This window comes from Lytechinus variegatus, chromosome 5, assembly GCF_018143015.1.
Source record: "Lytechinus variegatus isolate NC3 chromosome 5, Lvar_3.0, whole genome shotgun sequence".
Lineage (NCBI taxonomy): Eukaryota > Metazoa > Echinodermata > Echinoidea > Temnopleuroida > Toxopneustidae > Lytechinus > Lytechinus variegatus.
The window spans coordinates 19119260-19191348 of record NC_054744.1 but is presented as its reverse complement, the minus strand read 5'-3'; the positions used below and the strand labels follow the sequence as shown (position 1 = coordinate 19191348).

General features: G+C 36.5%; 2 protein-coding genes and 1 pseudogene across 2 annotated transcripts; 2 read left to right on the top strand and 1 right to left on the bottom strand.

Annotated features, from left to right (window-relative positions):
- Positions 1-12053: 12053 nt before the first annotated feature.
- On the top strand, positions 12054-43112 carry LOC121415652 (microtubule-associated protein 1B-like). The gene is made up of 4 exons (XM_041608941.1): positions 12054-12378; positions 25281-25525; positions 29972-30082; positions 30862-43112. The coding sequence occupies exons 1-4, from the start codon at positions 12234-12236 to the stop codon at positions 36847-36849; spliced, it is 6489 nt and encodes a 2162-aa protein (XP_041464875.1). The 5' UTR covers positions 12054-12233; the 3' UTR covers positions 36850-43112.
- A 6959-nt stretch (positions 43113-50071) lies between these two features.
- LOC121414929 lies at positions 50072-51563 on the top strand (annotated as a pseudogene).
- Positions 51564-56364: 4801 nt separating this feature from the next.
- Positions 56365-59427, bottom strand: LOC121414798 (D(2) dopamine receptor-like). Its single transcript, XM_041607853.1, has one exon. The coding sequence runs from the start codon at positions 59388-59390 to the stop codon at positions 58137-58139; it is 1254 nt and encodes a 417-aa protein (XP_041463787.1). The 5' UTR covers positions 59391-59427; the 3' UTR covers positions 56365-58136.
- Between the last annotated feature and the right edge of the window lie 12662 nt (positions 59428-72089).

Here is a 72089-nt window from a genome sequence, read left to right as displayed (position 1 = left end):
TCCAAATAAAAATAAGCCAAGTAATATAATAATACATACCAGAAGTTATGTAATGGACATCACAATGTTGAAATGTGAGAATGATAAATAATAAAAATAATAATAATAATGAAAAATCAAGATTTGATATGCTGAGCACTGCATTTTACCAGCCAGTATTAAAGGACATTCACTGGTTCTTCATGTGGAAGATAATTGAATCTTCACCCCATATTTTTTTCCCCCAATCACATGGTAATAATTGGATTCCAAATATACATTGCTATGTGAGACACATGCTGTCGCCAGGTGTGTCATGTCACATGATCATTTCCCATCATTCCATCTCACCTACCAAGGAGGAAAAGCCCCACTGCTGGGTGAAAGGCGTAGAGGCGCTCGGGCGTGACCACATCGCGGCATCATTAGTGGATTCTAAGGAAAATAAGCATGGTGTCCAAGTACGTCACTATCTCTTGGAGATACAGTAGGAGATTGCTCCCAGCATCTGAAGATAGACCATGTTTTGTTTGACCTGGGTTTCAGTTGATTTGGTTTATCTGCAAAGACACTAATGACTCCATCATGCTAAGGAAAGGTTTAAGGTGGGGAAACATACAGTACTGTACATGTATGTACCTGCAGCCTACCGGTATATATTTTGTTTTGGCAAATGGGTATTAACATACCTTATCAATTTTACTGACGATAAACAGTTAACTACCTTTTTTACTGAAATGAAGCACATCCTTGAAGCTCAATTATCTGTTTGGTTAGTCTATTGATTGTGAAAAATGGATGATTTATGAATATTGACTTTCAGAACTAAAATGTAGTTAATCCGATAAGTCAAAATAATGCTGGTACTTAATTTTAGGTGAGTGAGGCTCACATGCCATATTCCCGCACGTAACGTTCACATTAAAATGATTAACGTTTCAACATTTTTCATTGTTGTTTTGTATGGTACCTGTAAAATTATATTCTTAAACTCTCTTGTTTCGGATAATTTCCTCCTTCCCGCCACTCCCTTTCCATTTCTCTTTTCCTCCTATCCCATCTTCCCTCCCCCTTCCCTCAATCACTCCCTCCCCTTTCTTATCCCCTCCCCTTTCTTCCTCTTCCCTTTCTTCCTTTCTTCCCTTCCCCTCCTCCTTTCCTCCTCTCCCCTGCTGCCATCCCCTCCTTCCCTACATGTATTTCCCCTTTCCCTCCTACCCTCCTCGCCTAATGTACTTCCCCCTTCCTCCCTGTGTCAACCCTCCCTTCCCTCCTCATTGTCTTCCCCTTCCCCCTCCTTCCACCTCCCCCTCACCCCACCCTCTCATTGCATGACCTTCCCCTATCCCCCTGTCTCCCCATTCTCCCTCACTACGTACCCTTCACTGCTTCCGCCACACCCTGTGATGTTGAAGCTCTCAACACATTGCAGCAATGCCCGAATGTAATCTTAATGAGATGTAGACCTAGTCTGGCTGCTGGAGTACAATGGAGTGTTCTGTCTGGATGATGTGCTTGGCTTGTATAATATTAAAGGTACATGTAACATTCATGTTCTAGTCACCACATGTATGTACTGTATGTGACTCATAGAGAACCTGAATGCAAAAGAAAAAGACACTAGGAATTTTTTAATAAGCTTACAACGAAAGGTGGATAGCCATAGGGGTGAACTGTTTTTACTGAAACTATATTGTTACCTCTGTATTCTGAGGCAGTTTGATAACCACAAATGTAAAGCATTTGTAGCAGTGTTCTGTATTCTCTCTATCTCTTTCTCCTTTTCACTTTGTCCCTCCCCCTTTCTGCCCCATCTTTCCATCTCCTCTCTCTTTCTCTTTATTGATCAATGGAGAAGTACAAAAGTGCATGCCCTCTATGAAAACAGATACATGCATATTTAGTATTAAGTAAATGTAATACTTATAGAGGTAGTTAAAAATGAATGATTAACTCCATAGCAAAATTTTGAATTCACTCTTTTCATATTGTGTACAGTACATCTAATCTGTCTTTCTTCACATTGAATAGCATGAATGCATGGACCAGTATACACCGCTATCTTTTGTGAACATGCACCCCGTATAGATTGACTGATTACATAACCGGAAGCCATACATCCAAACCTGTATCACTATCAAATTAATTAGCTGCAATCAGAGTCCTAATCACAGAGACAATCATAACACAATGAATAGTAATGAGCTATCTAGTCTGCTGTATCTAGACAAGCATTTTACCAAAAGTGCATCTAGGGTGGTTTTCACTCGATTTGATTGATTTTTTTGGTTGTTGTTTATCTGGGGTTTTGTCTTTTTACATTGCTGTTTGACGAATTGTTAATCTGCACACTGTATCACATCTACAGTATGGTCTATTGAATTCTGCTGCCATTTAACTGGTCAATATATGTCATTTACTCCCTATAGATGTCACACACTTGCATTAGTAAACCAATTAAAACAGTAAATCATTTTGCATTATATAATCTATTTATTTGTTGGTTATGAAAGGAAACTGAGTTGTCCTTATGCAAAGATTATGGGTACAATAGATAGGTAATAGTGGATTTTTACAACTGATTTTAATAGTGCTCATTCATTGTGCATCATGCTTTGCATTCCTGGCAAGTTGACACTCTTTACAGTACATTAACATACATTGTTTGATATAAGAATAATAATTATATCATAATGATAATAGTGTCTATTTTATGTTGAATGGTAAATGGTGATGATTTTTTACCTGATTGCTAAGAAAGCACGAATGCTTATAAGCAATTAACAAGAGGACCGACGGCTTAAGGTCCTCTCCGAGGGACTTGGTATGGAATCGAGGATAAATGCCTTTAAAAGGGCACTGGTGCACCAAATAAGATTCTTCGGGAAACCCCAACATTACCGACTGAGCTATCACGCCTCCTTAATGAGCTATATCGCACCTTCCAGTTCTCATGGCGCTTCAGAATATGTAAGCATCAAATTTGAGGTCAAATAATATACAAATAGCGAATAGGCATGAGTGCGATGGTGCGAGATTTCGCATGAGGTGAAAGAAAGATGCTCTATTCAACGAGGCGTTAGTCGAGTTGAATAGAGCGTTTCTTTTTTTTACCGAATGCGAAATCTCGCACCATTGCACGAATAAGAATATTCGCTATTTGTGTTGTACAACGCCTCGGAATCTAGCGAAAATATGAAAAAGTTTTTCCCTGCAGTATCTATGAAAAGGGAGCAGAAATATTGAAAGCGAAAAGCAAAATCCCACAAGCCCGGGCCCACAAGCACACATGATCTTGGACAGCATTGCGCATTTAGCCAACGGGCTGTATGCGCATTGTCACCTTATTCAATGAAATCGTATTGTGACGTCACCTCCTACAGCCGTGCAATGGTACATTTTGGACGGTACATTTTGGATGGTACGTCTTGTGTGCAACGGTACGAATGTGTGACATTGAGCCTCCCATTTGCTCGCGTACAACAAGCTAAGTAGGCGTTGTACAATTTTAAATTAATGATAGTAGACCAATAAAGTATTCCATGTGCAAATAACATGCCAAACAGTATTCTGTTTTAAATAGGCCTCTGTACTATGCAGTGCAGGCAATCCCTACTTCTACTTTGAAAAATCTACAGGCCTACATGTACATGCAGATCTATCAAGTGTGTTTTCGCAGCCGGCATGGCAAAGAGATGTAAAGAACCTGTTTAAAATTCAGCCAAGTGAAAGCAGATTAAAGACCCTCTATTACACCTGTGCACCTGCTCATATTGAGTGTGAAAATACATTAATTTGGTTTGAAGTGGCATGTGTGCCTAATGCCTTTCTCCATGTACATCTCAAATTTGTACGATATATAGGCCTATATTTTAGGTTTCGAGCTATAAGGACTTAAAAATCGATGTAAAATTATATTGGGTGCCTACATGCATTTGAATGATGGATTTTGGTATTTGTTTTTGTCGAGTGAGGGGAAGTATAAATTTTCATAGTTGTGTTGTGGTTGATCCGATCAATAAAAATATTGCAACTCTTTGTAAGGCGGGGCTTGCCTTTGTTTCTGACTCCTTGCTCCGAGCATTATCTTCTCATGATGTGCTCTGTCTTTTCATCATGGTAGGAACAGGGAGTTGGGAAGAAAAGAAGATGAGATTCGTTTTGATCTGTGAACCAAGTGTGTAATTTGAATTGACCTTTGACATTGGAGGATTGAAAGTGAGAAGCTTGGCGAAAGATAAACCTCAAAGGGAGGAATGATTCGATTTGCAGAGTTTGTACATTGTAGATTGAACTTCAAGTTCATTCATACTCATGTATAGCTTTTAGGCCTGCCGCCTGTCAGTGTATAATAGTACTTTACAGCATGAGCAGTAGTTGTGTTTTCAGGGTGTGTCGGTAGAGTGCCACATACAAGATTTAACGTTGGCTTTTCCGATTCCTTCGTTGGTTTCTAGGCGAAGAATAAAAACACCAAAGTTGCTATGGGATTCTGCTTTATAACAAAAATGACTACTTATCATGGCTCAGAGTATTTGGGAAGGTTCCCTATTCAACATGTACAATAGTTGAGATCTTGAAGACAGTGTTGATACAGTGATTCAAAATGTTACATTTTGTTACTTTTTTGTTTGGCTTTTGAATGGAAATTTTTTCTGGTGTTGAATTTTTTTTGGATAATTGACCAATTTTGAAATGGTATCCATTAATGTTATGTACTCACACCACTCTTTTTGAAAATAGCAAAAAATAAAATAAAAAAGAGAAAATAGAAAAACAGAAAGTGAATTTCTTTTGAATCTGTAACATTGTTTTCTGTTGTGCCTTTCTTGTTTATTTCTTTGATAATATGCTAATTGAGAGTCTGTATTGCTGCTTTCTGCTGTATTAATTCTGTTCTGTTTAAATCTCTTCATGGACTTTGCTTTGTAAAGACCCTGGATATTGTTTCATATACATGCATTTTTTTTATTCCTGTGATGATACTGAGAGTCTGTAATATTGCTTTCTGTTATCTCTGTGTAACATGATTCTGTTTCCTGTTCTATTTCCAGCTGCAGCTTGGCTCGTCTTAACCTCTTCCTTTCAGTCATCAGGATCTTCTTTTCCTTTAAAGAATTGTAACCCCAAATGATATATTGGTCTTATATTATTATCAAAGATTGTGATTAAGAATCCAGTTTCTGATTTTTTTTTTTATTTCAGTGTCAAAACTAATTTGATTCTGGACAGGAGTGTTCTTGTGGATTTGTCATTTTGGTATGATTCCATTCAATACTTGGAAACTGGTCAAAACTGGGTCACAGCAAGGGATAACAATTATCTGGTCACAACAAAGTTGTGTCTTCATCAGAATGAAGTCAGACCAGTGAGGTTTGAGTTTCAACCTGAAACTTTGCCCATGTACGTGCGCATGGGCATGATGCCTTTGCTGCGTGTCTGCGAGTGACATGCTTCATATTAAAGGCATTATGGGTTCTGGTTTAATTTTTGCCGGGATGCTCAGAGAGATATCAGGCGAATTTTAGATTTTTTTTTTATACCTCAAGCTGACTTTTTGAGGAAAATAGCCTGATAAACAGTGATAATCTCTGACTCTAATCAGGCTACATGTAATTCAGTTCAGTATTGCTGTTTGTTCTGGTGAAGATGCACCTCACGATATAAGTATACATGTAGGCACTGAGCTGGAAAATTATACTTCAAGTAAAAGCAGGTGTAATGCAATCATTCATGCTGTCAATATTCTCTATTCATTTGAAATAAAGAAAAAAATTCTTTAAAACTTACTTTGAATTTCAAACAACCACAGAAGAATAATGAAACAAATTTAGCAAAACACTTAATGCTTTTTATTGATTTTGTGAAATTGAATTTTGGTCATTTTAAGGGAAATGGGTGACACTCTGTTTTAACTTTTCTATTTTGCTTTTTATCTCGGCAGATGAAGACTCTGCTATTGTTAGAGGCATAATGAATAATTGATGTATATTGGGTAGATGGGTTTGGTACTGCTCCAATTTCATAAGCCAGCAGCCATGCATGATATTTGTAAAGGTGATGTTTCACATACAGTATTGTAATATTCAGATAGGGAACCTTCCAAACCAAAGGTGAAGACTATTAGATTTTGATGAAAAATACATATTGTAACTTGAGTAATCAACAAACATTAAAATCATTTGTAAAAAAAAGATCATATGTCATCGATGCCTGGTGTTCATGCCCGTGTCACTTGAGTGCCAGCCATCCCCCCCCCCCCCATTTGATCATGTACCCCAAATAATCAGGTCATCATTTCAATTTCTTACTTTAAACAAGGTACCAATGCAATTCATTCAAACACAGTCTTCCACAACCATAGAAAAATAACCAAGTTCTCAATCACAGACAGAATGCATTCATTTGGTAACAAGCCAAGTTATACTGTAGTTTTGTTGTGTGAAAAGACACTAGCAATAAGGAAGAACAAAATTAGTCTTCTTTTCCTTCATTGACTCTTAAACGCTGATTACCTCTGTTTTTCTCCCAGGGTTCTCCATGCTTTCAGGAAATTCTAACTTTAGATAACTCTTGTCTTTTACAGCTTTCATTTCCGAAGGTTTCTATCATGGTGAGCTGTGAGTTATAATTATATTTGAAATGGACTGTATAGGCGGATCCAGGGGGGGGCCCGAGGGGCCCGGGCCCCCCCTATTGGCGGAGCAAAAAAAGAAAAAAAGGGAAAAAGAAAAGGAAGGGAAAAGAGAGGAGAAAAGAAGAAAGGCAAACATAAGAGGAGGAACATGATTGAATAAAATAACATGAGGGGAAGACTTTGAAAATAATTTTTTGAAAAATCTATTTGTTAGGATATAAAATTTTCGCTCGCGCTTCGCGCTCTTATTGTCTTTTAGGGGATTTGCATATCTTGCTCAATATGGAGCTTGAAATATCAAACTTTGAAGTCAATATACAAAACATATTTCAGCTGGGAAATTGAACTTTCATTATTTTGTTTGATTTACAAATTGATTTTAAAAAAGTGCTCTGTAAAAATGTCTGTGTTATGGTCTGAATATTATCATTTTCTGCTTGCGCTGCGCGCTCGCAAAATTTGATTTGCCAGGTACCTATCCAAGTTTTTCTGTATTCCATAAAGTTCTCAAAAAGTTCCCTATTCAGGTCAGATTGTCAAAAACGGATCAGCTAGCGCTGCACGCTAGCATTTTGATTAGTGAGTTATGTATATCCCAATATTAATTCTAAATCAAACTACTTTGATGACAGTTTATCAAAAATTTCGGCTCGCGATTTCCGCTCGCATTGATAGATATCATGCATTTTATGCATAATTACAAAAGTGCTTTAAATGTCCAGTTTTCAGGCCATAATATTAACAGATTTCGCGCTCTCATGCTTAGGAAGAGAAATAGGAAGATAGTCATCATTTTCTTATGATGACATAATGCCCTTATAGAATGTCCCGGTCCTATGTAAAAACTCAAAGTAATAATAATAAAATACATCAGCTCTTTTTTAACTGTCATCCATCATGATTCACAATTTTCCCACAAATTGTTTGCAATACAGAGCTTAAATTGACCCTTTGTTAGATCGGAATATCATATGTTTTTAGCTCGCGCTTTGCGCTCGCTTTATTGATTTTCATGATAAGAAAGGTACTTAGAATACCCAAATTCTTGGTCGAAATCTAAAGCACACGTTAATTCAGATACGCAGATTGTTCTCTATTTAAATCATTATCCAGTTTCAGATCACAATATCAAAAAGTGTCTGCTCGCGGATAAATAACTTATCCTTTTCATGATTTTCAAAACATGAATAGAGTGTCCAGAATTTTTCCGCTCGCGCTTCGTGCTCGCATCAATAAAGTTTAGTTTATATACTTAGAGTCCTTCCAAGATTACAAAAAGTGCTTAGCATTTCCATTATTCAGGTAAAAAAGGTCAAAATTTTTCAGCTCGCGCTTCGCGCTCGCAATATTTGAATGTTGAAATATGTAACGTCTTCATGGCTACATGCAAACAGTCCATAACAGGTACAATTTCGAGCAGTTCAAAACGTATACAAAAATTTTCTGCTCGCGCTCTGCGCTCGCATTATTAATGTAAGGAAGATCCCCACTTACTCATCCTTTTCATGATTTACAAAACTAATTGAATAGAGTGTCTTGTTCAGTAGGTCTAAATCTCGAAATTTTTTGCTCACGCTTCGTGCTTGCATGTTTAATTATATACCTATTCTGTTAAACAAAAATTGCTAAGAATTTTCATTCCTTAGGTAAAAATGTCATAAAATTTCAGCTCGCGCTCGCATTATTTGATTTTTAAAAATGTGTAACGTCTTCATGGCTAATTGCAAGCAAGTATTTAACAGTACATTTTCCATCACTTCATTTCTGCTCACTCTTTACGTTCGTAGTAATTATTAACTTGCATACACTGTCTTTTTTCTTCAGGAAGACAAACATTTCCCAGAATGTTCAAAATTTTAGGAAAAAGTACATAAGATTTCCAAAAAATTTAGCTCGCGCTTCGCGCTCGCATTATATAAATAAGGGTTATGGTATTCTACATTTATGTGTCATAAGAATAAAGCTAAAAAGTGACCATTAGGACTACCCCTTCAAAGAAACAAAAAATCCCGGCAAAAATCATATTCGAGCGGCTGATCGGGGAAATATGGCTGAAAAAAATTCCGGGCCCCCCCTATTGGTGAAGGCTGGATCCGCCCCTGGACTGAATCATGCTTCTAATTCACTTGTATAATTTGCACTAACAAGTTGTACAAAGTCCCTGTACTTATGTGCATCGTATATTTTGTTATTCACTACTTCAATTAAAAAAGTTGAAATTACTTTCAACAACACCCTTTTCAGTTGCATGGACATTATAATAATCCTGACCAGGATTTGGGAAAATATAATTTGTAATTAATGAATTTCATGTGAATTTGGATTAAAAAATTTGGATATTCATAGATTTTGAGTGTCTGCTGGATTATTCCCAAATGCATATTGAATTGAAATACACATTTTCACTTAAAACGACTCATCTTAAAATATACTCCTTTTAGTGAACTTTCTCAGTAACTTCTACCTTTTCTTGAAGATTTGCTGTGGCAGTGTTTAATATGAAGACAATCATACTGGACTCTTTCTATTTTAAAATTTGTCATAAAATCATGGAGACAGAGCTCCTTTCATCACATTGAATTGGGAACAACAACAATTTATTCAATATTTTATTGAATGAAACCATAGTAGGTTTTGACAGGACAATTTTATGACATATCCTCTTGTGAATTTACCTATTATCACCAGTGTGAAAATTTATCACAAAAGTTATCCCCTTGAGAGGAAGAATTGCCGAAACCGAAAATGTTCGCGGCCCAGCTCTGATTACATCTTAAGATCTTGAAGAAAGCAAGGATAATCTCTGTGAATACCAATTGATCTGGTATGGTTGGCTGGGATATCCTGCTATGTTTGTGACACACCTTGTCCCTTGTAAAAATCATTCTTCGTCCTTAGGCCACTACGGAAATGAGTTCAAGGAAAAGAGGATTGCCTTTGCTTTTTGCAAACAATTGAAAACATTTGTATTGCCATGTTGAATCTAATAATTGATTGTTGTAGATTGTACATGGAGGTTCATTGTGAGCTCAGAAAGGAAAAAGCATTCTGCGTAGACAATTGATTTGTCATGCTCTCCCCCGAAATATATTTTATGTTAAAATGCATTTTTTTTATTGAAAACATTGGCCTACATGTATCCTGTGTGAAAATGGACTTATTTAATAGAACCTTATTTTGCATGTATACATGCTTTTCATTTTCTGGAATCTTTCAGCATTATTGCTATTAAAGCTCTGCTAAACTTACCAGATTACAACATATTGAAGAAAAAAAATAATGATATTAGATTTGAAATTTGATTTTGTGTGTTCGTGTGTGTGGTTTTTTTTAGGGGGGGGAGGCTAATGGTTTTATTTTACGACAATGCTTTTTAAGCCATATGATTTCATGTAATACACAGTAGCTGTTAAACACTCAGACAATGTTGTTCTGATGAATAAACAAAAGTGGAAGTTTCATTTTCCAGGTACTTTTTTCAAGACAGTGTGATCTGAAAAAGATTTCGTAAATCATTTGTCAATTATCACCCTTGGCAACTATTTTTCCCCTTCCTTTATGGATATCAAGCAATGTCTTTGGTTGTTATGGTTTCTCGACGATAAACTATCATAATGCTTAGTGCTGACTTCTGTGCCTTGGGGGCTTGTACATGTATAAAGACTTCACTGCACTTTGGGATCCTAATTTCAATTTTGGGGGGTTCTACTACACTATGTAAGTACATGGTTTGCTATCTTGAGCACATAAGGTGCTGTTTTCAGTTCTCCAGATATGCTGAAAATTAGCACCCTAAATTGCATTCATTATAGTAGCTCATGAAGTGTTGAATTTAGAACTTGATTTTTTTTCTTTTGGTTAACAACAGAGTTCCTCCATGGATTGGTCCTTTCTTGGAGTTTTTCAGACATAGTATCAATCAGATATGATTATTTACATGTACATGTACATGTATGTCTGGGACCGACCTTTAACGTCACCATCCGAAAGACATGAGGGCTTGAATCTCAAACCTCTGCCTCAATTTGTAACTTGCCCATGTACCTTGTATTACAGCCACACACCAGAATGCCCAGTTTAATCTTGATTTAAAGGGAAATCCTGCCTTGGTCATAAAATGCTGTGTCGGAAAGGAGGGGAAAAAAAAGAAACAATTTTCTCCTATACACCCATTTCCTTGGGCAGTAATCTTAATAAAAGTGTAACCCAGGTATTATATTGCTTTATGTCCTCACGGAAAGAAAAGCATAATTTGAAATAAAATTTTTGAAAAAATGAAATTTTAGCCATTTTAATTATGTATTGGAGTACATGTATAGAGTAATCCTTGCCTTACATCATGATGAAATCACACATACAGTCAATTTGAAGTCTCTGTGGGTAAAGTGATAACCAATATTTACAACTTTTGAAAATTCGTTACTTTCTTTAATGTTTGTCTGATTCAAACTTTCACGATCAACTTATCTGATTTTTCTTTTTCTCTTAAAAGAAAGTTTTTATTTGGGTAGGATTCCCCTTAACTTTGGGGAGAGACCGTGCATTACTGCACTTTTAAAACATTATTCATCATGAAAAGGATATTGGTCTGTTGTGTAAAAAGAATGAGCACATGGTTGAACAATCCGCATGTGACAGGAGTAGCCCTCAAACTTAAAGAAGTGATAGGAGAGGGTGAAGATTGGCACCCCCTGATTCCAAGGCGTGTTTAAATGAGTAAACATGTGAAAGCTAGGGCATCTGGGATATCACTTCCTGTGCACCGAGCTGATGAGTTCAAGGCCATTTGAAGCGTTCTGCTGACAGGGTTAAAAGATGCAAATAAATGGGAATGTTCTTGAAGATGAATCAATTGTACAGACTACAGAGATAAGATCTTTGTTAACATTATTAAAGGGAAATCACAGAGTGTAGGAGGGGCTGAGAGAAAGAGAACAAAATTGTATTTGAAATGGAATGACATGGGCCTTTGTTTTTCAAATTCTCCAGGCTGTGAAAGTTAAACCAAGACACCGTTCTCACTACCATCCTAAAACTAGTTTAGTGAGAATGGTCAAAGCAGTCTTGGAAGCGATCTTCCGAACCGGTTCAGAAAACCACCTCGCGATGTAGTTTTGATGATCGCTTTGCCTCGTAAAACTGGTTTTAGCGTAAGTGAGGACACAACTGTTCTTCTGGAAGCAATCAGTTTTCGAGCGTGCTTCTCCACACACTGTATGTATGTGGAATGCCTGTTTCGCATGAAACATGTCGCCCCACTGAGAGTGTTCCCATAGCAACAAAACCACTTTACGTGAAGTGGTTTTTAAAATCACTTTTGTCTGATCAAATGGGAATGCTAGCAAAACAATCTTCCAAACTGGTTTCCTGAACCGATTTCCAGTAAACTAGTTTTAGAGAGTGGAATAAGAATGGCGTCTAAGATTTAATTCCACATTCACTACGGGGATATAATTTTAATATTTCTTTCAATATTCCCCAATGATATAATACTTTATTAAGCCAGTCGATTTCCATGATACTTCAAATTGAATGGTGGTATATTCTCATGAAGGCCAAAGTTCAAGACAACATGTATCTATTCTTTAGTTAGTAGGTGAAGTGAGCTATTATATGTATGAATTGCGATATTTACTCATTAACTTTTATATATTTTATTTACCATACAGGTCTGAAGAACTGGAATATAGATGGTGATGCAGTAGATTACAATGATGTTCTCAAGTCTGTAGCAGAGGCCAGTCCAATCAAGACTGGACTAGGTTTGTAGCCAAATATTTTCATCCATTGCAGTTTAATACTGGAAGAACAATGCAGTGGATTTTACATTACTTATGTATTCTATGTGTGGTATTACCAAATGGGACTTGGTCAGAAGGACAATTTTGGGGGATAAAAATCAACTTCTTTCCAGAGATTCTATAATTTTTCATCTGGACCGTTGAATGGATCCACTCACAAAGACACAGACTTTATTGGCTTTCAGACCATCCTAATTCAACCAAAGTGCATTTTTAGCTTTTTATTGGCCTTCGTGTATGGTTCTATTGGGATGTAGAATGATGAAAGTTCAGTAAAGAAAAACAACAAAAAAATGCAAACAGATTTTTTTTATTATAATTTTTCTCAAGAGGATATAATAAATGTCTAATCCTGAAATTTTTTTAACTGATCATTTAGAAACCTTCCAAAAACGGTACTAGTATTTACATTTTAACATCAGATTAATCTCCAATATCTGTTAATTATTGTAATATCTTCCTATCTACTTTAGATAGCAGAATGAGGCTTTAATCCCCCGAGATCCCTTCCCACACACCCTTCCTCTCCTGTTACCTACCCCCTTCTCACCTCCCATTTTGATCCTTTCCTTTGACCCTCCCTTTTCCTCTCAGATTCCCTTTCCCAATTACCAAATTGCAAAATCGGAGTGGAAGTTTATCTCAGTCTGCAAAACGTTGAATGTGTTTCCTCCCAGGACACTCATGTGGTCATTTAGAGTGTGTTTTTTTCTCCCATGAAGTGATAAACAGATAGAAAGGAAAACTGTTATAAGAAAAGAAAAGGGAAAATGAGAAGAGTCAGTGAGGATGGTGAGACTTCTTTCACAAAATAAACCTGTTTGGGTGCATCTGATGAATCTAATAAGCTTCTTCTGACCACACATGAATGGCAGTCAGTTATAATAAGGTTATAGGTCAAGGAATCAATGAAGATGCCATGTTGTCTGTATGTGTTTCATAGTGACTAGTACTGATGGATAACCAATGAAGATGTGACCACACAAAGGTCACATTCTAACCCTGAGATACTCCTTTCATCCTCAGTTGAGAAGCAGAAGGGCCTATCTTGTCATTTTACCGATAAAAGTTGGTAGTCTGTGCAGTATTTTCTTGTCTATCTATCCCATACACATGGATGGCTTGAGCCTGAATTGTGTGTCGATGTTCCACATCTCCTTATCATACATGCCAACCATATAGTCTAGTCTGGTTTGGGAGCTGTTTTTATGGTAACGAAATAACAAATGGGGCTTAATTTATTCCTCACAGAATGAACATAGAAACACACGTACATGTATGTACGATATATGACACTTTGATTAATCCCTTGTGTATATTCTCCTGGACATGTAATACATGTATGTTTCTTGTTCGAAACCCTTTGGTATGGCTGCCCACTAGTTTCAGTGTCATGAAGTTTGATATAGCTGTTCATGTATGTTGGTTTGGATAACAATCTGTTCCTAGGATAAGATAAGATATTAAATAAACTGAAGATGAGTCCTCTGTTTTACACATTATAACATTTACATACATGTAGATGAACAATATTTTGATCCACCTGCATCTTCAATAGGCGAACATACAATGTGCAAATGTCGGCCCAAAGTATAATACATTTTGTGCAGGGAAGAGGACTGAATGACTTCTCAGTTATAATTTGCATTTTGTCACTTATACACTCAGCTATTAAAGTGATTGGTTAACATTGGTTTGACTTTTAAAAAATCTGAGCTAGAAGGTCACACTTGTCACTTGTGTCTGTGATATGTTCCAAAAATGAAGCCCAGAAAAAATTGCGTTCGAAAATGATTATTAAGTGCTTCAAAAATTGAAATATAAAGTGACCGGAAACACCATCTTAATTTCATCCCTTACACTTATGTGTACTATTTAGGTGTCTATAAGACGCCTATTTACAAAATCGGGGTTTGCCCCTTAGTTTTAGCTTTTCATTCTCAATAATGGTTGTTTTCAGGGTTTATTAGTTCTAATACATGCACTTGTACACATGTTTCATCTTGGTTTGAGAATTTTTTAAATCGGCTGCTCACAAAGTTAAATAATACCTTTAATATACAGAACCTTTTTTATTATTAATATACTGGGCAGAGTTGACCCATTTCCATGGGGGGGGGGTGGGCTGCTCTATAGATAGTGAATGAACTTGACATCAGCTGTGAAAGCCATATTACAGAAGTAATATTTCAATTGGTACTTGGTCACCACGGTAATGTGAATAGAACTCCCACGTTGAAATAGGGCCTACTGGTAGCCTAGGTGTTGATGTTGATTGGCAGTTATTCCGTTGGTATCCTGGGGGGACGGATGAGGGCTGGGGGCTCGAGAGGTCCATGTATTTTACTTCAATACCAGTTTGTTGAATTGTCAATTTTTCATTTTTCACAATTACATTAAATATCAAAACTGTAATGACATTCAGTATTGTTAAAATGGTGCTTGGTCAATATTGAATTAATATTCAATTTTGCATTGAATACATATATACGCACTCAGGAACAGAAAAATATTCATTTTGTGTACATGTACCTCACTCAGTCTACACTGTACCTTTAATTGCGCATGCATGAAAGTTATATTTATTTATCTTTGAAATGTGCCAGTGAATCCTGGCATTCCAAGCATACGTGTGCGATATTTTCATGAATCTATTACCATTTTTCCCTCCTGTATAAAATGCTTCGCCAGTGTTGTGTGAAATGAATCCCAAATTGATTTTCACCCTATATACATTTTATTCAAACAAGATCAGGGCTGTAAATGCAACACATGCAGTTTCTGGTTGAGTTTTTTTTTTTTTTGCATTGGGGATGTTGTTTGATTAAAACAATGATGGGATATCCAAGGAAAGGAACAGGGCGTAAACATCCCGTTATGGTAACATAGGCCTGCACGTAGGCCCAGATTAAATAGGCAGGTCTATAGCCAAATTAGAATATACTGTCAAAGTACAGTAGATACCCAGTTTTTCATAGCAGAGAGAGAACAGAGGCGCCGCTTTTCGGAAGACGATGGCGGTGGTGTCAACATTGAAATCTAAACCAAGGTTAAGTTTTTGAAATGTCATTATAACTTAAAAAGTATATGGACCTACATGTAGTTCATGGAAACTTGGACACAAGAGTAATCTAGTATTTCTGAACATCCTGCCTCAGTTTCAGGTCACATGACCAAGGTCAGAGGTCATTTAGGGTCAATGAATTTTGGTCATGTTTGGGTTATTTGAGGAATTGTCATCATAACTTTGACATTGGATCTAGTCCATGAAACTTGGCCATAAGTATCCTTGAACATCCTTTGCAAGTTTCAGGTCACACGACCATCGCCTCTGCGCGAGTGGACCCGGCGGCCGCCGCCGGGCTAGCTGCATCATGCACGCATGCCCGTTCCATAGGGATGCATACGCACTCACACACTGGAACATCCGTTCTAAGGACCCCCGTTTTCACAAACATTTGTAGTTCCGAAGCCTGTTCTTAGGACCCTCCTTTTTACAATAAGCCCGCTCCAAGGCCCCCGTTTTTTGTCTCGCCTGCAGCACACCCCTACCGCTTTTTGCGTCGAGTACCCCCCCCCCCCCGGCTTGCGTTCAGCTTAACAGCAAAGACAATGACTGCAGCCTCAGCCTAGATGAAAGGCTACCAACATATATGTATATGCTTAGCATATGGCTTCTCTCTCTGTCTGAAGCTGTACGTATGACATCACTGCTGAATATAGACCAAGAACAGTGCATGCTTGCTTTAAAGGGAAACGCTGTGTGGACAAAAAAATAGATGAAAACAATGTTTGTCGTGAGCTCTGAAGTAGAACTTCTCCATTTTATTTTCTATAATCATATAGAATATTTTATAGGTCAAATGCATCTATAGGTTTGTTTAATTGCCCTCCAATTTCAGTATGATAAAAAGCTGATACAGTTGTAGTATTAAGTCTGAACATCATATATCCATCTGTGCTTTTGACTCTCTGCAAACTACACATTGTCAATTCCTTATCATTTCGATGATTCCTAAATCAGAGTTCTTTGGTATATCAAGAAAAAAATAATCTGAGTCACCTTTGAGTACTTATTCCAGGACATGAGTCTCCACTATTCAACCCCATTACCAGAACCAAGGTTCATCTTTAAAGCATTGCATCGGGCGAGAAGGGCAGACAACGACTCAATTAGATTCATGGCTTCTGTCTGGTTTAACGTTCCCATCACTGCAATTTGCGTGGAAACAAAAGTGCTTTCAGTTCTAATAGGATCCATGGTTACTGTGTGCAGCATATTGGAGAGTGAAATGAGCGTGGTTACATGAATGGCAATTATGTGGCCTCACTTCGATCATCCATCTTGATAAGATTAATTGAAATAATTAAACCCCTTTACGATCTATGACTATGGACAGTATGAATCTCGATGCTATTCACTTGCTCCTACATGGCAAGATATGTACACGTGTATATATATATATTGATTGATTTTATTCATATATATATACATCATTTTCACATTACATGATATTCATATTAGTATAATCATTTATATTATGTATACATGATTGGAGCATCTTAAGCTCTATGAGCTTGACAATGATGTTCCATGATTTTATGCTATTGTGTGACAGAGTAGAAGTACATGTGGGCCCCCTAGGTCCTACATGTATGTATTATCAATCACATTCTGTGCAGTATTTTGATAGAAAACAATCAATATTATCATGAGCCTAACCCCTTCCAATTCGTGACATCACAAATAAAAGAGAATGAACTTGGGTAATATGGAACATGGATATTTTGTCAGTCATGCATGCTTGCATGAGCGCTCTTTGCTCCGCAATTTTAGGTTTGGCAAAAATAGCTAGAGATTTTTTTAAACAAATAAAACTTAATTTAATTTGATCAGTGCAGTGAAGTCATATTCTTGTTGAAATAAACTCATGTTTAAGCCCTTTGTTGAAATGAACTCATGTTTAAAGTTAGGCATATATTTTTAATAAAGAGAAGAGAACATTTGAATTATGAAGCTATTTATTGTTGAGGAAATAGATAGGAGCCTAATAATTTCATGACATTAGGGCCTATGCCATTAGAAAAAGATTTCATACTTGTCATAATTCATTGTTGATAGCAAACTCAAGAGGAACATTATGTAAGAATCAAAGCAAACGATTGTATTGTATGGGAGTACAATACCTGCCCCCACCCCCCAAAAAAAATGTGATATCTATTATTTTTTAACATTTTCAAATAATTTTTAATTACTGGTAAATATTGTGATTGTATGTGATTGAATGTATGTACTAATAAAACTTCAATAAAAAATGAATAAATAAAAGAGAAACATGGATGATAAACCTTTAAACAAAGGAAACCCATGTGTATGCTTCCACTAAAATGAAACAATATATTAAACCATATTGATTTTTACACTCATTCCATAATACATCTCTGCTTGGAGAAAATGAAATGTGTAGCTTTCAACATATTTTTGTTCTGTTTTGTTCTGAGGCAGCTGCCAGATGTGAAGCACCTGGGGGTTTTCTGATTGCATCCAAATCTATGAATCATAACTGTGGTATTTCATTGATCTGTATGCATTTCTTGCTTGACTGAGCATCCGTGACAGGCATAAAAGAAGATGTCACTTGCAATCCAATTGACTGATGTGATAAAGGGAGGAATGCGCAACCCTGTCACTCAAGCATGTCTGACCTTGTGCTAATAAATACAATTCTCTTTCATTTGGTTATCTGGGTCTTCTACTTGTTTTGAGAAAATACCTTTTGTTTTAATATGCTCAAGTATTTTTGCTGCAGAAGTGACATTGTTTTTTTCCAGTTATTCTTTTTTAATTCTGTGGTTTCTGTACTATGCAATAAAAAAACAACAACAAAACATTGAGAGTGAGTGTTCTAGGCAAGCTAAATTTATAGAGAAATTTGACTTTTCTAAAATCATGATCTTTTTGTTTAATGTATATAAGTATATTAATAACGATAATATGAGAATTTCATTGCAATTTCTGGTATTTTCCACCTTCCTACTACTGGAGGGGGGGGGGTGCATCCTCTATATACTCACCCTTCTATGCCCTTGTATTCGTCATCTTCATCACCACCACGTCCATTTTATCATCATCACCATTTTTGTCTCAACCATGGTCATCACCATCATTATCAAAGTTCTGCAGTCTGCATCATTATGTGTATTACCCTTTCTACTCATCAGAATAATGAAAACAAAGGCTTATGATTGGCTCATAGTCATATTCATTTGACTCTCCTTTGTGGTGTCAAAGATGGGCCATGCCCTCGTTCGGTTTTACCCTTTTCTATTATCAATATGATCAGTGAATAGAAAATAATGCTGATGTGTATAACATGCCCATTTATATGGTATCATCTTCTCACAAACTATAACATGATTATATCAAGTTCACCATCAGTTCATTCTATGCCTTTCCCTTGCCAGTGGAGGGGAGGGTCATGAGAAAAAAAAGTGCAGTGTCTTTGCCACTGCCTACGCTTCTCAACACATTTTCAGATGTGAATTGCAATTGAACTTTGATTTTAAATTTAATATAATGGTCCTCATCGTCTGTATGAAAAAAAGCTGGTATATGTCTGGACTCGCACTAAAGCCTTGCATTATGTTCCCCCTGCACATACATTCATGTGCATTGCCTTACACTTCATGAATGCTGTGTATAAAGTTCCATTAGACGGTGTTGTGCTGTAATGGCATTGAACATTTGGATGTGAGAATGTGTGATGTGGCTTAATGAGATGGCTGTGGCTTGTTTGACGATTATCATGATAGTCGGAGAGTGAGATAGAAAGGCTGTTCACATCTTTAGCAGCATACACACCACAACACGAGGATGGTTGGACATGCTTTTATTTGCTGTGTATCTTTCAAATTCCTAGTATGAATGTATATGAATAATACAACACAAATTAAAGGAGAAATATATTGATTATAAATGTGGTCTTATTATATATCAATGGAAAGGTAATGATGTGGGGATTATCAGTGGGTCATTCAAAAATATCGAAAATAATACAAAAAGGTGAAAATCGCCGATTAAAAAACGCTAAAATGCCCCTCCGAAATATGCCTCGCATCGGTCTCTGAATTGACTGGAATTTGATGACGTCACTGTCTGTACGAGAGGCGTGATTGGCTCTCCCACGTGAAGCTCCACTTGCATGCAAAACCTGTTGCGTGGGTACGATTTCTCCACACTGTCACTGAATACTTCTATCACGAAATGAAAGAAAACCCAGAATTTTATCTAGATTTGGATTTTCAAATTGATGATTTTAAAGATGAAGAGAATGATGATGAAGTGAACAACACAGTGACGTAGTTGGAGGTAAATTGGGGGAACTATGCCGATGATGATGATGATGAAAATTCAACTTGCCTGACGATCACGTCATGTACATGCCGATTCGCTACCAACTCATGCAGCTTCTGCTATAAGTGCTAGCTACACCGCGCGGGCCAAATTAAATCCATGAAAATGAATAACCACATCGATCCAGACAGAGTCTATCATAAGAAGGAAAATAGTGATATAACTGTACTTACAAACAAGTGAATAATCCGAACCTGAAGGCAAATCAACACAACGAATAGCATCAGACGATATGCACGAACGATAAACTTCATGTGACTGGGATAGATTGTCACTCGTTCTGTTAGATGTAATTTGTAACTCATTAATTTGACAAAATTACGAAACTCGGGAATTATTTATATATAAAAAATATAGTAACATCTCTCATTATTTTTTTGTATTCCGATAAAACCTGTTTTGAAGGGAATCGTTGAGGTAAACTAAAATTACATGTAAAAGATCATCCCCAACATGCGTAGCTTGTATGTACGGTCATTGCAAACAAACCATCTCAAACATGCACGTATTCCTTCCTTGCTCGCCTTGCTGATTGAGAGCTGTGCAACACGTGCATAGATCTATTCTCTCAGTCTCAGCATGGAGCTATTAACAATACGGCATGTGTTGTTGTGATGGTTTGTTTACGATCACATAATGTTACGCACGATGGGATGATCTTTTACATCTAATTTTAATTTACCTCGATGTTTTCCTTCAAAACAGGTTTTATCGTAATTCAAAAAATGATAAGAGATGTTACTATATTTTTATATAGATAAATAATTCCCCGAGTTTCGTAATTTTGTCAAATTAATGAGAAAAGTTACATCTAACAGAACGAGTGACAATCTATCCCAGCCACATGAAGTTTATCGTCAGTGCATATGCCATATCGTCTGCTACTATTCGTTGAGTTGATTTGCCTTCAGGTTCGGATTATTCACTTGTTTGTAAGTACAGTTATATCATTATTTTCCTTCTTATGATAGACTCTGTCTGGATGTGGTTATTCATGTTCAGCATGAATTCAATTTGGCCCGCGCGGTGTAGCTAGTACTTCCAGCAGCATGAATTGGTATAGCGAATCGGCATGTACATGACTTCACTTGTGATCGTGTTGCAAGTTGAATTTTCATCATCATCATCGGCGTAATTTCCCCAATTTACCTCCAACTACGTCACTGTGTTGTTCACTTCATCATCATTCTCTTCATCTCAAAATCATCAATTTGAAAATCCAAATCTAGATAAAATTCTGGGTTTTCTTTCATTTCGGGATCGAAGTATTCAGTGACAATGTGGAGAAAATGTACCCTTGCAACAGGTTTTGCATGCAAGTGGAGCTTCACGTGGGAGAGCCAATCACGCCTCTCGTACAGACAGTGACGTCAGAAAAAATCCCCAATTTCGCGGACGTAATTCTGCGTGTTCGAAGCATTCAGAGAGAGAACTTTAAACTATAAATTAACTGAGTTTCATCGGTCCCCATTATAAATGATGTACACCATCGTGTTCTCCTTATTTTCTCCTTTATTGTGATATACGATTCTCCATTTTTACGATTTTCAATATATTTCTACTTTAAAGAAACTTAAACAATGTTGGACAAAAAAGGGGAGAAAAATCTGAGTATTTGGCGAGTCCGTTTTGCTTCCACTCATTTTCTGAAATCAGGAAATCAGTAAAAAAAAGTTTTCTAAATGCATTACTTCATTGTCACTGCCGCAATTACTTATTTTGAGAATGCAATATATCTCTAGAATTGAACAGAAAACAGGCGGCAAAATTGGAGAAAGGGGGGCTTTATTCATCACAATGAAGGCCTAGATCTGAAAATGAAACATGATTCGAGTTCATTGGTGAATTTGATATCATATGTCCGTGATAAGGGGGTTGTGTAAATATGTATAGCAAATCTATTTTATGGATGATGATCTAGTTTTACCCACAGAAAGTAGATAAATATATTTTTTCATACCAGTTTTACATGAATGTGCTTGCTTAGTATACTATAATTTGGAAATGATATATATTCCAGATAGAGACAACTTTGAAGCATGGTTTGGTATGCTTGATTTTGATTTTGTGAATGTTTACATGACACAATCAACGGGTAGTAATAAGTAAATAATTAAGGTATTTGTCATCCAAAAGTTTTCCCAATATGTGGATGTGGTATTGATGAGGGTGGGGTGGAGGTGATGTCAGTTCTGCATTTGAGCAGATTGTATTCAATACTTTAAAAGGTTTATTGCCTACAGAGTGCATCAACTTGTTCTTTAGCCCACAAGACCAAATGAGCTACATGTTTCACGCATGCGCAGGTTATAGTACTTCTGAAGAAAGGATGATGGCTATGACCTATGTTGATAATGATGGAGATATTGATAATGTTGATGAAGATGAGGTAGATACTATTACCACCACCACCACCATTATCATCATCATCATCACCACCACCATCATCATCATCATCACCACCACCATCATCATCACCACCATAATTGTCACCATCATCGTCATCATCATCATTAATTGTCACTATTATCATCATAATCAGCATCATCATCATCATCATCATCATCATCATCATCATCATCACCACCACCACCACCACCACCACCACCACCACCAACATCATCATCATCATCATTTTGGTCTATTATCAATTTGTAGATATGGCATCATTAGTCCAACGGTACATTCACCAAGAGGTGGAAGTGGAATTTATAATTACTGTCTTCTATATAGTCTGATCTGTTAACCTCTCATGATTACACCCATCATCCTTCATTTCCGATCTAATGAGGATGGGTATATAGGTTAATGAGGACCTGGCCACCTGGGCAGACTTGATGTCAGGTGAGGGAAGTATCTAGATGTACATGTAGATGTTTGATGATACCACTGTATAGCTGTTCGTGGACTGTGAACAAATTCACTTTTTTCTGTATTCTGCTCCAATCACCAATTTATTACTTTGGTTAAATGACACCATGCAAAAAATCACAATCAGATGGTCATTTTTACATTTTTGCACACGGTTTTGGAAAAAAAGTTGGGGCTGAAACCCACCCACCCCCATTTCCGTCGCCTGTGCACATATACCTGTATTTCTCCATCGTTAAAGATCTGGATTAATCTCCCCCAATTGATGATCATTATAAATAATTCTGAAATCTGGTCACTGGACACTGTTGTACTTTATTGCTTTCTTTAGTTTCAGTTTTGTTCATTATATTTGAAATGAAACATGTGGGAATGCACACTGTATCACGATGTTAAATGCATCATATATTTAAGGCATGGAGATATCAATATAAATGTTAATGGTGATCACATACGTGTAAATACAGAGGAGCAACAAGTCGCTTTTCCGTTAAAAGTGTAGAATTAAGTTAATGACAGTCCTCCCAAACCAATTATTTCATATTGCTTTCAGCTTTCTGTAAAGGTAATTTATATTGAACTGTTTAACATTTCAGTGTAATGGACATGGCCTTGTGAAGATGGAATGAATGTAAAATGTTATATAGTGAACTTCAATCCATAGACCTTATCTACTATTCTGTCAGGTTTTTTTTTTCTGATTTGCCGCATGTTGGATTTCATTCCGACTTTCCAGGTCTATTTGGTCAATGATGTTAAATGAGTTTTACCTTGATGTAAACAAATATTCATGATGATGGCAAGTTGTGGCAGGGTTAGTGGCCCATCAAAATTTACGCACGCTCTTTATAGCATATGCACATTAATATGCAGTGCCCTAGATCCCTTTTTCCCCCTCTGCATTAATGGATCATAGTTCCCAAGACCCTGTATTTTACATCTTGTAGTCAGTTCCTTTGACCCTCATTTCAAATATTTTTAAGGCACACCCCCCCCCCCCCCCGTCAAAATATATTTGAGCCCCCCCCCCCCCTCCATCACAGGATTGTATTAGTGTGAGATTTTCTAAATTTTCCTTGATTACTTCTTGTGTAGGGGTAAATATCCCAATGACATGTAATTTCAGCTCTTGCATTTGTGATTCCAATTGGCCCTATTCGAATTTGCAGCACAGTTCTGTATTAGGTTCTTAATCTTATGCTGGAATATGTATGGCCTTTGGCATTAATCATTTAATTATAGACAAATACAAAAAAAAATCATATCAAATGAGCACATCCTTCAAAACATTTCATTGAATTGGAGCCAAATGGAGAGAAAACTTGTGATCTCTGTTGAGGCAGCTCTTCTGCAATCATAATTACCTTGTTGCTTGATGATAATGAACTGTAACAGGAAAGCCAAACATTCCTGTTTTCTTTGAAATGTTTCACAGGAAGGGGTCTTAATGAGGTTGTACTGGGTATCCACTTAGTAGCCACTGTCTAGCTGGGATAGACAGACGTGTACATCACAGGGGAACGCAATCCGCTACATGATGGCTTTGCAAAATTATTTATAGGATGAGAGTATTCTTCACGGTCGACCATTAAAAGCATGGCATGAATGTGCTAATGGGGTTAACTTCAACCACATTGGTCGTGAAGACTCAAGTCTGTCTGGGTCATCTTGTTCTTTCCTTGTGTTTCAAATATCCATTACCACACTGAATAATCATGGGCAATGTATGATGACAATTAGTGAGGTGAAAAGGCTCATTCGTGTAGCTGTCAGACAAATGACCATGGGTTTCATTCCACTCTGGTAGATGACCATTGTGTCTTTTCATAGATAAAGGATTGTATGTTATCCATGAATGGAATTAACATTGAAATTATTAATGAATTTGTTTACACTATGTCCTTTTAACAGTCTGTTCCCCTGGTGTATTATTAATGAAAGCCAAGATCCTAATTCATATAAATAGCAAGTTGCCTTTGATAAATGAGTGGTTCATCTTTAAAAAGGCCTATTGGAATATTAGATTTCTCCATTGAATGGTCCAATGAAACTTGTGGGAAAATTTGATAGTCATTGGACATCAAGATTTCCTTGGTAGTTTATGATAGTCATAAAGAAAAAAGAAATGATTGTAGTAGTCACCTGGCCGTAAATTTTTGTCAGGTATTTCTTTTAACGGACAGATTGATACAATTTTCTGTGTATTGCTTTAGGTATATGACTCCTGGGTTCTGTTAATAAATGTTGCTATTGATGGTAATTTTGCCATCTAGTGGAATACTTCATGGTTGGCTGATGAACATTGTTACCATGGTAGCTGCCATTAGATGGCCAATACTAGCCAATACCATAATAGTAACTTTTATGCAACAGAACCCTGGGCAGAAGTTTTTAACTTTGCAAAGTTAGCAGAGGATTAGTAAGGTATGAGGATCAAATATTTGTTCCTACAGCTAATTTAACAGTCCATCAGTTTCAACCCTTTCTAAGGTAGAATGGCATTCAATAAAGAGTGATCAAGTCATTAAGATACTAATTCATTGACTTTAATATTCTATTCTCTAACTTCCCCTTTCAGTCCATGTCACCTTTGGTTATGCTGGTGCCCATCTTGGTATAGTGGTTCTCATCAATCCTACATCAGAGCATCTGTCTCAGGAGCTACGAGGTCTCTTAGCCCATCCTGCAGCCAACAAGCATGTCTCCTACGGAGGACATTCTCTGGAAGGTACCGGTGATTGGGTTCTTCATGATGATACCTACACTCTCCATGATATCGCTGAGGTCTTCAGTGAACCTGACGTAGATGCAGCATTACTCAAGGTATTGACTAGTCGGATGGAAAAGTTATTATGGCTTTAAGTACTACTTTTGCTGACTTTGCCCCTCAAATGTGTCCTGTAAAAGCCTCTTTCAGATTTGATGCAACAAATCTGAGCAACATTGTCCATGGATTTCAGACATGGTGAAACAAATTGCAATTGGTAGATGCCTCACTTAATATTTAAAGGAGTCTTAATCATATAGAAATTTAAGAGAAGAATTTTTTCAAGTGGGGTCAGGATTTCGTCCTAAAATATAGGTTCCTCAACGAAAGTTAGTCCTATGGTTGTGTTGCTTCCCTGAACGTCCACTGCTTTATGTATACAGAAATTGAAAGATTGAAGTAAAAAGATACTGAGGTCGATTGTGCTAAAAGACACAAATTTAACATGGCTTTGACTTTTTTTAATACCTTGAAAGGAATTTCATTTTCATGCAAGTGCTGCACTTAATAAGCATAATTTAGGTTAGGAAAGAAATTTAACAATGGTTGATTTCATAGTTCATAATTAGACTGGTAATGATTGTATTTCAATAATTACATGTTGCAGATTGTTCTTTAGAGGAAGTTTCATTACTATAAACCTCTGAAAAGCAATACATGCAAATCTTATTTTACTATCGAAATACAAATATGATAATGATATCCAGGACTTCTCAAAGATATATATGCATTAGTCCGATATCATTGAAGTTTTATTCAAGTGAATCATAACCGCACAATTGCATTGCAATTGTTAAAGGCCATATTGGTCATGTTTGCTCAGGCTCGTGGCTGTTTGTTCTAGAAATAAAAGTATACTCTAACCGGATGAATTGGGCAGACTTTGTTTTGTCTGATCAATAAGAAACATCAATATTTGAATTTCACATTGGTATCTAATGGCTGATGTGATCATTAATCTTTGTTCAGTACCTCCATTCTGTGGCTAGGGTTCCTTAGAATTAGTATTGGCATAGTCACCTTTGCAATGCTGAGGTGATGAAGAAGTTTACACGTCTTTGGAAAGATTTGCCGTGCTGATAGGGTCCTGAGGGAATGTTCTGACGAATATGGATCATGTTCCAATCTTAAATATTTACTTTTTGTTCATACACAGTGAGAAAAAATAACAGAGGAGAAAAAATAACATAGGATGATCCTGATAAGGTCTCTTTTGTGACAGGATTCACGCACATGCAGCACATATAGCAATGATTCTTAAAAATTGCAAGAACAATATTAAAACTAGATTGTGATCGCCATGGTTCCACAAATTTGTAGTGCACATGTGCAAAATATTTTTTTCATAACAAATTTTATACCCTTTTCAGTGTATTTGAGGCAAATATAGTATAAAAAGAGAGTATTTAGTATTCAGTATAAATGCAGGCACGCAAAGTTACTTGTCTAGTACAGTCAGGGTTTTGGCCCTATATGGTGCAAATACAACTTAAAGAATTTTCCTCTTTTTTCAAGTCTGCGTTGGTGTACAGGCAATGTGTAGGAAAAGTGTGAACGTACCCGCAATCCTTAATTACAGTTACAACTAACTCATAAGAAGGTTTGTACATGTGTGTAGGTGAGGTACATACATGTAGGAATGTGTATGAACATGGTCCTATTCGACAAATTTGCACAATGCCCTAGCAAGATGTCAATTTTTTGCGGCAAATATTTTTTGTTTTTCTTGTTCTAATTAGCTTGCATACACCTGTCATCTTGGGAGTCTGTAATCCTCCTGTTTGAGGCACATGTAGGGGTTGGTGTTTACATGAATACATGAATGACATATAAATTGTGTCGCATTTTCACATCCAAAATCAGCACATGTTAGTTTTTGTCTCTCCTGCACAGCAGAACGAGACTATAGGCACCGCTTTTCCGATGGCGGCAGCATCGTCAACATCAATAATGAAAGGTTAAATTTTTAAAATGTCATTATAACATAGAAAGTTTGTGGGCCTAGTTCATGAAAATTGGATATAATGGTTATCAAGTACATTACTGAACAGAGTTTGAGGTCACATGACCAAAGTCAAAGGCCATTTAGGGTATGAACTTCGACCATGTTGGGGGAATCAATATCAAAATCTTAATCTAAGTTTAAGGTTTTGAAATGTCATCATAACTTTGAAACTATATGGGCCTAGTTCATGAAAATTGGATATAATGGTTATCAAGTACATTACTGAACAGAGTTTGAGGTCACATGACCAAAGTCAAAGGCCATTTAGGGTATGAACTTCGACCATGTTGGGGGAATCAATATCAAAATCTTAATCTAAGGTTAAGGTTTTGAAATGTCATCATAACTTTGAAACTATATGGACATAGTTCATCAAACTTGGACATAAGGGTAATCAATTATCACGTACTGAACATCCTTTCTGAGTTTCAGGTCAATGACCCTAATTCAAAGGTCATTTCGGGTTAATGAACTTTGTCAATGTTGGGGGTACATGTATTTGTTGATTTCCATCATAACTTTGAAAGTTTATGGATCTGGTTCATGGAATTGAGACATAAGAGTAATCAAGTAGCACTGAACATCCTGTGTGAGTTTCAGGTCACATGATCAACGTCAAAGGTCATTTTGGGTCAATTAGCTTTTGTTGATTGTTATACTCTGCAGCGCCTTGAGCATCTACATGTTTCAATATGAAAATGTGCGCTTTACGAATCTCATGTATTATTATTATTATGTTAGGAGAATCAAAACAAAATCTTAACCAAGGTTAAATTTTTTAAATGTCATAACTCTTAACCCTATCTAGGCCGGGGTATTTTGGGAGTTCCTATGGCCGGGGGGGGGGGGGCCTCCCAGGCCCCCCCTAAGATCTCGGCCGTCGACCGCGCGATCGCGCCAAAAATTGGCACACGGGTTGCCTGGGACATAATCTACAAGATTGTATAGTAATTTATTTCATGCGAATCGCTATTAAGTGATTATGCTAATTTATGCGTAATTAGTATGCGAAATCATACTTTTCCCTCTTACTCCCTAAATAAAGCTCCAAATGTACTAATTTTTGGTATAGAAACTCTTTGTGGTGTCCTTAGCAAGTGTACATGAAAAAAATTGTGATATCAAATCATTTTCTTATGTATTATATTGTTTTTTGCAATTTCTTATGTATTTCTTTGTTTTTTTACCTTTTGTTTTTCATTGTTTTTTCAATGAAATTTGTTGGGGACTCTTCTGTGATCATAAAAAGCATAAAATGAATACATTTAGACCAGAAAAAATAATCATACATTTATGAATTTTGGTTGAAAACACAATTTGCATTGACTTTGCACATGAAATCACGTTTTTGAGCAATTTTGGTCTGACATGCACTTACATAATGTTGTGTAATTTCGTAACCATGTATCCGGGTGACACAAAATTGGGCTCAAAAGTTGCGCAAGACTTGAAAGTAAAAAGTCAGCGAGCGGCACGGTCAAAAAATTTCGCACGGCGAAAATATCGCGCAATTCGTTGAGGGGGGGGGCCTCTGAGGCCCCCCCCCGGCCTAGATACGGTCCCTTAAATTTTATGGAAAATAGTTCATGAAACTTGGACATAAGAGTAATGAAGCACCAATGATTATTCTGCTTAAGTTTCAGGTCACATGACCAAGGTCAATGAACTTTAGCGGTGTTGGGGATATTTGTTGAATTGCCATCATAACTTTGAAAGTTTATGGACCTAATGTATTTCATGAAAATATGGACATAAGGGTAATCAGATATCACTGATTGTCTTGCACATGTCTTCGGCCACACGATCAAGGTCAGAATATCATTTAGGATTAATGAACATAGTAATTTATCATCATATGAATAGTGTTCTTTGTGAAGGATTATTCTAAAGTCGTTGTCAAAGTCAGCACTGCTGCTGTATTGAATCGCGTAAGTAATGTAGGCAAGACTGCCAGATGCGCTCCACTTGTTTGTAAGAGTAGCGTGCATTGCCTAAAGAAAATATCTGTGATGCCATTAATATATTATAAAGCACTAAAATAAATGTATGGGATAAATACTAAAGAAACTACTCCAAGATTATCTTGACTGGAACTGAGTAATATTCTTGTATTTGACTTCTGTCCGTCGGCGGGTTTGTCTCTTTCTTTGTCATTTCTTAATCTTGACTTGTATTTCCATTTTCTTGTCTACATCTTCTTGTAGTGCATGATTTCTGTGTTTTACATTTATTCAATTAACTTTTCCCTTTTTATTCTTTTTCATATATTTTTCCTCACCCTCCCCTGTCTTTCTCCCCATCCCCTCCCCCACCTCCCTCTCTGGTCCCCTTCCAACTCCATTCTTTTTTATCACTCTCTTCATCCTCCTCCTCCCCACCCCATACCCTTCTCCACCTCCCTCTTTGCTCCCACCCTTCCCCCTACCTTCTCCTCCTGCCTTTATACCCATCCACCCTACCCTACCTCTCCTCCCCACTCTCCTATTCTGTCTCCCAGGTCTCCCAGGATGAGAAGCAAACACTATGTCTCTCTGGATGTCATTGGTCTGCCGCAGCTGTTACTAAGCAACCATTTAGCAAGAGTCTCAATCTCGCAATCAACCCTCAGGTATTAAAAGAAGCACTCTTGTAACTGTAAAGGGCAAGTCCAGAGTTGATTTGAATAAAAAAAAAATTAAGAAGCGTAACACAGACATTATATCGAAATCGGATATGAAAAAAGATATTTGGCACATATTAACTTTGAGGAATCATTTTGCCGAAAAGCTAGAGCTATTCAAAAGATTATGCCAATTTGATTTTAGGGGAACTTTCTAATTATTTATAACTGAAGTGTTACAATAGGATTATTTTCAGCAATACTCCAACTTTTTGTCATCGTTCCTACGTCAATCTGTAGGTAAATCTTACAATGGGTATCTAATCTATGATTGATTGTGTGATGAAGAAATTATCCTTCTTGAAGCTAAGGTCAGTTTTGTCATATTTTTTCACTCACAAAATAAGAATTGAGTGCAGATATATATTATTTATACCCTTTGGGGTTTCAGCTTTCTGTTGAAGAATCCAATATTTTCTTTTGAGAAGATGATACTGTACAGTTTTCTTGCTATTACAGTGCACATTTTCTCAATTAGATATACTTGTGTAAAAGAAAGAAGTGTAGGGGTACATGTATAACTATCTGGCTTCACAGAAATATCAGTAAAATTCAAAATGTCTCAGCACACAGATATGATAGCTACACTTTGATTGGATGGCGTTGGTTACCCAAATTAGTTTGCCTAAATTCTTGGTGGATAACAAGGCAATTTGTATCATGGTTTAGTGCCTCAGTTATCGAGAAGAGATCTTAATCGGAAACGTTTTTATTTTATGTCATTGCAGGATGCAAAGCATGAGGTTGATGGTGTATCTGTACTATTGGAGACCATTAGGTCACGGATTGAGGTACCATCGCCCTTTGACCTGATGGAACCACCAACTATGGGCGTTGGCATAAAATGCAAGATCACCAAGCCGACTGTCCTCATCTTCCCTGCAGCTAAGGGTGACTGTGCCTTCTTTGCAGTCAGTGACTTCAGTCTGTTTGTTGGAGGAGGCTACAGCATCAAGAGCTGCTTCTGGAAGTTTGCCAAGCACCTACACAGGGTAGATGCCGTGATCCTTCCACATACCCGACCGGACACCGTCATCGGTATCAATAGCCTTCTCAAGAGGAAGATCGCAGAAAAGAACCTGGAGGCCCCTGAGATAGGTGCAGAGGGCTATGAGGATTGGCAGATCAAGTGTAACTCCCCAGAGATTGGTGTTGTCTATGTGAATGTTCCTGACAACAAACAATCACCAAATAGTCTTGTTTTAAAGACTGTTAGTCAAGGGAACGAGACCACAAAATTACTTCAGCAGCTGTCCATTAAGCCATTCCCTTGCACAGCAAATGGTGGCAAGGAAATCAAGCCCATCACGCTCTACCTCAAGGTTGGCATAGGGAAGCTGGACATGTACATCTTATCTCCTACCCAAGATAGCAAGGAGTTGAAGGATTTCCTTCAGCAATGGAGTGCAGGAAAGGCCTTCAGTAAGGTAAAGACAGGGGTTAAGGTGAATGGTAAGGAATCTGAAGTCCCCCTTCCCAATGCCTGCTCCATATGTGCCCTGATGGTATGGCAGCCTGCTAGTCCTCAAGAGAACATTGTCCGTGTACTGTTCCCAGGAAATGCCCCACAGAGCAAGATCATAGAAGGTCTAGATAGAGTCAAACATCTAGAATTCTTGAAGTACCCAGATGCTGTCCAAGCTAGTTCAGGAAAGATAACAGCAATGAAGAAGAAAGATGTAACTGCTATGAAGAAGGCAGCAGCTAACGCACTTGGAGCAGCTAATGGTGCTGTGAATGGAAAACCCTCTCAGACGAAAGAAGTCAATGCATGTACAGATGGTGTTCACTGTAACACACCCCCACCTTCTCCTACAGGGGTTTGCATCGATGGGAAGAACTGCAATACACCACCTCCTGCTAACATATGTGCTGATGGTGAACATTGTAATACTCCACCTCCCGAAAACATTTGTAATGATGGTAAGAATTGTAACACACCACCTCCAGATAATGTTTGCTTGGATGGTGAACACTGTAATACTCCTCCTCCAGAAAACATTTGTAATGATGGTAAGAATTGTAACACTCCACCACCAGATAATGTCTGCCTGGATGGTGAACACTGTAATACTCCGCCTCCAGAAAACATTTGTTACGATGGTAAGAATTGTAACACTCCACCTCCAGATAATGTCTGCCTGGATGGTGAACATTGCAATACTCCGCCTCCAGAAAACCTTTGTTATGATGGTAAAAATTGTAACACACCACCACCAGATAATGTCTGCCTGGATGGTGAACATTGCAATACTCCGCCTCCAGAAAACATTTGTTATGATGGTAAAAATTGTAACACACCACCACCAGAGAAAGACGTCAACGAAGATGATGCTCCTACTTTTAATCAGAATCAACAGCCAGTTAAATTCAGTTTTGATGGAGTGAAGGGTAATGATATTCCAGATAACACTTGTTATGATGGTGTTAATTGTAATACTCCTCCCCCAGAAGAGGACTATGAGCAAAATGGGGTCAATGGTAATGTAGATGGCATGGCAGCTGGAGATGACGAATCCTTTGTCGCTTCTGGCAATAGTCAGCTACCTGAGAGTCAACAGGAAATTGAGAGTGATGTTAACCTGAACCCGACTAGTCCAGCGCTGGCCAAGATCGACACTACTAGACTTCATGGTAGAGATTCTCCAGAAAGACTTGCTTCTGGCGAAATTACTCCTGCAGACCTTGTAGAGTATGGCATGGATGAAGAGTCAGATGGATTTTCATCAGGTCATGGAACTGTAGGGAATACCCCAGATCAGCCAGAGCCGCCTAGTGATCCAACGCAAGATGACTTTGTTGCAACTGCTTACAGGCCATCAGATAGGGATTCGCCTGAGATTCAGTCAGAGCAGCCTTCATCAGGTGTGGAAATGGAAGATGTGTCAACACCAAGTGACCAGCCACATCCCTGGGAGCCTACCATTGAGCTTTCAACAGATAGTACAGTTGACAGTGCACCTGCTCAAGATACCCTTTTGGGCTCTCCTGAGATACAGGTCACAGAGCCTGCAGAAATGGTTTCAGAAGCCCGGGATTCAGAGAATAATGTTGGCCAACATGGTGCACTTGATGCAAACTGTGAGCTTGATGAATCATCTGAGGAAATCTCCCAAGCATCTGAGATTGAGGTGAAACCGAGTATACCAGAGGATGAAGCCGAGGACATGTCAGATCCACAACCAGAATTAATGCAATATGATAGTAGACTAGAAGAAGAGACCAACAAGCCAGAATCTTTCTTGCCAGAAGCAGAAGGTAACTCTCAGGCTGAAATGGAATCAAAAGAGCCCCTGCAAGCAGAGACTGATGATGCATACTTAATGAGTAATGCACCTGAGGCAGAGCAAGAACCTGATGTCAGTGAAGATACCACAGACTCCAGGGTACCTACCACTGAGCCTGAAGCCGATCAACAAGATCTTTCCGAAGGAAGTCATCTAATAGATAGTCAATTTGTAGTACCTCAGTTTGCGGCACCACAAGATTTTGGAGATGAAGAAGACTTTACTGATGTACAGAAACGTTTTGAAGAAGAGATCCCTAAGGAGACTGATCTTGATGAAGCTATCAAAGAAAGAGACCTTGATGATGTTCAAGAAGGGGAAGAGGTTGTCCAGGAAACAAATTTGGATGAAGTTGAACCAGAAATGACACAAGAAACTGACCTTGATGATTTTGCAGTGGATGTTCAGCAAGAAATGGAAGCAGATGTTTCACCCAAACAAGAATCATCTGAACAGGTCAATATGGATGTCAGTGGTGCAGTAGAAGTAGATCAGATTCAGGGCCAAGAAGATACCATCAGTGACATTATGGAGCAATCGGAACAACCCAACACCAGTGACGTAGAAGAAGTCGCACAGAGTCTTGTTGAAGATACCAATCTTGTACCAGAGGAGTTTGACCAGACTGAGCAATTGAAAGTTGAGGAAAATAGACAAGAGGTTACTCAAGACAACAATGATAAAACTGAACCCATGCTTGGCCAATCAGAACTACCTGAAGATGAAGAAGAAGAAATTGGACAGAGCTTAGGTGAAGACTTAATTGCTCCATCTGGGTTTTCTGAGCAAACAGAATCTGAAGTAAAGGAAGTTGGTGACGTTATGAAGCAATTTGAACAACCCAACACCAGTGACGTAGAAGAAGTCACACAGAGCCTTGTTGAAGATACCAATCTTGTACCAGAGGAATTTAACCAGGCTGAGCAATTGAAAGTTGAGGAAAACCGACAAGAGCCTTTTCAAGACAACAATGATACAACTGAACCCATGCTTGGCCAATCAGAACTACCTGAAGATGAAGTAAAAGAAATCGGGCAGAGCTTAGGTGAAGACTTCATTGCTCAATCTGGGTTTTGTGAGCAAACAGAATCTGAAGTAAAGGAAGTTGGGGATGTTATGGAGCAATCTGAACAACTCAACACCAGTGACATAGAAGAAGTCGCACAGAGCCTTGTTGAAGATACCAATCTTGTACCAGAGGAATGTGACCAGGCTGAGCAATTGAAAGTTGAGGAAAATAGACAAGAGATTACTCAAGACAACAATGATACAACTGAACCCATGCTTGGCCAATCAGACCTACCTGAAGATGAAGTAGAAGAAATCGGACAGAGCTTAGGTGAAGACCTAATTGCTCCATCTGGGTTTTGTGAGCAAACAGAATCTGAAATAAAGGAAGTTGGACATGAACTTGACCAATCCAAGAGTGATTCTCCTCTCATCATGGGACAGTCAGAACAACCTGAAGAAGATGAAGTAGAGGAAGTAAGACAGAGCCTTGATGATGGCACCAGTATTGCTCCTGAATTCTTTGAGAAAACAGAACAACCCGATGATGCTCTTATCCAAGAATCTGCTCAAGAGATTGTTCAAGAGGCTGTTGGTGCAGCAGTAGGTGTTGTTGAAAGGGACCAAATTCTGAGTGATGACACATTTGAAAAAGATGAAATTCCACAAGATACAGGTCTAGATTCTCACGAAGACTTTGGAACAGATGTTGATGCTGGGAGAGACAACATTCCACCTGTTGAAGAACAGTATTTGTTAGAAGACAATGATGTGAAAGAGGAAATGGTGTCTGTTACAGAACCAACAATTTCAGATTCTTTGGAGCAAAATGCAACTGATTCACTAGAGGACTTGCAAAATGAAGTTGCTTCAGATGTTGACATCCCTCCGGTTATTGAGGAAGAAGTTAGTGTACATGTTGAGGAAAAACAGGAACTAGTACCAGAGGAAAGTAATATGGCTGATGTTACATTAGCTCCTTCTGTGGATGTAGGTGAGGCAGCAGATATTGGGGAGGAAAATGTAGTTGTCCCGGGGGTAGAAATTGAAATGAAACCTGAACCAGCTGCTGAACCAGTGATTTCTGATGAAGCGGTGACCCCTTCCTATTCTTCACCACCTATAGAAGAACAAAGCATGCAAGAGTCTAAAGAACCTGATACAGTACTCAAAGAACCAGATCTCTTGAAAGAAAGTCTGGGGAATGTTCTTGAATCACCAACAGTACAAGAAGAACAGGAAATCCAAAGTAAAACAGTGCTTGTTGAAAGTTCATCCGTTTCTGTCAGTAAATCAACCAAAAGCTCAAGTGATTCCAGCGGAAAACGTACACCCTCACCAGTAAAGTCAGCAAACAAGACTCTGAAAGATAAGGACAAGCCAAAGAAAGCAACTGATAAGACAAAGGCTTCTGATTCCAAGGCAAAAATTGGAAATAAAAGTCCACTTTCATCAAAAACAGCAGAGAAAAAGACAAGTGTGAAGACTTCTACAACTCCTGCAGTCAAGAAAGCTGTCTCTGAAAAGAAAACTCCCTCTGACACAAAGTCAACAGTTAGGAAGTCACTCGTTGATAAGAAAGCATCAGAAAAGAAGCCAGCTGAGAAGAAGACTCCTTCTGAAAAGAAGACTGCTGCTGAGAGAAAGATTGCAGCAGATAAGAAGCCCCCTCAAAAATCGAAGTCGCCACCTTCTAGTAGAGGGACAGAGAAGAAGTCATCATCTCTCGCATCCAAAAGCAGTCAACAGGAGTCATCAGTTAGCACAGATGGTCCACCAAAGAAAGTAAATGGAGTTTCCTCAAAGTCAACAACTCACAAGAAAACTAGCACCCTTGCATCAACACCAACAAGTAGACCAGGGGCCAAGCAACCAGATTCACGACCATCAACAGGAGGAAGGCCAACCTCGGGTGCAAAGAAAGCGGGAGATTCAAAGAAAACAAGTGACAGACCAACAAAATCAGCACCTTCCTCCAGAGGAGATGCCAAGTCAAATGGTGTAAAGAAAGCTACATCCAAGACATCTCAACCATCTAAAGCAACAAGCATTCCAGCCAGCGGGCCTGCCGTCCATCTTGACCTTGCCTACATACCTAATCATGCCAGTGCAGATAGCATCAACTCTGAGTTCTTCAGACGGGTTAGAGCCAAGAACTATGTCATCAGTGCCAATGACAAATCAAAGAACCAACCTGCAGTAGCTGTTCTTGACGCTCTTCTTGAAGGCAAGTTGAAATGGGAAGATACCGAGGCAGAGGTCACTGTTATTCCAACGTATGACTACTTATCTCTACGCGATTGGGAGTTAACAAAACATCAAGAGCTCTCCAAAGCCAAAATAGAGATCTCACAGCCTGCATGCAGAAGCATCGTGCAAATGAAAGATGAAAACTTCTTCATGTACAAAGTCGAGTTGTAAAATTGCTAAGTGATTAGAAATCTTGAGAGTTTTGGAATGTCCAATCCACTTTACGTATGACTCTATAGGTTTTCTGTTTACAAAAGTGTCCAAGATGCTTCATGCAATGTCTGTTACTTTACTCTTTGTATTTGTGTATTGTTTTTGTAAAAATCAAATGTATAAAAGAAACCAAAGTACATTTAAAATATAACGGCATAAAATGCCTTTAAAAATTGCGTAAATTTTGTACAGTTTGTTTTTGTTTTGTGCATGAAGAGTAGAGCTGAAAGATGTTTTACTCATCAAATAAAATATGTGATCGATAAGATACTAAAGGCTTTTCAAAGCACATAAAGTTGTTCGATTGATGTGATATATATTTATATATATAGTGTATAGTGAGCATAAATGAGTTAAAATGTACTTCAATTGGGAAGCCTTCCTTTCTTGGTAATCCTGAAACATGATGAAATCTGAATATGGATATCGCAATGTCAGATCATGCATGTAGTTTAGGATCAGAGGAAATCCTCTGATGATGTGTTTAATCTTTACAGTAATGTATTACACTAGCAGAGGTCATTGACCTATTTTACTTTATCAAGTGGTCGTTGACCTATCGTGCGAAGAATCATGCAACAGTGATAAAGTCATGTGCAACAGGCAAAAACAAAACTTTCTTATAATCAAACTGGGTCAAACAAAAGTAAAGTTGTAGTAAGGAATGCTTTATTTATGCATTGTGATTATTTTTATGGTAATCATTGTTCATTTTTCTGTTTGGACAAATGCAATGAAGTATATGTTTTAAATTCAATATTACTAGTTTTCCAAAATTATGAAAAATAATAAGGGCATGCATTCTCCTAGATAAAGCTTTTTTCTTAATTCCTCTAAAAAGAAGCCATGATTTATATTGTGTAACAAGTTTCATATTTTCATTGAAAAAAAAATAATGTATCATATAATAGGAAAAGTAATCCAGCTTTTTTTTTATCTCCTGTATATGTTGTTATTAATATGTACAATCAAAATTCATCGATAGTTTGATTTAAGAAAAGAAATTTCCCTTCTGTTTTTTTTTCTTATTTTTAGTGCAAGAATCTGAATTAGAATAATTTGCATCCTCATTATATTTCCTCATTAGGTCATATCTGAGGATGTGACACCTAGCTCCCAATCTGATCGAACTCACATGAGCTCTATTTGAAAATCCATATATATATATATATATATATATATGTATTGCACGTTTTTTTCGTAACAGTTAAAATTCTGTATGACGGTAACTTGTATAAAATCACAGTTTATGCTCTACATCAGATATGTGTTTTTATATAATCTCAGTAATATGGCAATTAATTCAAACAGTATTTCTCCTTTTCAAAATACTCCCCTAAATGATTGTTCCTGTATGCCCAGTCCGACTATTTATCCTAATTATAATTTATTCCTTTTAAATGAGGGTTCAGATTTCGATGTGATTTTGTGTACAGGGAAACCTTATGGCGCTTCCCCTGCTGTACATAAATATGTACAATTATGACCATATATTTTATGATAGGCATATGCAGTTAATGGATTTCATAGACAGTTTGTATAAAGTGTTCATAGGAAACAACTACAGTAAATTAATATAGGGCTTGTGCATTCATCCATGCTTTCTGACTTGGGATATAGTACCCTCCTAATCCAAATTTGTGCAATTCAATGGCTTTGCGATTAAGCTTCACTTCCTATACTTTTAATGCGAATCATGTTTAATTTGAATGATTGTAAAGACTTCAGGCTTTCATACTTGTGTGATTTCATATTGATAGAAAGTACTGATTTTTGAGAAATTGATTTTTTTGTTGTTGTTGCATAATTAGTCTGATTTATTTCATTAGGTTACGATCCAGCTATCAGCGTGACTTCTTGCCCTGTCATGTTGAAATATTTTCATGACTATATACCACATAACCCACATTTGAATGTATTCATCTATGTATCACTCCACTCTATCATAATATCATCTCAATAGTCTGTATCCAAACCCCAGCTACAATTACTGAATATGTAAGGTTTAGATGCGGGCACCCTAGGGGCATATGTTTAATTTGATGAAGATTATGATAACTTGAACAACAACTTAGCATTGCCCTATCAAGCAAAGTGGGCTTTGAATTTTCTCTATCTACTTATAATGCTTTATACTTTTGTGTTATATTTGTGTAAAAACTACCAAGTTGCTTATTAGTCTTGTCGAAGTCCAATATCATAATTCGTAGCCAGTGGGGTTTTCACTCTCATAGGAGGAAGCTTAATAATGATTTATTTGGGATGACTATTTCTGTAAATGCATATTAAAAATAAATGTGTTTGACATTTATTATATAATCTCCTATTGAAGTATGTGAAAGTATATATATTCAATATACTAAACATTTCTTGAAGAGTAATATGGATTGTTCCTTCTCCACCCTTCATGTATATCAATTGCCAATATATGCCAATGTTTATACCAATATTCAACCTGTGTAAAAGAATGACACAGTAGTCTGTAATATCGTAATTGCTTCTCTTGTCCAAAAGCTAACAGCGTCCTGAAATATATATGAAAAATCATATATCTGCCAAATACTTGCCTGACCAAGCAACAAGCAGCTCGTACAGTATCTTTCTGTCTTTTGTAAACATCTAGTCATATACAGGGATTGTACTCAATTTTTTCCTAACAAACAGTGAATTTTTAAAGAAATGGGGCTGATTTGCCAAATATTTGGGGGAGGGGTGAGAAGGATTATTCATGCTGCAATAGTTTTACAATGAAAGAAAGAATGATCATGCCTGTTTATTATTAATATTAAGACTAAGCTTATTTTATCCGATACTCTGAATTACTCTTACATGTATACATTTATATATTAATCATCAAATTTAATGCTAAATTGTAAGGCCAGCTGAAGGAACAAAACTAAGCCATCAATGATGCTCTATCTTGAAAATATGTTGTAATTTGTGAATATAATATCACTTTAAAACATTTTTTTATTGTTTTTTTTTCCTATTCAAGTATTTCTTGGTGTTAACCGATCCTAACCATTTTTGAAATGTGATAATATATCCCAATTTCGCATGATCTTATGATATACGAGATGCAGGGAGTTGTTGTTCCCCTTGGTTATTTGAGCTCTTTTTCCCAGTTGTGACTGTTTTTAAAGTGTTCTGGTAATTACCGAGAGCAGTTTACTTGTCAAATTCTTCTCTGAGTTCAATTGCTTTAACACCTTTTCTCTCTTTAATTAAACCAGTCCATTCACAAGTCAACCCCTCTGGACCCCTCAGAAGAACAGCCTGTGGCTGAAGAGGGCAATCCAGCCCACAAGGGGAAAATAAATAAATAAAATAAGTTGTCAATGTGGTCATATGTTCTTATCTTTCTATTCATATTTTGCTCTTCCACCCCCCCCCCATCCCCCTCTCTCTCTCTTGCTATCTCTTATGACTATTTTTTCTTTTGTAAAACAATCATGCATATGATGCCTGTAGAGATATGTGAAGTGTGAATGCATGATATTATGCATTAGCATACTTGTTATGTGATTGATGTTATGCACCCGTCATGTGAAGACTGCTAATTAGGCATCCCCAGGTTTCTTATTTCATATGGTCTGATTACGACATATTGAAAAATAGAGATGTAGTAGACTTGATAAATGATATTCCATTTGAATATCTCTCAGAGAAGTGACGGGAAAAAAAATATTCATATCTTATGTCATGAATTTGTAGAACTGCAGTGTTGTGTATTACTATGGACTCACATGGTATTACTATGTTATTTAATGTACAGATGAGGTTGTTCTGTCAACTGTCTAGTTTTAGTAGGGGTTACTGCAAAATGGTTTTACATTTGTAAGGACACATTTGGTGACTTCAAAGTCGAAATTGTCACTGATTCAAACATGTTCAAACTTGAATCTAAGAAGTAGAAACTAATTATTTTACAATTTAAGCATGGTAATGAAATATGTTGAGATTCATGCTCAGATACATGTACATGTAGTTTGAATCCTAATTTCCTAAGTGCAAAATCATTCCTAAATATTTTGTGTTTTCATTTGAATTTTTTAATTGATGTATTTGAACAGAAATTGTAAAGATTTAAATCATGTCATGAATAACTTGATTGACATTACATGGAGACTTTGTTACTAGGTTTGATGTGTTTTGGCCTTACAGCATAGCATAGGGAGAGTATGCAAGAGAGTGGACTTTCAATGTTCACTTCAAGACACCATATTAAAACTTGTACTATTGATACTACATGTGCTTCCGTTTTTCTTCAATGATCAAATCTGATTTTTTTTTCTTCTTTGTAGCATGTGCCTGAATCATCTAAGCCTATGTAGAATATACTTTGACTATCTGAGATCTAAGTAATTAATTATTCTGTAAATTGTTTTTAGATAACAGAGTATTGTTTTGTTTGACTGCAAATATATATCTACATGTATGTATAAAGGAACAACGCTAAATTTTTTCAAATGTCATCTACAAAATGTCTGCATTTACGTTAGTAGAAAGTAGAAGTCATATCATTTTTAAGCTAAGGTAGATATACCAATTACGTGTGGTCTCTGTGTACTCTCTCATTTTGCTTGATTTAAGAGTACAGGTGGGTGTTTCATAAAGCTGTTTGTAAGATACGAATAACTTTATGCATGACTGGTGATCCTTTCATGTGCTTTGTGATATCCCTATGTAATCGAGTTATGACCTAAGTACATGTTCTCGTCGTGCGTAAAGTCGTTCAAAACTTTACGAACAGCTTTATGAAACACCCACCAGGTTACTTTGCCTAAGTCAAATCTTTTACGACCACATAAATCTGTTTGACAGAAGTAAAATTTGATCTAGAAGATGTAAATAAGTCATGTTTTGCATTTTCCGGTGTGAAATAATGCTTCAAGTTAGGCGATTATTTAACTTATGAATGAAAGGTTGACTTGTGCGGAGTCTACAAATTTATTGAGAGTGCAACGAAATGAACAAATAAAAAATGAATAAATTTTGAAAGAAAACAGAAGAAGAAGTGGAAACTCACTGCATACAAGCAAACAGTAGCATAAAACAGTGCACATATTAGTAGTATGTAATATCACTAAGATTTATGCAGTCTCGTCTTAGTAGATGTTTATGGCTCAGTGTTTATTGTAGAAAAGTAGTTAAGTAGTGCTAATCATTTGCTAATCATGCTAATCATTCTCTTGTAGAAGTGTATATGTAGTTGATGAAATATGTTATACAATATGCAATGAGACTCTATTAACACATTGCCTACTGTAACTGCGTGATTCTGGTTCAAAGCCTTTTGGAATATCAGAATTCAGTAGTCAACCAATTAACCCATTTGGAGACTGGGTCCACATTAGGATGTTGTCAGCTATGGAAATGTGCTTTGTATCATCAGCCAGTCTCCAAAGTGGTCAAGAAGGGGAAAAAGGTGGTTTATGTATTGGTCTAGCATGTTAAAAAGATACATCAAAGAATCTCCTTTGTGAGGCATCAAATTAAAGAGTCAATATCTGTAGTCAAGCTACATTGCAAAGCTAACATGATGTACCGCTATAAGGACCATTTCACCTTCAGTTGTCACTAGGTTTTTTTTGTGATTGAGTATATACAAACACAAAGTATATTATACATATTCTGGATTGGCACCAAGGTATCCAAAATAATTCTATCAAGATATCAAGTGTGCATGTCTTTAAAAAAAGGCTAACAAGTCGAACTATGGTGGACAACTATTTTTTTTTCTCAAGAATTTGATCATGTAATTTTTTACAATTAACAATCATGTAAGTTACATTGTGCATGTAATAATTCTTTATTACCACACTAACTGAAGAGTGATAGCAATGTTTGTCATGTGATAATGAATGGTAACATAGAAAATTGAAATGTATGTTGTTGTGATGAAATATTTGATATTTTAATGAAACAAATAAAAAAAATCTCTCACAAAATGTTAATAAAATGTAAAGAATTTGGTCAGCAATTATATCACAAATTTAATTTGAATTTGCTGTTAAAACTAGGAACTAAAATAGCAGTAGTTTGTTATTCTGTCTACATACTTGATTACAGTAATCTTACAGAATTTAACGATACATTGCTGTGATCACTATCATTGTATGCTAATTGAGGCTATTGTCTTATCAATGTAAAACTGCTCCTTTTTCTTTCAAGTATAGCTATGCTCGATATATGCTTGCATGTTAAGAACATTAAACAAACATTCAAGAAAAAAACAACTTTTGTTCCTTGTCTTTGTAAACATGGGTGTTGTGGATGTGATCATTGTATTGAAAGAAATTAAATTTGACATTGCAATACAATTGTATTTCTCTAATTTTGATGGATTTATTGAATGTATATTCACTTTGCAATGTTTGAGACAAACACTGCATGGTCCTTGATGTGTGTGTGTGTTTTTTAGTTTTGTCAGACGTGTATTAATCAGATATGATTATTTACGTCTGGGACCGACCTTTAACGTCACCATCCGAAAGACGTGACCAGGGCTCGAACCCCTGCATCAATTTGTAACTTCCCCACAGCTTGGATTACAGGCGCACGCCACAGCGCCCAGTTGTGAATAAGTTAGTTGCATTTTATAGCAAATTATTGCAAATGGATGGATGGTGGTGGTGATGGTAATAATGATTGTGGTGGTTGTGTTTGTGGTGCCGGTTGTGGTGGTGGGGATGATGATATGATGATGATGGTGGTGGTGGTGATCGTGATGTAGTGTAGTAGGTTTCACGGTACACCATGTATCTTTCTTGGGCAAGTGTTGGTCCTGAAAAGGACCACCCAATCTCGACGTTTCGACAAGTGTGTTCTTGTCGTCCTTTCAGGACCAACACTTGCCCAAGAAAGAAACATGATGTACCGTGAAACCTACTACACTATTCTTGGTTACACGGGCCTAATCACTAGTGGCAGGCCATAGATATTCATTCGAGCCAACCCATTGCTATTTTTTTTATTTTGATATGGCTGATTGACAAAGTGTATGCACATGATTGTCCATCTAACACTGATTCTATTTTTGGTAATTACTGAACTTCCTTTTCCCAAATTGGGAAGAAATATCACCAATTTTGGACTATATTTTGACTGGCGGAAGAATTAGGGCTATTTTGCTATTTGAGGTGATGAATCTGCTCCCCCCGAAGGTGTCTTCAAACACGCCAATTTATTTTTAAAATGAGCCGGTCGAGGGACCCTTTTCTGGTCAGATATGGATTGCTAGATATATATCCTATCCACTGGTAGTAAACATTCGACCCCCGAATTTCATCCTTATTTTTCATGAATTTTTTAAAGTGCCAATTTAACACATGAGTCTATGGGGAATGAATTAGGCCTGTGAAACCTGTATTCTTCGCCATGGAAACCTTCAGAAGTTATGTGATCGTGATGTGCTGATGGTGGCGGTGGTGGTGGTGATGGTGATGAAACTAATGATGATTATGAATACTAACTTGATTGTGGTTATGGTGATATTTTAGTATTGACTTATGAATGAGATGATGATAAGGAAGATGGGAGGAGGATATTTTTGTATAATTGCATGTTGATTCATTTCACTTCAAATAGTGAATCTAATGATCGTCCTTTTCCTTACCAATAGAGCGCCATCTTGTGCGGTTTGACGTCCATGGGCTTTCCTTCGCGGCTGAAGTCCTACCGTTCGAAAGTGACTGGCGCGTATGATATAGAGGTGTCACACGCGTAAAACATTCCCCATAGACTTGTGTGTTAAAATGGCACTTAAAAAGAAATCCTAAAAATAAACGTGAAATTAGAGGGTCGAATGTTAACTATCACTGGATAGGATATATACCTGACATTCCATATCTGAGCAGGAAAGCCAGCTCATTTAAAAAAATAAATAGCTATTTATGACGATAGCTATGATGGGATCAAATTGTTTTGTTGACATATATGTATTATATGACTCGTGAAGGAGAGACACATATATCCCAACAAATCAATGCAAGCGCGAGCTGAAATTTTTTTAGTATACTGACCAGAAAACCGAAAAAGGTACCTGTTAAGGACTGTTTGTAGTAACTCATGAGGAGGATACATATCTCACTAATGCGAGTGCCGAGAGTGAGCTGAAATTTCTTTATATTCTGACCTGAAATCTTGATATTCTACGCATTTTTTGTACCAATGATTAAGATGGGTATCAAAAACACCGATAGATGCGAGCTGAAAATTTTGATATTTCGATCTGAAATATGACAGTTGGACGTTTTTTTTAAATAAAGAACAAGCTATATATCCAACAAAAGATCATTGCAATTCGAAGCGGGAGTTCTCTTAAGGAACTGAAAAGGGACATTCTATTCACCTATTTAATCATGATTTTTTTTGGGGGGTTTATACAGAAATGATGTGAGCGCGAAGCGCTAGCTGAATTTTTTTATAATCTAATCTGAAAAGCGGACATTTTGAGCACAATTTTAAATAAAGAACGACTTGTGTATCTCAATCCCGCTTGCTGATTTCTGTGTAACATGGGGGGGGGGGGGGCAAAACGATATGTTTGCTCCCTGATATTTTCATTGGTGGGGCAATCGCCCCCCCCCCCAGGATCGACACCTCTGAACCTATATCATATGACCTATGAATTTTTTTTTTATCTGTACACTCACACTAGCACAATTAAATGCATTGAAATACAATGACCCATTTTAATGTGTCACTCATACATGTTATATTCACTATAATGGATGATTGGATGTACACATGTCTTACCTGCATATAGCCTATCAGTGAATGCAATGATAATATAGGGCCCTATTCTCCTTGTAATATAAAGATGTACATGTTGTGTACATATCAGGATACCAGAACTGCCCCCAACATATAATTACCAGATATACTTGAGATTGAATGAAAAAACAAAAGAAATGAGAACATAATACTTTAATCCATTTGTACATGACCTTTTTATAAAAATCTTCCTTGGGCAATGGCCTATTAGTATCAGATGTAAGAAGAAAGAGATACATAAATAGATAGAGAGAGAGAGAATTTTACAGATGACATGGCTTATAAAGAGGGGGGCTAGTATGAGATGGGAGCCCACAGCTTCCCTCCTTATTTGAGCACTATTAGATACATTAACCTTGCTCTAGCTGTGCCTATATCTAAAATTAATATTCTTGAACATGTTGAAGGTACCACTCTTCTCTTCAGCACTGGCGTAAATCCCGGGGGATGGGGGATATATCCCCCCACTTTTCGAGGAGGGGGATGGCCTGTACAAACATCCCCCCACTTTTTACGAAAGAAATGAAAAAAATCACAAGAAATAATTGTTTTATTGGTGAAAATTCTTCCTGATATACCGCTTAACAAATAAAACAATATTATTGAATCATAAAATGCAAATAAAGAGCCAGTTCACCATTTCCAAACGAAATACTTATGTCCTTATTATAACATTGAAGATATACCCCCGTTTCTTCCAATTCATGAATGTTGGGGGTCTTTGGGAAGGGATGAAGATGGAATGAATAAAATTTGAATGTAATCTCAAATAAAACCATTCAACCATCATGGGGTAAAAAAATTAATAATATTGGAGGGGTATTTGCCATATGGACATACAGTGGCGTAACTACGGGGGCACGTGCCCCTCCCCCCCCAAAAAAAAAACGGGGAAAGGAGAAAAGAGGGAGAAAGGAAGAGAAACGTAGTGGGAAAGAAGAAAATATTAATCATTATAATGTTATATTATATTATGATTATATTATGTTACATTACATAAGGAACTTTTTTATCATAACTTGCCCACATAATTTGCCCATGGCCTACGTCGTCATTGTTCCTGGTGCTCGCATTGTCTGTTTAACGAGATATATAATCCTGTTGTACTAAAACATTCCGTTTTCAAGTCAATAAAAATCAAGTATATTTCCGAGCAATTGAGTTATCATTGTTTTATGTAGTGACATATGCTTCTTTTTCATTAATCAAAAAGTGATTGCCCCATGTTAAGGTCTTCGTATATGAAACATTTCCTGTCCTTGATAACGTTCGCATTAGTGGATTGGTGAGATATGTCTGCTCTTCATGAATTTCTAAAATCAGTCCTTAAACTTTCCCTTCTTCTGATCTAAATATAAAAAATTTTCAGCTCGCGCTTGGCGCTCACATCATTCGGTAAATGAAAAACGTATGGTCTTAGTTAATTCCCACAAAGAAACATTAGAATGCCCCACTTCGGGTCTGAATTATCTAAATTTTCAGCTCGCGCTTCGCGCTTGCAATATTTGATTAGTGAGATGCGTATGATAATCATGATTGCAATGACTACAAAAAGTTTTTCATATGTTCAGATGTAATTCTAATAAAATCAGGAAGCCCTTGGCACTCGCATTAGATGACTATGGTGAGATATGCATACTCTTATTGGATTCTTAAAATATATTCCTTAAAATCTCGCTGTTTGGGTCAAAATATACAAAAACTTCTGCTCGCGCTTCTCACTCGCATTGTTTAGTGAGACAGGTACCTATCATGATTTGATTATATCAAATTTGATTATAATGTCCCAGGTGTGAATATAAAAAAAATTCAGCTCGCGCTTCGCGCTCGCATCATTTGATCAGTGAGATACATATCCGTTTAATGACATTGTCCTTAAAATGTCTCTATTAGTTCAGAATAACTAGCAACTCAGCACGCTCACTCAATGATTCAAAAATGTTGTTGGTGCCCCCCCCATGCCGTGACCCACGGTACGCCACAGACTGTGGACATATCAATGACAAATCCTTGCATATCTAAAAACATGATTGCCAAAATATTTAGTAATCCCCTCCCCCACCCATCAACATGGATTTACGCCAGTTTACGCAAGGTTCTCAAAGTTCTTTCCCCTTTCTACCCCCTTCCAAAGAACAATTTTAACATGAGCAATTTGTGAAGGTCAAACCAATTTGGACAAAGGAAGTTCAGTTACTTCAGTAGTTACCATTTCTAGAATTAGTGTTAGATTTTAATCATATTTATACACTTTTGAATGTGTAGGGTCGAATGAATATCTTTAGCCTTAATTCCTGTACGTTGTAATTAAGCTAATGGGATCCTATAATAGATTGAAGAGCGACATCATAATTCAACCACTACTCAGGGGCCGCGGAATAGTCGATTTAACATTTTCCGAACCTAGAAATGTTCTTTCCGATTAATTTTTTTTTCTTGATTCGTGTTCCTATGGGGTCCTAGAACAAATTTCATTTGAATCATTTCAAAGTTAAAATTCCTTCTTCCTCATAAAACTTTATTCTTATTATACAATTCGTTAGTTCTTCCATATATATCATACTGCAATATCGTTTGGGCAAACTGTGGCTCTTCTAAACTAAACTCTATATTTAAACTACAAAAAAGAGCTATCGGTATGTGTACAGGCTCACATTACTTGGCTCATACTGACCCATTGTTTCACAAACTCAAAACATTAAAAATCTTTGATATTAATAAGATTCAAATTGCTATATTTATGTTTAAGTATTTTAATAATCAACTTCCTCAGTCTTTTAGTAATATGTTTAGATTCAACAGGTCTGTCCATTCCTACCCAACCCGCATATCTGGAAACCTCCACCTCACTAACCCCAAATTATTAATAACCCACAAATCCATTCGACATTACGGTCCCGATATTTGGAACAATCTTCCAGACAATATCAAATCATGTTCAACAATCTACTCCTTGAAAGCTAATATTAAACGTAACATTATTACATCTTACGCAGCTCCCTCTTAAACTTAATATCTCAACTGCTCTCTGCCGCACCTGCACCTACACCTGCACAGCACCCACTTGATCAATGAAGAACTATTACGTACCTTTTATGAGGCCTCCATCATCATCAAGCCTTATCGCTCACGATGGCGGTCTCCTGCATTCATTTATAACCTTGTTTTGAAAAAATACATAACACATCTTTTTTTGTTAATATTTATTTACAATATTTATACTATGCGACTATTATTTTGTTATAATCATGTATTACCTTTGTAAATATTGTATATATGTATTTTGTAATTCTGATATTGATGTGAATGCAGAAATAAATAAAATAAAATCAAATCAAAATTCAGAGTTGCCATTTTGGTAGTTTTGCTAATTTGCACAAATCCAAAATGGCCGCCATGCAGATGCCATCTTGAAAACCTAACTTTTGAACCCCTTTACCCAAAATGACGAGTAATGACTCTTTTTAGGGGTTTACGGTTGGGTAGAATTCATTTATATTATTATTTTTGCAATATAATGTCATCTTCAGGTCAAATCCAAGATGGCCGCCAGATGACGCCATCTTTAAATATTAACATTTGAACCCTTTGCCCCAGAATCATAAATAATAAATATATTCTTGAGCCATTTGGTATGTTGATTTAATTCATGCTGTAATTTTGCATAGAGGATAATCTTCATATCAAATCCAAGATGGCAGCCAACCGCCATCTTGAAAAAAATACTTTCCGAGGCATATACGTGAAAGAGCTAATATCAAGGGATTCCATTAAGAAAACTAATTTCTTGTATTAATTCTCAAGTTTAGGTCAAGGTGAAGTCACATCTGAGATGTCAGATTTTGACATTTGCTAGAATGAATCCTCTTTTGGTTTGGGCTATGATCCATTTCTCGTGTATTTTTAATTGTTTTAATGTCCATCCAGGGGCGTCGATCCATGCAAGGGACCTATCCTTGCCCCCCCCCTGACGAGAAGTTGAAGACCTTTTTTTTGCCTGCCAATTTATTTCTCTGCTGTTAAATGTCCTTTATATCCTGCTGAAGACCTGTTTTTTTTTTTTTTTTTGGCGGACGATTTTGCCCCTCCCCCCTGTAGAAAGTCCTAGGTATGCTACTGCTAGAATAGTATGGTGGGACAGAAAGCAAAGGATTAGAACTCCCGAAATAGATCAGAGCAAAAACCTTAAATGGTTTCATTCTAAAGTGAGCGGTTAATGACGAAATCTATCAAATATCTTATCATCTTAGACATGACTTGACCTCGAACTAAAAATGGAGTGATTAAAAGAAATAGGTCGTTCTTACTGAAATCCCCTTACATGAGCTCCTATGATAGGAATCTCATTAGGGAGAGTACTTCTTCAAGGTTCAATAGTCTCGGGAAGTAGTTTTGTTTTAATATGGCGTTTAACGGTCATCTTGAACATGTTGGATTTGATCTGGAGATGATCCTATATTGCAAAATTATTAACCGAAATGGAGTCAACATAACAAATAACTCACAAAAAGAGGTATTATTCATGCTTCTGGGACAAAGGGTTGAGAATATTTGCAATTGTCCTGGTCTGAATGAATGCCCTCTTTGATGCTCTTTTTGATGCTCATTTATTTACCTTATACTACGATAAATTGGATCTACTATTACATGATGATGTTAAGGTAAAAGACTGGATCAGTTTGTGATGGTATGTACATCTGGATACACCATGCATTTCTCGCAATATTACCAACTTTTCTGAAGTTCATTCTGCCTGAAACATGCACTTGGATACTCTGGTCCCACTAGCTTACTTTTGAGTGTGTATATTCTCTCTACCAGCCCACTGGATTCTGTTCCATTACACTGTTCTACTATTCATGCTTGGATCATGATCTGGAGAAGAATCCTTATGTGATGAGATTAACTTGCCTATTGTACATGGATTAATCTTATTGCTGGTTCATTCATATACTGATTTGACTTGCTACAAGACTTGCTACACGAGATTTCACAACACTCGCTCAGCAAAGAAGATGGCTACCCAATCTCAGGAAACCCATGATATATGTGAACAAATCAGTGATGAGGTTAGAGAATACTTCAAGAGCAAAGAATTCAGGGACTTGTTTAAGTTATCGTTCGCTGAAGATATGACAAGGGAGATACAAGATCTTCGTGAACGACTGGAACAGACAGAGAGCAAGGTAATGGATCTAGAAACTGAGCTGCAGACACAGGCATCCATCTTGACTTCACTACAGAAAGAGAAAGTCACTGAAGGCCAAGTTGAATGAAGAAGAACAGTATTCAAGGAGAAACTGCCTCCGACTGTACGGAATTCCAGAAAGCGATCACGAAGACACTGACACAGTGATGGTAAATCAAACAAAGATCTTGGTGTCAATGTGACTTTGGGTGATATTGACCGTTCGCATCGTGTTGGTGCTCCTCGTCGTCCAGTGGATAAGAAGAAGCCTCCACGACCTATCATCGTCAAGTTTTCATCTTACCGAGTTCGCAACTTAGTCATCAAGAATCGTAAACGACTTAAAGGAAAACACATAGGAATTGAGGAAGACTTGACAGTAACAAATAGAATCTTGCTTCAAAAAGCAAAGGATGAAATGAACAACAACAGTAATGTGACTGCCGCTTGGTCCACGGATGGCAAGATCACTATTCTTGAGATTAACTCTTCCCTTGAAAAGGGCATATTTCCAAATGAATTAAAGATAGCGAAAGTTATACCAATATATAAGAATGGTTGTAAAAATACAATGAGCAACTACAGGCCTATATCTTTATTATCAATATTTAGCAAATTATTTGAAAAATTGTTTGTGAGAAATTATTAACTTTTATCGACAAACATGATATATTAAGTACAAACAGTTTGGCTTTAGGAAAAGATACAGTACTACTTATGCATTAATTGATTTAACAGATAAACTTGCCAAAGCCTTTGAAAAAAACCATATTGTTATAGGGCTCTTTTTAGATTTGTCAAAGGCATTTGACTGTATTAACCATTCGATTTTACTCAACAAACTGAAATATTATGGAATAAGGGGAAGTGCATTAAAATGGTTTGAAAGCTATCTGTCTAACAGGAAACAGTATGTGACTATTGATAACTGTAATTCTGAATATGAAAATGTTACGGTAGGCGTACCGCAAGGCTCAAATCTCGGGCCACTTTTATTTCTACTTTATATCAATGATCTGCAATATGTTAGTAATATTTTATCAATAATTTTGTTTGCTGATGATACCAGTCTATTTCTATCAGGTAATAATCCGGTGGCATTGAACAATTTATTTAATTTAGAATTGGAAAAGATACAAACTTGGTTTACTGTCAATAAACTTTATATTAATCAAAATAAAACATGTTACGTGATCTTTAAAAGTAGGAATTGCAGAATACAAGATAGTGAAATAAATATAAAACTTAATGATGTATTAATAAAGAGAGAAACTAGTACTAAATTTCTTGGCGTAATCATAGACGCAAACCTGAATTGGAAGGAACATGTAAATCACATTGCTTTAAAGATATCAAGATCCATAGGAGTTTTTAATAGTTTGAAACACATTTTACCATTGAGAATTTTAATCAAATTATATAATTGCTTGATTTTATCACATCTCAAGTTTCCCAATATTGTATGGGGCAGCTGTTCATCTCATTCACTACAGAAATTATTTTTATTACAGAAACGTGCAATTCGAGTTATTACTAATGCCAATTACTTAGCACATACTCAACCTTTATTCAAGAAATTGAAAATACTAAATATTTATGATATAAATAAATTACAACTAGCATCTTTTATGTTTTCTTACTCTAAACAATTGCTCCCAAAATATTTTAATGAATACTTTTAATATAACGTCAACATAAATAAATATTGCACAAGAAATACCAATAAAATGTATGTACCTTTTTACCATTATAATTTTTCAAGAACAACTGTCAGGTTTAAAGGCCCACAGTCGTGGAATCTCTTGCCAGATGACCTCAAAGAAAGTCAAACTACTCGTTCTTTTAGGAGGAAATATGAATTGTATTTACTTAAGTTTAAATATGAATAATTTAATTTTTAATTTATTGCCTTTTATGTTGTTTTAATGTTGTTAGTTTTGTGTTTGTAATGTATTATTTTTTGAAGTGGGGTAAAATCTGGGATTTACCTTGACAGGCCAATGGCCTTTTGTTTATCCCCCACATCCTCCTCACTTCATCTTTACCATTTCTTTTTATAATGTTATGTATAATGTATGTTGTATATTGTATTGATTTGTAAACTTGATCTTTTGATGTTTTTAAAGAGATGTGAATAAAATTGAATTGAATTGAATTTTTCAAAATGGCATCATCTGGCGGCCATCTTGGATTTGACCTTAAGAATACATTAGATTGCAAAATAGAAAACAGAAAGAGATTCTTCACACTCCAAAACCTCTAAACAGAGATATTACTCCTCATTTAGGGCTAGGGGAACAAAAGTCAATTTTGCAAGATGACATATCTGGCGGCCATTTTAGATTTGACATGAAGATGACCCTATGTTGCAAAAATGATAACGAAAATTGGTTCTACTCACCTCTAAACCCCTAGAAAGAGTCATTACTCATCATTTTGGGGGAAAGGGGTTCAAAAGTTTGGTTTTCAAGATGGCATATGGCTGCCATTTGGATTTATGCAAATTGGCAAAATTGCCCAAACGGCAACTTTGGTAAAACAAGCTAAATTTGTTCTAGGACCCTATAGGAACATGAATCAAGAAAAAACTTCATCGGAAAGAACACTTCTAGGTTGGTGTAGTAATAGTAAATTTTCGGGACTGTTTAATCGACTAGAACGGTTTTTAAATGGACAGGAGGGGGGGCTACTACTATTACTACTACTACTACTACTACTACTACTACATGTACTACTACTACTACTACTACTACTACTACTACTACTTCTACTACTTCTACTACTACTAATACTATAACTAGGTCTACTTCTACTACTTCTACTACGTGCATGGCTGTATGCAGAAGGGGGGGGGCGGCAGTTCCCCGAGAACTTTTGAACATTTTTTTGATAACTGAAAATACAAAACGAACAAAACTGTGCACAAAATCTTTCAATTTCACCTAAGCAAAATGCTAAAAACACGATTTACAAGTTCGGTTAACTTGCTCCCTTGCTTTCCAGTTTCTTTCTTTATTTCTTTTGCACGCCTTGCCCCCAGGAAATAATTGTGCGCTTCGGCCATGATTCCACGGACCTCGAATTCTAGTATTTTTGTACATGTAAGGGAGAAAATGCCCCCTCCTCCCATATCTCTGTTGCTCGCTGGTATGGCGGCTTTCTTTCGATCTCTCCCTCATCCTTCGGTTCATCTATTTTATGCATGTCCTTGCTCTCCTCCTCTCTCTCCCACTCCCTGCATTCTATTCCTGTAATTTATGCACTCTTTTCTCTTAGCTGTATTTACCTTTGTAGAAGACCGCATTGAAATTTACAGTCACTTTGTAATTATGGTTATGAATGATGCATTCACGTGGTTATTCAACTCGAGATAAAAGAGAAATACAATACAATACACAAAACCTTTTTTAATACATGGTTTTTATTGGAAAACAAAAGATTCATAAATCTGAGTAAATAGATAATCTTAAGCATAAAAATTCACATCTATTTAGTACATATTGTGAAAGGATTATTTACATAATAATACCAGAAACAGTCCCGCGGGCATGCAGCAGTGCAATAGTAATCATAACAACATTTCACATTCATCAAAAGCGAATTTGACGACAAGCTGAAGAGATAATCATCATCAAACATGACAGAAAATTCATGAATATTATCAACAATACGGCCGAGGCAAGCGATTTTTCTTGGCAGCAGTGGCAATGATGGAAAACAACTAGAAATGCTACTCCCGTTAGACAATGCCTAATACTGAAATGGCGTTGCTACCCACGGATAATGATAGGAACTCAAAATGCGATGTATTTTCTATTTAGGCCGTGATATATGTACGATAACGCAGCTGATCATTATTTCAAGCAACCTCATTGAAATATCATATCCAAGAAATGTTTTTTCCAACTGTAGGCCTAACCTATCTGTGCCTGAGGTACACCTACATATTCTTTCTTGATAACTGTCTTGAATAACTGTAGAACATGTCCTATTTTTTTACACTTTTTCATACATTTTTCTGCTGATATTTTTTTCATTTATTTATCTTATTTAGCTATTTGTTTATCTATTGAGTAATTACTTCATTTATTCATCTATTCATTTAATTGTCATTTTTTTCATTCATTTCTTCATTTTCTTATCTATCTATCTATTTTCATTTTGTAACAGAAAATTGCCCTAATATGATGCAAGTGCAATGAACATGCACAACTCAATGTTAATGGTATTGGTTGTTTCACAATTTGCCGTTGTTTTACGTTTTGTTAAGGGTGAGGGTGAATTGAGACAGTATATTTGGGAGCCAAGATGCCAAGGAGGGTGTTTCATGAAAGTTGTCAGCACTGACTAAATCGTCAGTGCTGACGATTTCAGTGAAATCCTTGGTTTTGATTTGCTTAGAGGCACTGGCATTTGACTGTTATACAGTGCGTATCAAAAAAAAGTTTACACTTAGAAAAAAATCCTGTAAAATTATATATTTGTAATATCCTGACGATTTTTCCACATTTTAGCATTGGTACAGATCCATTTAAGCAAGTGACGATATAACTGTCGAAAAATATTTCCGCTTGAGTGAGCACCACTTACTTTTGAAAAGTTGGTGAAAAATGATTTGCGCAGAACTTTGAAATAGTTATGCGAATAAAAGTAGACCTTAATCATGAAGAACACGTGGAAATTAGCTAGTAAAATTGATTTTAAGATATCTTTTACCTTTTTAAACTTGTTTCCTTGCCCAAAACAGTTCGAAGAGTGCATTGCGCCCCACCCCACTCCCCCACACACCGAGTCCATCGTGACGATATTTGCTTTACACTGAGCTGTGATTTACATGAAATGGCTTAGGCTTGATTTTCATTTTGTTAATAATTGCCAAGCTTGGGAAAAGTGTGGAGAAACAATAATTAAATGAAAAATGATATGTAAACCGACTTTAAATGATAAAAAACTTAGTAAAAAATGCTGGAGATGTCTGATATAAAATTTTGTTCAGATTCAGTTATGTCCTCAGATCTAGCTGGCACAAAAGGGTAAAGGTTGTGCTTACTAAGTGTTGAAATTTCAAATTTGGGTGGCAAAATTGTTACAAAATGCTTGAATGTATCCATTTTATTTCAATTGGCTAAAAGTGCTAGGGAAATTTATGAGAAATGCTTCGCAGGTTTAGTTTGATTTCGCCCTTTCCCCTTGACACAGCGTGAAAACAAGCATTTCTGCGCAAACAGATTTCTGCGAGCTTTACAAAAATGGACAGTGCTCACTCAAGTGTAACATTCTGTCAAAACTTTTACTTTCATTGGATAGATGAGACCCAAACCCATAATTATATGTGAAAAAATTACCCACATGTTGTATATTTTTTAATTCCCAGGGCTTTTTCAAAGTGTAAACTTTTTTTTGATACGCACTGTATGGCAACTGTCGGAGAAAGACAGCTTGGCAGTGCCTACAACTTTCATGAAACGTACGGTCCCCGGATGTATTCAACCATGTAGGTTGCTCTAACAGTGCCTAAATAGCTTGCCATCGGATTTGAAATTATTGAAATTACAGTACGTCTACTTTTAATGACGTACACAACGCACTTTTTTTATTTCATGACAACCCATAGGCACAGACCTAGGACAAATTTTGTCGATGAACAATGAGGGAGTATATGGGAGTCGAACCTCGGAACCATTCTAGAATAATACTTTCACCAGTCGGCTAAAACAACGCTTAAACACACATGCTCATCTCGGCATATAATGTATGCCACTCCCCTGGTTGAAGTGTCGGGTATGATTTACATCAATTTTTAAGTCTTGCCTCAAAATTTTTTTTTTGTAAAATTTCCCTTTCAAAATTAACTTTCACTTCATCTTTATGCGAACTTTTAAGCGTCATCCTGTCACTCTTAAAGGGCCTACTTGTCATGAAAGCGAAATACTTATCTTGCAGTGTCTACTTTACTTGCCTTATGATGTCGACATTGTGAGATACGTTATATTGCCAAGTCGAAATGAAGTTATTATGTCATCACCATCACAGGTATGCGGTGGCTCATTACCCGCCTCATGGCCGAGAGGTCGTTCGATTCCTGGCCGAGTCATGCCAATTTTTCCATACTGTGTGTAATCACAAAAGAAAATCTTCAGTTGACAAAGGTCAACTTAACACTAACCCCCATCGTTTTCATAGCAGCCCACACCCAGATAATGAAGAGATGAGCCTAATCTTTACTTCAAATCGTTTATACAAAAAACCACACACAGGCGGAAATGTAGGTCAGTTATAATGCCTAACACGAACCTAAATAATGAGCCCTTAATTCATTTTATTACCTTTATGACAGTAGGGGCCGTTAGATAACCCAAATATAGAGAAACATCTTCATTCTCTTCCATTTTGCTCTGTTCAGTATTTACCGTCGCTCAAATAATCTTTATGATAATTCTATTCGACATGTTGATTCGATTCATTGAAACAAAGTTCCACATGTTAACACGGTTGCGAGACTGACAGAAGCAAAAATGACAAGTTGACATTCTAAAAACACAAAGAGTAACTTAAATTTTATCCGAAAGTAACTAACCGAAAACTTGTTTCAGGAAATATATATTGCACTCTAATGCATATGGACCTTGCACAATAGATGGAATGTAAGAAAATAAATACACCAATAAAGAATAAAGAAAGTAGTTTTAGGGAAAAGGTGATGATAATGAAAACCTGCATGAATATATTGCACTTCATATAAATCTTATTTACGTCATTTGATAAGTTATTTAACTTAACACGAAGTAGAATGAAAACGCATTAATATGATAATTTACAAGGTACTTTGAAGTCTTGAAAGTATTTGGTAGACTATGCAGACCGTTATCTTGCATCTCCATTTTCATCTTTATTTCCCTTATGAATGATAAATATTCATTTTAGAATCATACCCATTATCATCATCACTAAGTTCTCATACTTGCATATACTTAGTTTGCCTTATTTAGCAGTTAACACATGATTTATGCATAAACTTACTGAGACTCGGTGCTTTATCTAAATGCTTATGCAATATACAAAGCATCCTGTATGATTTGACAGGTATGATACACATTCAGTGCAACTGACATTTTTTTATATTATCAAAGTTACAAATCAATAGAAGTTAAAATGATTATAGATATTCTCTATGAATCGACAAATATATAAAAATATGTAATATCAATCATATTCCTTAAATATGCATACTCGATGATTTATGGCGTTCCTTAAAAGGAATGAACTGTCTCGTCGTTGTTCATCGAACGTGTTCTGAATAGAATTCCCTTCTTTCTATGCCATCGGCTCTTTCTGTGACAGGGCCGTTGTTCCTCAAAGACTGGCTAATGCTACGTACCCTCATTGCAGAAGCCTCTGACTTGTTCTTACATCTACAGTTTATCCATAGGCAACACGGTTTCCAGAGCTTCCTAAAACCGAGCCTGAACTTGGTGTTGAGTACACCATAAACAAAGACATTTAAGACGCTGTTGGTTAAGGCAACCATGAAGAGGGCGGAATGTACGATGGGACGAACAGTCACGTGGGCATTGAGTAAAAAGGTGACCACGACATAGGGCATCCAACAGACAAGAAACACACCCAGGAGGATGAGAAGGGTCGTAGCAGCCTTTGTATCACGTAAAGACTGGATCTTCTTCACCCGGAGAGCTTTCTTGGACACGTACCTCGAGGCTAGTGGTTTCCATTCCCCAGATTCGCCACTTGTTAAGGATCTGTGTCTGTTCGTACAACGTCTACTTCTGTTCTGTTGTCCAATCTTACTCGCCTTGTGGGATCCTGCATTTTTGGTATCGTTTTCATTACCATCGCTTTTAATCACAGGCACATTATGGCTAATTTGGAACAGATTTGGAACTGTTGAAAGACCCTTTTGAATTGAGAAATTAACTGGTCTGTCATCTGTATTATCCGAAGAGTTCCTATGACGACTGAACACCTGATCGTTGCCTATATCTTGTAATGACATTGAACGTTGTCTATCTTTCCTTCGTAGTGCCCGTATATTAAAGCGCTCTTCCAAATTTGGACTTTTATTATCTTCTTCATTTAGTATCGAACATCCTTTATTCTCTCCACTTAAATGTTCAGGAAGAGACATCATCGCTTCTTTGGGATCACAAATAGTGCGTTCATTCACTGTGGCTTTCGATGCTTCTTCCGTCTGTCTCTCGCATCCACTCTTCTCGTTCACCCACCGACTCGGGTGATCAGCGAAATTGGCGGGAAGCGGTCTAATCTGTCGTTTCACCTTTCTAGCGACGATGAAGATCTTGGCATAGCAGAATAAGATCATGGCGAGTGGCAGGCAGAAGCTTATAAGATGAGCAGCGATTGTGTAGCCTAATGTTGACTGCTCCCAGTCGACAGTACAAGCTCCAATATCGGCGATATAGGAATACGAGGCGACGCCCGACATAGGTAGACATGCACACGTGATAGAAAGGACCCATGTACAAACCAGATACACTGTAGCTCGTGGTGCTGTCATACATTGTTGGTAATGGAGTGGCTTCACAATCGCTACGTACCTGGGTATAAAAAAGGGAGAAAATTATCATTAAAACATTGTTAATACTAGAAGAATACTGCAAAGATAGGAGGAAACACTTATTATACTAGCTGATAAAGTAGCGACATTTGGTAGAACATAATTAGTTAACAGGGCCCTGTCCACGGGAGATTATTCTATTGTTACTGGGGGTGCTGAGCATTGTCACAACACATCCAGTAACAATTGTAGATGATCCCCCCGTGGCCAGGTCCATGCTAGTTAACTAATAATTGGGTATTGGGTCAACACGAATGCTCAAGCAAACACCAAACACATAACAAACAAACAAATATGCATGGGTATTTCAAACCAAGACTCAAACCATGTTATCTCATAGAATCATCACTACATAAACCACACTAAAACATACAAAAATGAAGAAGCAGGGGACCTGATTTGAGTGGATTTTCATCTTTATTGACACAAACAAAAGAATCCTGTTCTGTATTTATCCTTCATGACTATTTATGCTTTGTTTTGCAGTTTTTCAATTCAGTCCTCATCCAACGCTTTTGAATCCTGCTTTTTTTCGTGATGGCATGATCAAAACAAGCATGGCATCATTTTTAAGAGAATCAAATGATCTTTTGAATGATGTCAAACATGCATTGTTTTAAATTGGGAGTTGGGGGAAATCAATGGCCAAACTCAGATTTTCAAACTTTTTTGCTTGTTTGGCAGTTTTTAAATTCAGACCTCATCCAACACTTTTGAATCCTGTTCTTTTCGTGATGGTATGATCATAACAAGTATGGCATCATTTTAAAAAGAATTAATTGATCTTTTAAATGATGTCAACTCTGCATTGTGTTAAATTGGGAGTTGGAAGAAATTAATGGCCAATTGATGGCCAAACTCAGGTTTATATATATATATATATATATATATATATATATATATATATATATATATATATATATATATATATATATATATATATATGTAATATATGTATATATATATTTATGATAGCGCTTTCATTTAATTATGGAATCATACGATCAAATATACCAGTTACTAGATCTTCATTCTTATTTCTCCCTCTCTCCTGATTTCCTATCGTTTTCCGTTACCATGGGAACAGAAAATGCATACCCATGGAAAATTTTTGCAATCAATAGTCATTTAACACATCCTGTGTATGTCCGTGGAATCATATTTGACACCAGACGTATTGGAATTGATCTGTTGCTGTGATGGCACGCAATATCGATAAAAACACAAAAGCAACAAGCCATGAAGGCCCCTAAGATCTAGTGCACCTGCTCCAAATATTTTTCAGCATTTTGTTTTCATATTTCATGACCAATGTATGTGCATTTATTATTTTGCTCCTCTTGAGAATAATCTCCATTCGCTATACAGCTCAAAACCCTTCGAGGAGAAGCTTCCTTTTTTTCATTCTGCTTGCTTTACAACTTTTTCTGGACCTCTCTGATCCCTATGATATAGTTCACGTAGTAGATTTTCCTTCATGTTAGCTCCTTCCCTTCTTATCAAACTTATAGTTAACACCCTGGGATTAAAATCATTTTGATTTGAGTAAATATATGAATAAAATACCCGAAATTCATAAAGCCCTGTAGATTTCACCGAAATCGGATGAATATTAACAAATTTGTAACATAATTATTTTAGATGCAAACTGATTTGCGTTATATCATGAATATGCGAATAGTAAACTGATGATGTCATATCTCCATTTTTATTTACGTACATGTACCTGTATTTGTTAGATTATGTATAAATGATTACAATCTTTATACATGTGCAAGAAATAAACACCAATGTTAATTTATACAGCAATGATTATTTTGCATATCAAATGGAAGTATTTAACATACAAGATAATACATAACTGAAGAGCTAAATTATACTTTCATATTTTACTATTCAGCTGTTGGAAAATAAAAGTATAAGGTAAGTAATCCTACCTAGTAATGTTAAAGGACAATTCCACCCCAACAAAAACTTGATTTGAATAAAAAGAGAAATATTCAACAAGCATAACACTGAAAATTTCATCAAAATCGGATGTAAAATAAGAAAGTTATGACATTTCAAAGTTTCGCTTCATTTCACAAAAACAGTTATTTGAACGAGCCAGCTACATCCAAATGACATGAATGAGAGAGTCGATGATGTCATTCACTCACTATTTCTTTTGTTTTTATTGTTTGAAATATGAAATATTTTGATTTTCTCGTCATTGTCATGTGAAATGAAGTTTCATTCCTCCCTGAACACGTGGAATTCCATGATTTTAACATTTTGTGCTTCAGGCAAGGAGGTCCCAATCGTCAAATTCGTAAAAATTGAAATATTGTATAATTCAAAAGATAAAAAAACAAAAGAAATAGTGAGTGAGTGACATCATCAACTCTCTCATTTGGATGTAACTGGCTCGTTCATATAACTATTTTGTTAAAAATAAGCGAAACTTTGAAATGTCATAACTTTCTTATTTTACATCCGATTTTGATGAAATCTACAGCATTGTGCTCGACTAATTATTCTATATTGATTCAAATCAACATTTTTCTGAGGTGGACTTGACCTTTAACAAACTTAAACAAATATTGGGTATTGCATAACTTTACCCATCGCGTGGTGGTGGTCTTGAGAGTGTTTATTAGGATTATATTAACAATCATATTGATTGTAATATAATTATGTTGGTGATGATGATGATGATGTAGATGATGATGATGATGATGATGATCCTGATGATGATGTTAATGATGGTGGTCGTGGTGATTCACGGCTTAGCGGTCTCACAATCTGTTTCATTCAATGGCGTAATCATCAACCGAAAGGGTTAACAATGGGATGCCTGACCCGATTATACCGACGAGGAAAAGCTTCATGTACTCTATATCTCCTGCTCTAAAACATTTTTATTTTACCAACCCCCCCCCTCCATCCCCCCGATTATACTGAATGACATGCACATATAATGTTTCACCAATTTTCGTTACCCCCCCTTCCTAATTAAAAAAAGTGTTCAGTGTATTGTTTTTTTGTATTTAAATGATGTTTTATTGGTCACTTCAAGGTACATTCATTCAATTTTGAACAAATACGAATGATATATTATAAGAAATTACATAACAGTTACATAACATAAGTGGATAACCACTGTACCATGTCTCGCCACCTGCGTTCGTGGACACTCCTTTTGTTATTTCGAATTGCTATATTCTTTTCCATTTTATATGATCTAGTTAACAAATCAACACAATCAGAAACTGTTGGTTTACATGATTTACATCTACTAAGATAAATTGATTTCTTTGCAATAACTAAAACATGATTAAAAAGAAGACATTTTCTTGATAAAATACCGAGTATTACACGTTTTTCCGTGAGTAATGAAAAATCAAACATAGTTCTTTTCCTAGCTGACTCCAAAATAACTGTGTAAATGGGCAATTCCAAAATAAATGTTCGATCGTTTCAATTTCTGCATTACAGAAAGAACATAAAGGTGAAATAATGACTTTCATTTTATACAACTTATAGTTCAAGTTTGAAATATCGTTCAATACTTTGAACTGAAATTCTCTGTAATTCACATGAATAGTGTTCAATAAAATAGATGAACGAGCTAATGCCAATTCTTTATCTAAAACATGATCTGTTTTGAAGTCTAAACGTACATACAGGACGCTCATATTTTTCTGCTACTAATAGATCATAAAAAATGTTTACTTTTTATTTTGTTTAGCTGTACCAACTCAACAGGAAGGATAATATTTGATATAGTTGCATTCTTAAATGAGTCCGTATATGATATTTTAGACAATTTTGTCTTTAAAAAAGCAGAATACACTCCTTGTAATCGAAAGTAGTCGTTGGCATCAAAATCAATTAACCTTTTCATTTCATCCAATCGTCTTAAAGTACATCCTTCAGTAAGGATGTCATTAAAAAACACAATTCTTTTTAAAAACAATTTTCGAAAGAAGATTATATCTCGAGTAACTTTCAGTTGTTTATTGTTCCAGATGATCTGGAACTTCGTTTTATCCTCTCTGTTTCTCACATTAAGAGAATCCCAACATTGTAAAATATTTTTATAAAACTGAGGAATATCAAAGTTCAACATTTTAAGACCATAGTTACAGTTGAATACAAACAATCCCCCGTTCTTTTTTTCAGTGTATTGTTTGTTTCATGATATTACTCAATTTATTTTACAGTTATCCTCGGTAGGAATACCCCTTTAACCATCTTCTGCTATATATTATAGAAGAATCCGTGATGAGGGATTGTCCCTCATCGTCCTCTATCTCCGGTCTTAAACATCTTTATGAGTATCGACCTATACCTCCATAAAGACAGGAAATTGGTATTCTAAGCGCTGTATAATTCATTTTACTCCACGGATACCTTCTACGATGGGTTTAATCTCGTTGAATGGTAATGAATGCGTTTGCTACTTCACAATGTACATGCGTCAGGGTGGCTACATAAGAATTTTGATAGTAATTCAATTTTAGTTCAATTTATCTCACATCTCTTAGAAATAACAAACAACATATCGAAATTATATACAAAATAATGATCAGAAAACAAATGAAAACAAAGCATGGCAAAACTATTATGAGGAGGATTAAGGGCAGACAGGAGCTGACTATTGACATATCGTCTCAAATAGTTCAAACCTAAGTAGCATTTGAAATTCAAACTATTCCTGATAAGTTTTTTTTTAAAGACTTTGACATTATTTATGGTTACACTTCGTAATTCCGAAGGTTCCTCATTGCGAGGGTTCGTAATTCCGAAACACGTAAATTGCCTATACCTCGATGTTCGTTAATCCGAAAACTTAAAGGGTTCGTTAATCCAAACATTTGTGGCGTTATTCCGAAGGTTCGATAATCCGAAAACGAAATAAGGTTCGATGTTCCGAAGGTTCGTCAATCCGAAAACGAAACAAGGTTCGTAGTTCCGAAGGTTCGTTAATCCGAAAACGAAATAAGGTTCGTTGTTCCAAAGGTTCGTTAGTCCGAAAACGAAATAAGGTTCGTTAATCATTTCATTTTCGGACTAACGAACCTTCGCGGAATTACGAACCTCATTTCGTTTTCGGATTAATGAACCTTCGGAATTACGAACCTCAAGTTCGTTCTCGGACTAACGCATCCTCGGACTAACGAACCTTCGGAATAACGAAGCTTCGGAATTACGAATGTATGCGATGATTTATTGTGTTTACTGTTTAACACTTTCCTTGTTGGCTCTCATTGTTAAAAGGTGTCTTTGGTCACTGCCATCATAACGATTTATATCATTAAAATGAAATTAGATCATTGGCACATCAGACACAATTTATACAATTCATAACTTAAATACTTCTCGGTAATGGGAGAAAAAAATTTACTTATAAACATATAATTTTAATCTGATTTCATCCCACAGTTTTCACGATTCGCTTTATGTCTCATGAAAACGTCTGAAAACTCCCAGCAAACATACATGGGGGAAGAAATAATAAATTGATGAAAAGCAAAATAAATACGCACCTAAATAGGGGTTACAACGTCAATTATATGTAAAATAACTTCTTGTCATTCATGTGCCCTATCACTCTTGTCGTAAGGTCAACGACACATGAACAAGCATTCATCAACACTTATAAAGCATGTTAAGTCTAGATCAAGCCACAATCAAATACACGTTAAAGCAGTGAAATAGAACTCGGCTATCACTATTAATCAATCGAGTTACGCGGGGGGGGGGGGGTTATCATTTTTTTCTCTCTTTCTCTTTCCTGATTTTCTTATATTGTTTCCCGTTACCATGGGATCAGAAAGTGCATCAATTCATTCATCTGCTATGACAATAACTTAATAGATTTGTTTTGATCATGTTGATGAACAAATAATAATAGTCATCTGACCGTCCTTCTAAGTCCATTTACACATCAACGACATTATAAGCTTGTAATAGTGAATCAATTATACAAAAAACATAATAGTAGTTTTATCTTCAGTAACTGTTCCCTTTTGATTACTTAAATATTTCAGTTTTATTCATATTATCCTTTAGTTACCAAGTATTGCTATCTTTGAATTAGATTTGACTTTATTTTCATATATGATATGATGATTTATGTTGTTCTTCATGTTTTCATCAAGTCACTGATGAAAAACAATTTTATGCTGATCTTTTGTACCTGAATAAATTTGTTCTAATAAAAGAAACGAGGGAAGAAAGGTTTCCCTTTAATACTTGTTCTTTTAAAACCCCCACCTGCAGGAAGGACGAGGGCGTGGAACGTTTTTAAAGAGGGGGGGGGGGGGGACCGTTTACAAAATCGCAATCAGATGGTCATTCAAGCTTGCATACGTTTCTTTTTTTTTGGTTCACATTGATTGGAAACAAGTGGTGGCTACCCCCTCACACTCTCGCAAATAGGAAACTGCTATTTTTTTCTCTTTTATTATCATTAATATTATTCAAAATTTCACGTTTATTTGCAAATAATGCTTTAACGGTATTGATGTGCATATTGTTACTACTAAGACTACCCTATTATACTAATGGTAATGCAAGATATCATATCGTTATTATGATCTCTATCGAGTATATTTCATAATTCCTTCACACCAAGTATGTATTTACATGGAAAAGGTGACGCAATTATGCATTTATTCATGACAGAAGGATGATCGTTACCATTGACAATCGATAGTGATTTGGGGCTTTAAGAGCCAGGATGATAATATTGTGGGTGCTGTGGGACATCATTGTGGTTTTTCTGTTCAGGTTTTATTTTTTCTTTGACGATATAAATAATGATGCAGTTGGTTTCTCCCTCATTTTCATTCCTGTCATAAGATTATGCAGGAGCTGCGGTACCAGGGGGGGGGGGGCTTCACCTCTTTATTCCCTGTCCCCCCCAAACGTGAACACAAACGTAAAAAACCCATCTGATTGTGATATTGTGCGTGGTCAGCCCCCGACTTTCGGCTCAATCCATCCACTTTCAGAACCATCTCGCAGCCCCTGATGTATTACCCGGTTTGTTGATTTTGAAAATGAAGAAAAGAAGAAGGAAAAAATGTAGATACATTATGTTTATATTAGCAATCCAAGACACAAAGCCAAGCAGGATTGGTCCTCAGCGCGTCACGTGATATGATCGAAATCAACGTACGGATCTCTCTAGTGGCGGACCGTGACTCTGAAGAGACAAAGCATTGGAAGGGCACAGCATTGTTCACAAACAATACCAGAATACAGTGCCCCTCCAATGCTTTGTCTCCTCCGATCCGGGTCACGGTCCGCCATTGCATGCCCCGGGGACCTCGACACGAACACAGTACGTGTTCGGGCTGCCACAGTAAGGTCCGCCACTGATTCTCCCAGACGGTCCACTTTCGATGTCCATTATATTGACCAGCCGGTGCTTGAATAACACGGAAATATCATACGTGGGACCAATCGATCAACACTCGATTTAAATTGGAATCATCAATTTAATTTGCATTATTACAAACCGGATCGGACTGCGGAATTTAAGTGAGTCCGACGACGACGTAGATCTAGAGCCTACAACTACAAGTCAAGTTTAACGTAAGATCTAACGTTATCCTAGGCTTTCTTCACTTCAGTTACTTAAATGAAACCTAAACTTGTGTAGGCTAACTTTAGACAGGAATAACCGTCGTTTCTGAAATTCTCGGAATTTATCTAACAATTTCTGGATATTTTTATCAGTGAGTGCAGTCAACGAAGCTTAAGCCTTTTATTAGCAGAGATAGGTCGTACATGTAGAAAGCTTGCTTAGCTTGACGCTAGAGTTTTGGATTTGGTCTAACGTAAATGACAAGATTTGTGGTGATGTCTGATGAGCAATGACGAATAAGATCAGCTTTTGGACGATAAAATTAGGTAAGTAGATCAATATTTAGGCCTTACCTTAGGCCTAGATCTATAATAAGTTACGTCTAACTTTTTAACGTGTTAGATCTAGATAGGCCAAGGCCTATAGCCTAGACCTAAATTACAGCCTAAAAGAAGTTAGAGAAATATAATGTTAAATCTTGCCAACGTCTAAATTTAGTGCTAACGAAACATTAGTTAGATTTGGTCCTGGACCTGGTTCGACTACAGAAAGATCAGGACCGTCACCAACAGTATGGCATAACCAAGTCTGACATAAGATCTAGATCTAAGAGTTAGTCATGTTTTATATCATCCCCAATTTGCCAATTAGATTAGAATCTGCACATGATCATGGCTCACCATGCATTCTCGGTGTGCCTTGAGACCTGGACCGGACTCTAACTTAGATCTGGGCCCTAGACTAGGCTCAGGCCTAAACAAACTTGATTTTGATTAGAAAAGGGTCTTTTACTGCATTAGAATAACGTTACTTATACCATTTCCATCAGTCAATGTGAATATCATACACAATTGATCTAACTTACTGCTCGCATCGTAGACCCAATTTTAGATCTCATCTTTACCATTTAAGGCTATCTAATACAACAGGGGGGTGTTTCACAAAGATTTAAGCATGACTTAAGTCGCACTTAAATGCCGACGCCTACATGATATGCAACGCGCGATCTTATTGATAGATACGCATTAGTGCGCGTCCTCATGACACGATCTGACCAATGCGGTCAAGCCTTTCATACCGTACGCAACTCGGTATTTAAGTGCGACTCTAAGTCATACTTAAATCTTTGTGAAACACCCCCCTGATATATTACTGATGGGGTGTGAACCGCCTAGTAAAGGATTCATATTTTCCCCCGTGATCATATTATAAATCCGGCGTTCCAAAGAATGTTTACATCAAACAACCCATCAGTCAATATCTATATAATATCAACTGGATGCGTTTAGCCTACGCCCCCTCTTTCTGCACTCTCCTACACACCTTTTCTCTTCCTTTCACTCTATACCCCTCGCGTATCTCATACTCCCTTTCTCTGTCTGCCCCTCTCTATTATCCCCCCCCCCCCCCTCTTTCACCTTCTCTTGTTCTTTTCCCTTTATTCCTCGTTCGTCTTCTCCAGTTTATTATGAATACACGGCAGGGCCTATGGGATTATGCATTCTATTTTGGCTATTGTCACAGAAAAGCCGGTACCAATATTAGTAGATCGAGAACGGTCTACTGAAATCTTCTTTATTCGTGGGTGATCTCCTCCAGGTCATCATGAATACACGGCAGGCCCATTGAGATTATGCACACTCTTAAAATGTTGGGCAACATACTGTTCACGCAACAATTTGTTAAAATCTATCAAACTCTGGGCAGTTTTCAACCAATACGGTGTAGTTTTCACTCAAAGCACATAAGTTGAAAACTCACCCATAATTGGATAAAATTTTAACCAATTATTGTTGTGTGGACGGTATGTTGCCCAAAAGTGCATTCTATTTTGGTAATTGTCGCACAATAGCCGGTACTGATATTCGTAGATCAAGAACGGTCTAATGAAATCTTTTTAGAAATATATGGGGGAGGGGGGGGGGGGGGTTCAGCAGGGTGGCAAACCATATGCATAAAATGGACGGCGTAGGCCTATTTACAGATTTTTCTGTACAGTTGGATAGCGTTTAGTGAACGAAAATTGTGTGTTAATAAGTGAGAGTGTGTGTGCGCGAGCATTGAGGGTGTATTTTTTCTTATGAGTTCCGTGATACAAAAGACATGTATTCATATCATTCTTTGTGAAAACTTGAGGTGTGGACTTTATCAAGCCTTTTTTTTGCAACTCCTTTCCATTTTTTAAGTGTTCATTTTTAAAGGTGAAATCCTTTTTCACAAATAAATCATTCGAATAACTACATAAATAATGAAGCAAGCATAATACTTAAAATTTCATCACAAAACAGTGATAGGAAAATCACTGGTGGTAAGAAAATCTAAAAAAAAACGATGGTTCACTCACTAATTATTTCATTTGTATTCTATTATTGTTAATACAAAATATTTCAGATTCTGACTTCATAAGCGTCTTACACGATGAACACCTTGTTGGCATTTCAGGAATTACGCATGTACTGTGATGAAATGGAGATGGCGAAATTGGAAAAAAGTAAAATTTCACCTCTCGATTTGGACTTGCATGAAATGTTTAGTTAAACGCGTATCTTGTTTGTGATTACAAAACCCCTAACATACCTAAGAATATCAAATTTTCAGGTCTATATATATATATATATACAGTGCGTAAAAAAAACGGACAGATTTGAAAAGTCTATAAAATTTTTGTTTCAAATTCTGATCTCTATATTTTGGTGTCAATAGGTGCTCTGAAGTCTTATCCTTCAAATACCGTTAAAATTATTTAGTTTCGTTTATGCTTGAGCGATCACGGAATGTTTTTGTCTGGGGCTAAAAAGGAGGCTTGCGCCAAAATGGCATACAATGATAAATATAATGGTCAGACTTCTTGCTAATCAGCAGACTTCCTCTAACATTTTCATTATCTTTGCCATAATTTTCGAATTATGCGGTGAAAATTCATTTCCAAATCTACTTATTTGCTTGAATATTTCTGTTGTTCCTTTTTAATATGTTCTCTTTTAGCTTTTAATATTTCATCTTTAGCCAAGAACAAATTTGGTTAAAAATGAAGTATAGGAGAGTGTTTTCTTGTGTGTGTGTGTGTGCTACAAAGGTTGTGGTGCCTTTGATCAGTGGTATACTGATGGATGGGGGCTCGGGGTGCTCCCCCCCCCAAAAAAAAAAAAAATCATGACTAAGAAAAAAGTGGAAAGAAAATAACAGAAAACATAAAAACTGAAATCTGATATCGTTTTCTGAACATTATGTCAAAATCACAAAATTGCATATTTTAATTAAAAAAACGGAATTTTTTGCTTGCTCGCTTCACAACTTTTTGATACATTTTACCAGATCTGCCATATCTTGCTCCTTTAAAATTGACTCAATACACCATTGCCATTGAGAGACATGAATCCTTTCCTGTTTGTTCTGTAAAGCACATAATTAAACTTGGGGAAGGATTCAATAACTCCTTGTAAATAGGATTCATTTCTTTTATAGGTACCATAACTTGTTTCACATAATAAAAGGATTTTAATAATTACAAGGTCTTCCAATTAATAATGCAAATCTTCTTCATGTTCTTACTTGGGTTGACAAAAAATCTTTTTTTCTTACTTATAAAGGAAATTCAAAGGTTAAAGAAGTTTAAACGAAAAACAAAATAACTCAGGTAAACAAATAAATTTGTAAATGAAATTTGACAGCATTATTCGAAAATTATGGCAAAGATAATGAAGAGAATAAGAGGAAGTCTCCTGATTAGCCAAAAGTTTAATCATCAAACTTCTCATTTCTGCCATTTTGGCGCAAGCCTCTTTTTGAACCCCCGACAAAAACATCCCGTGTTCGCTCAAGCATGAACATAATTTATTCTTTTAAATGACAATTTAAAGATAAGATCTCAGAGCATCTATTAACATCAAAATATAGATATAATAATTTCAAACAATTTTTTATAGACTTCAACAGTGTCCCGTTTTTGTCTCACCTGCATAGCAGAGTGAGACTATAGGCGCCGCTTTTCCGACGGCGGCGGCGTCAACATCAAATCTTAACCTAAGGTTAAGTTTTTGAAATGACATAACTTAAAAAGTATATGAACCTCATTTATGAAACTTATCCATAAGGTTTATCAAGTATTACTGAACATCCTATTAGAGTTTCATGTCACATGACTGAAGTCAAAGGTCATTTAGGGTCAATGAACTTAGACCATGTTGGAGAAATCAACATCAAAATCTTAACCTGAGGTTAAGTTTTTGAAATGTCATCATAACTTAGAAAATATATGGACCTAGTTCATGAAACTTGGACATAAGGTTAATCAAGTATCATTGAACATCCTGCATGAGTTTCATGTCACATGACCAAGGTCAAAGGTAATTTAGGGTCAATGAACTTTGGCCGAATTGGGGGTATCTGTTGAATTACCAACATAACTTTGAAAGTGTATGGATCTGATTCATGAAACTTTTACATAAGATAAAGCAAGTATCACTAAGCATCCTGTGCGAGTTTCAGGTCATATGATCAAGGTCAAAGGTCATGTAAGGTCAATGAACTTTGGCCATGTTGGGGTTTTTTTTGTTGAAAAACCATCATAACTCTGCAAGTTTATTGGTCTAGTTCATAAAAAATGGACATAAGTAACCATGTATCACTGTACATCTAATGCGAGTTAGAGTAGTTTTCAAAGTCAGCACTGCTGCTATATTGAACCGCGTGATGCAGGTGAGACGGCCAGAGGCATTCCACTTGTTTTTGTATGCACTGTATATATATATATATAATATATATATGTATATAATATGCAAAAAATTGAGCTCTCGTTTCGCGGTCGCATGATATATATAAATCTTATATTGTGCCTTATCTTATTTGCAAGAATTAAGATGTGATGCATTTATAACTTTTTTTAGTTAGTTATTAAAGGTAAACACCCGTAGTGGTAAACGATCTCAAAAATAACTTCGAACATAATCCAATGAAATTACCACCAAACTGTTTGCATGTAAATAAGAAGAAAAAAAATGTGCCAAACAGCCTTGGAAGAAAATTGCTGAGGAAAGAGCAAAATAATCACGGAATTCCAT

Coding starts and splice junctions, on each gene's coding strand:
- LOC121415652 (XM_041608941.1), top strand. CDS start 12,234: ATGAATTGCGATATTTACTCATTAACTTTTATATATTTTATTTACCAT. Junction 12,379..25,280: donor TCCAATCAAGACTGGACTAG/GTTTGTAGCCAA, acceptor TTCCCCTTTCAG/TCCATGTCACCTTTGGTTAT. Junction 25,526..29,971: donor TAGATGCAGCATTACTCAAG/GTATTGACTAGT, acceptor TCTGTCTCCCAG/GTCTCCCAGGATGAGAAGCA.
- LOC121414798 (XM_041607853.1), bottom strand. CDS start 59,390: ATGACAGCACCACGAGCTACAGTGTATCTGGTTTGTACATGGGTCCTT.